The following is a 71483-nucleotide window of genomic DNA, read 5'->3' on the forward strand; positions in this document are numbered from 1 at the left end:
GTTGAATGCTTGTAAGTATCTTAAGGCACATTCAAAGGAAAATGATTTTCTCTGAAAGGACAGCATTTAGAAAGTGAAGCAACACTCCATTCACTTCGCACAGTGAATTGAAGTGTTGGAACAGACTGCTTCTCTTTCAGAGAAACGCATGTGAGTTTCCGGTGAATGCTTGTAAGTAGCTTAAGGCACTTTCAAAGGAAAGTGATTTTCTCTGAAAGGACAGCATTTAGAAAGTGAAACAACACTCCATTCACTTCGCACAGTGAATTGAAGTGTTGGAACAGACTGCTTCTCTTTCAGAGAAATGCATGTGAGTTTAAGTTGAATGCTTGTAAGTAGCTTAAGGCACTTTCAAAGGAAAGTGATTTTCTCTGAAAGGACAGCATTTAGAAAGTGAAGCAACACTCCATTCACTTCGCACAGTGAATTGAAGTGTTGGAACAGACTGCTTCTCGTTCAGAGATACGCATGTGAGTTTCTTCCTGATGCTTGCAAGTTGCTTAAGGCACTTTCAAAGGAAAGTGATTTTCTCAGAAAGGACAGCATTTAGAAAGTGAAGCAACACTCCATTCACTTCGCACAGTGAACTGAAGTGTTGGAAAAGACTGTTTCTCTTTCAGAGAAACGCATGTGAGTTTCTAGTGAATGCTTGTAAGTAGCTTAAGGCACTTTCAAAGGAAAGTGATTTTCTCTGAAAGGACAGCATTTAGAAAGTGAAGCAACACTCCATTCACTTCGCAGAGTGAATTGAAGTATTGGAACAGACTGCTTCTCTTTCAGAGAAACACATGTGAGTTTCTGGTGAATGCTTGTAAGTAGCTTAAGGCACTATCAAAGGAAAGTGATTTTCTCTGAAAGGACAGCATTTAGAAAGTGAAGCAACACTCCATTCACTTTGCACAGTGAATTGAAGTGTTGGAACAGACTGCTTCTCTTTCAGAGAAACGCATGTGAGTTTCTTTTGAATGCTTGCAAGTTGCTTAAGGCACATTCAAAGGAAAGTGATTTTCTCTGAAAGGACAGCATTTAGAAAGTGAAGCAACACTCCATTCACTTCGCACAGTGAATTGAAGTGTTCGAACAGACTGCTTCTCTTTAAGAGAAACGCATGTGAGTTTTTTGTGAATGCTTGAAAGTAGTTTAAGGCACTTTAAAAGGAAAGTGATTTTGTCTGAAAGGACAGCATTTAGAAAGTGAAGCAACACTCCATTCACTTCGCACGGTGAATTGAAGTGTTGGACCAGACTGCTTCTCTTTCAGAGAAACGCATGTGAGTTTCTGGTGAATGCTTGTAAGTAGCTTAAGGCACATTCAAAGGAAAATGATTTTCTCTGAAAGGACAGCATTTAGAAAGTGAAGCAACACTCCATTCACTTCGCACAGTGAATTGAAGTGTTGGAACAGACTGCTTCTCTTTCAGAGAAACGCATGTGAGTTTTTTGTGAATGCTTGAAAGTAGTTTAAGGCACTTTCAATGGAAAGTGATTTTCTCTGAAAGGACAGCATTTACAAAGTGAAGCAACACTCCATTCACTTCGCACAGTGAATTGAAGTGTTGGAACAGACTGCTTCTCTTTCAGAGAAACGCATGTGAGTTTCTTCCTGATGCTTGCAAGTAGCTTAAGGCACTTTCAAAGGAAAGTGATTTTCTCTGAAAGGACAGCATTTAGAAAGTGAAGCAACACTAAATTCACTTCGCACAGTGAATTGAAGTGTTGGAACAGACTGCTTCTCTTTCAGAGAAATGCATGTGAGTTTAAGTTGAATGCTTGTAAGTAGCTTAAGGCACTTTCAAAGGAAAGTGATTTTCTCTGAAAGGACAGCATTTAGAAAGTGAAGCAACACTCCATTCACTTCGCACAGTGAATTGAAGTGTTGGAACAGACTGCTTCTCGTTCAGAGATACGCATGTGAGTTTCTTCCTGATGCTTGCAAGTTGCTTAAGGCACTTTCAAAGGAAAGTGATTTTCTCAGAAAGGACAGCATTTAGAAAGTGAAGCAACACTCCATTCACTTCGCACGTGAACTGAAGTGTTGGAAAAGACTGTTTCTCTTTCAGAGAAACGCATGTGAGTTTCTAGTGAATGCTTGTAAGTAGCTTAAGGCACTTTCAAAGGAAAGTGATTTTCTCTGAAAGGACAGCATTTAGAAAGTGAAGCAACACTCCATTCACTTCGCACAGTGAATTGAAGTGTTGGAACAGACTGCTTCTCTTTCAGAGAAATGCATGTGAGTTTCTGTTGAATGCTTGTAAGTAGCTTAAGGCACTTTCAAAGGAAAGTGATTTTCTCTGAAAGGACAGCATTTAGAAAGTGAAGCAACACTCCATTCACTTCGCAGAGTGAATTGAAGTATTGGAACAGACTGCTTCTCTTTCAGAGAAACGCATGTGAGTTTCTGGTGAATGCTTGTAAGTAGCTTAAGGCACATTCAAAGGAAAATGATTTTCTCTGAAAGGACAGCATTTAGAAAGTGAAGCAACACTCCATTCACTTCGCACAGTGAATTGAAGTGTTGGAACAGACTGCTTCTCTTTCAGAGAAACGCATGTGAGTTTTTTGTGAATGCTTGAAAGTAGTTTAAGGCACTTTCAATGGAAAGTGATTTTCTCTGAAAGGACAGCATTTAGAAAGTGAAGCAACACTCCATTCACTTCGCACAGTGAATTGAAGTGTTGGAACAGACTGCTTCTCTTTCAGAGAAACGCATGTGAGTTTCTTCCTGATGCTTGCAAGTAGCTTAAGGCACTTTCAAAGGAAAGTGATTTTCTCTGAAAGGACAGCATTTAGAAAGTGAAGCAACACTAAATTCACTTCGCACAGTGAATTGAAGTGTTGGAACAGACTGCTTCTCTTTCAGAGAAACGCATGTGAGTTTTTTATGAATGCTTGAAAGTAGTTAAAGGCACTTACAAAGGAAAGTGATTTTCTCTGAAAGGACAGCATTTAGAAAGTGAGGCAACACTCCATTCACTTCACACAGTGACTTGAAGTGTTGGAACAGACTGCTTCTCTTTCAGAGAAACGCATGTGAGTTTCTTCCTAATGCTTGCAAGTAGCTTAAGGCACTTTCAAAGGAAAGTGATTTTCTCTGAAAGGACAGCATTTAGAAAGTGAAGCAACACTCCATTCACTTCGCACAGTGAATTGAAGTGTTGGAACAGTCTGCTCCTCTTTCAGAGAAACGCATGTGAGTTTCTTCCTAATGCTTGCAAGTAGCTTAAGGCACTTTCAAAGGAAAGTGATTTTCTCTGAAAGGACAGCATTTAGAAAGTGAAGCAACACTCCATTCACTTCGCACAGTGAATTGAAGTGTTGGAACAGACTGCTTCTCTTTCAGAGAAACGCATGTGAGTTTCCGGTGAATGCTTGTAAGTAGCTCAAGGCACTTTCAAAGGAAAGTGATTTTCTCTGAAAGGACAGCATTTAGAAAGTGAAGCAACACTCCATTCACTTCGCACAGTGAATTGAAGTGTTGGATCAGACTGCTTCTCTTTCAGAGAAATGCATGTGAGTTTAAGTTGAATGCTTGTAAGTAGCTCAAGGCACTTTCAAAGGAAAGTGATTTTCTCTGAAAGGACAGCATTTAGAAAGTGAAGCAACACTCCATTCACTTCGCACAGTGAATTGAAGTATTGGAACAGACTGCTTCTCTTTCAGAGAAACGGATGTGAGTTTCTGGTGAATGCTTGTAAGTAGCTTAAGGCACTTTCAAAGGAAAGTGATTTTCTCTGAAAGGACAGCATTTAGAAAGTGAAGCAACACTCCATTCACTTCGCACAGTGAATTGAAGTGTTGGAACAGACTGCTTCTCTTTCATATAAACGCATTAGTGTTTCTTGTGAATGCTTGCAAGTTGCTTAAGGCACTTTCAAAGGAAAGTGATTTTCTCTGAAAGGAAATAATTTAGAAAGTGAAGCAACACTCCATTCACTTCGCACAGTGAATTGAAGTGTTGGAACAGACTGCTTCTCTTTCAGAGAAATGCATGTGAGTGTCTTTTGAATGCTTGTAAGTAGCTTAAGGCACTTTCAAAGGAAAGTGATTTTCTCTGAAAGGACAGCATTTAGAAAGTGAAGCAACACTCCATTCACTTCGCACATTGAATTGAAGTGTTAGAACAGACTGCTTCTCTTTCACAGAAACTCATGTGAGTTTCTGTTGAATGCTTGTAAGTAGCTTAAGGCACTTTGAAAGGAAAGTGATTTTCTCTGAAAGGACAGCATTTAGAAAGTGAGGCAACACTCCATTCACTTCACACAGTGAATTGAAGTGTTGGAACAGACTTCTTCTCTTTCAGAGAAATGCATGTGAGTTTCTGTTGAATGCTTGTAAGTAGCTTAAGGCACTTTCAAAGGAAAGTGATTTTCTCTGAAAGGACAGCATTTAGAAAGTGAAGCAACACTCCATTCACTTCACACATTGAATTGAAGTGTTGGAACAGACTGCTTCTCTTTCAGAGAAACGCATGTGAGTTTCTGGTGAATGCTTGTAAGTAGCTTAAGGCACTTTCAAAGGAAAGTGATTTTCTCTGAAAGGACAGCATTTAGAAAGTGAGGCAACACTCCATTCACTTCACACAGTGAATTGAAGTGTTGGAACAGACTGCTTCTCTTTCAGAGAAACGCATGTGAGTTTCTTCCTAATGCTTGCAAGTAGCTTAAGGCACTTTCAAAGGAAAGTGATTTTCTCTGAAAGGACAGCATTTAGAAAGTGAAGTAACACTCCATTCACTTCGCACAGTGAATTGAAGTGTTGGAACAGTCTGCTTCTCTTTCAGAGAAACGCATGTGAGTTTCTTCCTAATGCTTGCAAGTAGCTTAAGGCACTTTCAAAGGAAAGTGATTTTCTCTGAAAGGACAGCATTTAGAAAGTGAAGCAACACTCCATTCACTTCGCACAGTGAATTGAAGTGTTGGAACAGACTGCTTCTCTTTCAGAGAAACGCATGTGAGTTTCCGGTGAATGCTTGTAAGTAGCTTAAGGCACTTTCAAAGGAAAGTGATTTTCTCTGAAAGGACAGTGTTTAGAAAGTGAGGCAACACTCCATTCACTTCGCACAGTGAATTGAAGTGTTGGAACCGACTGCTTCTCTTTCAGAGAAACGCATGTGAGTTTCTTCCTAATGCTTGCAAGTAGCTTAAGGCACTTTCAAAGGAAAGTGATTTTCTCTGAAAGGACAGCATTTAGAAAGTGAAGCAACACTCCATTCACTTCGCACAGTGAATTGAAGTGTTGGAACAGACTGCTTCTCTTTCAGAGAAACGCATGTGAGTTTCTGGTGAATGCTTGTAAGTAGCTTAAGGCACTTTCAAAGGAAAGTGATTTTCTCTGAAAGGACAGCATTTAGAAAGTGAAGCAACACTCCATTCACTTCGCACAGTGAATTGAAGTGTTGGAACAGACTGCTTCTCTTTCAGAGAAACGCATGTGAGTTTCTTCCTAATGCTTGCAAGTCGCTTAAGGCACTTTCAAAGGAAAGTGATTTTCTCTGAAAGGACAGCATTTAAAAAGTGAAGCAACACTCCATTCACTTCGCACAGTGAATTGAAGTGTTGGAACAGACTGCTTCTCTTTAAGAGAAACGCATGTGAGTTTTTTGTGAATGCTTGAAAGTAGTTTAAGGCACTTTCAAAGGAAAGTGATTTTCTCTGAAAGGACAGAATTTAGAAAGTGATGCAACACTCCATTCACTTCGCACAGTGAATTGAAGTGTTGGAACAGACTGCTTCTCTTTCAGAGAAACGCATGTGAGTTTCTTCCTAATGCTTGTAAGTAGCTTAAGGCACTTTCAAAGGAAAGTGATTTTCTCTGAAAGGACAGCATTTAGAAAGTGAAGCAACACTCCATTCACTTTGTACAGTGAATTGAAGTGTTGGAACAGACTGCTTCTCTTTCAGAGAAATGCATGAGAGTTTCTGTTGAATGCTTGTAAGTAGCTTAAGGCTCTTTCAAAGGAAAGTGATTTTCTCTGAAAGGACAGCATTTAGAAAGTAAAGCAACACTCCATTCCCTTCGCACAATAAATTGAAGTGTTGGAACAGACTGCTTCTCTTTCAGAGAAATGCATGTGAGTGTCTTTTGAATGCTTGTAAGTAGCTTAAGGCACTTTCAAAGGAAAGTGATTTTCTCTGAAAGGACAGCATTTAGAAAGTGAAGCAACACTCCATTCACTTCGCACATTGAATTGAAGTGTTGGAACAGACTGCTTCTCTTTCACAGAAACTCATGTGAGTTTCTGTTGAATGCTTGTAAGTAGCTTAAGGCACTTTGAAAGGAAAGTGATTTTCTCTGAAAGGACAGCATTTAGAAAGTGAGGCAACACTCCATTCACTTCACACAGTGAATTGAAGTGTTGGAACAGACTTCTTCTCTTTCAGAGAAATGCATGTGAGTTTCTGTTGAATGCTTGTAAGTAGCTTAAGGCACTTTCAAAGGAAAGTGATTTTCTCTGAAAGGACAGCATTTAGAAAGTGAAGCAACACTCCATTCACTTCACACATTGAATTGAAGTGTTGGAACAGACTGCTTCTCTTTCAGAGAAACGCATGTGAGTTTCTGGTGAATGCTTGTAAGTAGCTTAAGGCACTTTCAAAGGAAAGTGATTTTCTCTGAAAGGACAGCATTGAGAAAGTGAGGCAACACTCCATTCACTTCACACAGTGAATTGAAGTGTTGGAACAGACTGCTTCTCTTTCAGAGAAACGCATGTGAGTTTCTTCCTAATGCTTGCAAGTAGCTTAAGGCACTTTCAAAGGAAAGTGATTTTCTCTGAAAGGACAGCATTTAGAAAGTGAAGTAACACTCCATTCACTTCGCACAGTGAATTGAAGTGTTGGAACAGTCTGCTTCTCTTTCAGAGAAACGCATGTGAGTTTCTTCCTAATGCTTGCAAGTAGCTTAAGGCACTTTCAAAGGAAAGTGATTTTCTCTGAAAGGACAGCATTTAGAAAGTGAAGCAACACTCCATTCACTTCGCACAGTGAATTGAAGTGTTGGAACAGAGTGCTTCTCTTTCAGAGAAACGCATGTGAGTTTCCGGTGAATGCTTGTAAGTAGCTTAAGGCACTTTCAAAGGAAAGTGATTTTCTCTGAAAGGACAGCATTTAGAAAGTGAAGCAACACTCCATTCACTTCGCACAGTGAATTGAAGTTTTGGAACAGACTGATTCTCTTTCAGAGAAATGCATGTGAGTTTAAGTTGAATGCTTGTAAGTAGCTTAAGGCACTTTTAAAGGAAAGTGATTTTCTCTGAAAGGACAGAATTTAGAAAGTGAAGCAACACTCCATTTACTTCGCACAGTGAATTGAAGTGTTGGAACAGACTGCTTCTCTTTCAGAGAAACGTATGTGAGTTTCTTGTGAATGCTTGCAAGTTGCTTAAGGCACTTTCAAAGGAAAGTGATTTTCTCTGAAAGGACAGCATTTAGAAAGTGAAGCAACACTCCGTTCACTTCGCACAGTGAATTGAAGTGTTGGAACAGACTGCTTCTCTTTCAGAGAAACGCATGTGAGTTTTTTATGAATGCTTGAAAGTAGTTTAAGGCACTTTCAAAGGAAAGTGATTTTCTCTGAAAGGACAGTGTTTAGAAAGTGAGGCAACACTCCATTCACTTCGCACAGTGAATTGAAGTGTTTGAACCGACTGCTTCTCTTTCAGAGAAACGCATGTGAGTTTCTGGTGAATGCTTGTTAGTAGCTTAAGGCACTTTCAAAGGACAGTGATTTTCTCTGAAAGGACAGCATTTAGAAAGTGAAGCAACACTCCATTCCCTTCGAGCAGTGAATTGAAGTGTTGGAACAGACTGCTTCTCTTTCAGAGAAATGCATGTTAGTTTCTGTTGAATGCTTGTAAGTAGGTTAAGGCACTTTCAAAGGAAAGTGATTTTCTCTGAAAGGACAGCATTTAGAAAGTGAAGCAACACTCCATTCACTTCGCACAGTGAATTGAAGTGTTGGAACAGACTGCTTCTCTTTCAGAGAAACGTATGTGAGTTTCTTGTGAATGCTTGCAAGTTGCTTAAGGCACTTTCAAATGAAAGTGATTTTCTCTGAAAGGACAGCATTTAGAAAGTGAAGCAACACTAAATTCACTTCGCACAGTGAATTGAAGTGTTGGAACAGACTGCTTCTCTTTCAGAGAAACGCATGTGAGTTTTTTATGAATGCTTGAAAGTAGTTTAAGGCACTTTCAAAGGAAAGTGATTTTCTCTGAAAGGACAGTGTTTAGAAAGTGAGGCAACACTCCATTCACTTCGCACAGTGAATTGAAGTGTTGGAACCGACTGCTTCTCTTTCAGAGAAACGCATGTGAGTTTCTTCCTAATGCTTGCAAGTAGCTTAAGGCACTTTCAAAGGAAAGTGATTTTCTCTGAAAGGACAGCATTTAGAAAGTGAAGCAACACTCCATTCACTTCGCACAGTGAATTGAAGTGTTGGAACAGACTGCTTCTCTTTCAGAGAAACGCATGTGAGTTTCTGGTGAATGCTTGTAAGTAGCTTAAGGCACTTTCAAAGGAAAGTGATTTTCTCTGAAAGGACAGCATTTAGAAAGTGAAGCAACACTCCATTCACTTCGCACAGTGAATTGAAGTGTTGGAACAGATTACTTCTCTTTCAGAGAAATGCATGTGAGTTTCTGTTGAATGCTTGTAAGTAGCTTAAGGCACATTCAAAGGAAAGGGATTTTCTCTGAACGGACAGCATTTAGAAAGTGAAGCAACACTCCATTCACTTCGCACTGTGACTTGAAGTGTTGGAACAGACTGCTTCTCTTTCAGAGAAACGCATGTGAGTTTTTTGTGAATGCTTGAAAGTAGTTTAAGGCACTTTCAAAGGAAAGTGTTTTTCTCTGAAAATACAGAATTTAGAAAGTGAAGCAACACTCCATTCACTTCGCACAGTGAATTGAAGTGTTGGAACAGACTGCTTCTCTTTCAGAGAAACGCATGTGAGTTTCTTCCTAATGCTCGCAAGTAGCTTAAGGCACTTCCAAAGGAAAGTGACTTTCTCTGATTGGACAGCATTTAGAAAGTGAAGCAACACTCCATTCACTTTGCACAGTGAATTGAAGTGTTGGAACAGACTGCTTCTCTTTCAGAGAAACGTATGTGAGTTTCTTGTGAATGCTTGCAAGTTGCTTAAGGCACTTTCAAAGGAAAGTGATTTTCTCTGAAAGGACAGCATTTAGAAAGTGAAGCAACACTCCGTTCACTTCGCACAGTGAATTGAAGTGTTGGAACAGACTGCTTCTCTTTCAGAGAAACGCATGTGAGTTTTTTATGAATGCTTGAAAGTAGTTTAAGGCACTTTCAAAGGAAAGTGATTTTCTCTGAAAGGACAGTGTTTAGAAAGTGAGGCAACACTCCATTCACTTCGCACAGTGAATTGAAGTGTTTGAACCGACTGCTTCTCTTTCAGAGAAACGCATGTGAGTTTCTGGTGAATGCTTGTTAGTAGCTTAAGGCACTTTCAAAGGACAGTGATTTTCTCTGAAAGGACAGCATTTAGAAAGTGAAGCAACACTCCATTCCCTTCGAGCAGTGAATTGAAGTGTTGGAACAGACTGCTTCTCTTTCAGAGAAATGCATGTTAGTTTCTGTTGAATGCTTGTAAGTAGGTTAAGGCACTTTCAAAGGAAAGTGATTTTCTCTGAAAGGACAGCATTTAGAAAGTGAAGCAACACTCCATTCACTTCGCACAGTGAATTGAAGTGTTGGAACAGACTGCTTCTCTTTCAGAGAAACGTATGTGAGTTTCTTGTGAATGCTTGCAAGTTGCTTAAGGCACTTTCAAATGAAAGTGATTTTCTCTGAAAGGACAGCATTTAGAAAGTGAAGCAACACTAAATTCACTTCGCACAGTGAATTGAAGTGTTGGAACAGACTGCTTCTCTTTCAGAGAAACGCATGTGAGTTTTTTATGAATGCTTGAAAGTAGTTTAAGGCACTTTCAAAGGAAAGTGATTTTCTCTGAAAGGACAGTGTTTAGAAAGTGAGGCAACACTCCATTCACTTCGCACAGTGAATTGAAGTGTTGGAACCGACTGCTTCTCTTTCAGAGAAACGCATGTGAGTTTCTTCCTAATGCTTGCAAGTAGCTTAAGGCACTTTCAAAGGAAAGTGATTTTCTCTGAAAGGACAGCATTTAGAAAGTGAAGCAACACTCCATTCACTTCGCACAGTGAATTGAAGTGTTGGAACAGACTGCTTCTCTTTCAGAGAAACGCATGTGAGTTTCTGGTGAATGCTTGTAAGTAGCTTAAGGCACTTTCAAAGGAAAGTGATTTTCTCTGAAAGGACAGCATTTAGAAAGTGAAGCAACACTCCATTCACTTCGCACAGTGAATTGAAGTGTTGGAACAGATTACTTCTCTTTCAGAGAAATGCATGTGAGTTTCTGTTGAATGCTTGTAAGTAGCTTAAGGCACATTCAAAGGAAAGGGATTTTCTCTGAAAGGACAGCATTTAGAAAGTGAAGCAACACTCCATTCACTTCGCACTGTGACTTGAAGTGTTGGAACAGACTGCTTCTCTTTCAGAGAAACGCATGTGAGTTTTTTGTGAATGCTTGAAAGTAGTTTAAGGCACTTTCAAAGGAAAGTGTTTTTCTCTGAAAATACAGAATTTAGAAAGTGAAGCAACACTCCATTCACTTCGCACAGTGAATTGAAGTGTTGGAACAGACTGCTTCTCTTTCAGAGAAACGCATGTGAGTTTCTTCCTAATGCTCGCAAGTAGCTTAAGGCACTTCCAAAGGAAAGTGACTTTCTCTGATTGGACAGCATTTAGAAAGTGAAGCAACACTCCATTCACTTTGCACAGTGAATTGAAGTGTTGGAACAGACTGCTTCTCTTTCAGAGAAACGCATGTGAGTTTCTGGTGAATGCTTGTAAGTAGCTTAAGGCACTTTCAAAGGAAAGTGATTTTCTCTGAAAGGACAGCATTTAGAAAGTGAAGCAACACTCCATTCACTTCGCACAGTGAATTGAAGTGTTGGAACAGACTGCTTCTCTTTCAGAGAAACGCATGTGAGTTTCTTTTGAATGCTTGCAAGTTGCTTAACGCACATTCAAAGGAAAGTGATTTTCTCTGAAAGGACAGCATTTAGAAACTGAAGCAACACTCCATTCACTTCGCACAGTGAATTGAAGTGTTGGAACAGACTGCTTCTCTTTCAGAGAAACGCATGTGAGTTTCTTCCTAATGCTTGCAAGTAGCTTAAGGCACTTTCAAAGGAAAGTGATTTTCTCTGATTGGACAGCATTTAGAAAGTGAAGCAACACTCCATTCACTTCGCACAGTGAATTGAAGTGTTGGAACAGACTGCTTCTCTTTCAGAGAAACGCATGTGAGTTTCTGGTGAATGCTTGTAAGTAGCTTAAGGCACTTTCAAAGGAAAGTGATTTTCTCTGAAAGGACAGCATTTAGAAAGTGAAGCAACACTCCATTCACTTCGCACAGTGAATTGAAGTGTTGGAACAGACTGCTTCTCTTTCAGAGAAACGCATGTGAGTTTCTTTTGAATGCTTGCAAGTTGCTTAAGGCACATTCAAAGGAAAGTGATTTTCTCTGAAAGGACAGCATTTAGAAAGTGAAGCAACACTCCATTCACTTCGCACAGTGAATTGAAGTGTTCGAACAGACTGCTTCTCTTTAAGAGAAACGCATGTGAGTTTTTTGTGAATGCTTGAAAGTATTTTAAGGCACTTTCAAAGGAAAGTGATTTTCTCTGAAAGGACAGCATTTAGAAAGTGAAGCAACACTCCATTCACTTCGCACTGTGAATTGAAGTGTTGGAACAGACTGCTTCTCTTTCAGAGAAACGCATGTGAGTTTTTTGTGAATGCTTGAAAGTAGTTTAAGGCACTTTCAAAGGAAAGTGTTTTTCTCTGAAAGGACAGAATTTAGAAAGTGAAGCAACACTCCATTCACTTCGCACAGTGAATTGAAGTGTTGGAACAGACTGCTCCTCTTTCAGAGAAACGCATGTGAGTTTCTTCCTAATGCTTGCAAGTAGCTTAAGGCACTTTCAAAGGAAAGTGATTTTCTCTGATTGGACAGCATTTAGAAAGTGAAGCAACACTCCATTCACTTCGAACAGTGAATTGAAGTGTTGGAACAGACTGCTTCTCTTTCAAAGAAACGCTTGTGAGTTTCTGGTGAATGCTTGTAAGTAGCTTAAGGCACTTTCAAAGGAAAGTGATTTTCTCTGAAAGAAGAGCATTTAGAAAGTGAAGCAACACTCCATTCCCTTCGTGCAGTGAATTGAAGTGTTGGAACAGAGTGCTTCTCATTCATAGAAACGCATTAGTGTTTCTTGTGAATGCTTGCAAGTTGCTTAAGGCACTTTCAAAGGAAAGTGATTTTCTCTGAAAGGACAGCATTTAGAAAGTGAAGCAAAACTCCATTCACTTTGTACAGTGAATTGAAGTGTTGGAACAGACTGCTTCTCTTTCAGAGAAATGCATGTGAGTTTCTGTTGAATGCTTGTAAGTAGCTTAAGGCTCTTTCAAAGGAAAGTGATTTTCTCTCAAAGGACAGCATTTAGAAAGTAAAACAACACTCCATTCCCTTTGCACAATAAATTGAAGTGTTGGAACAGACTGCTTCTCTTTCATAGAAACGCAATAGTGTTTCTTGTGAATGCTTGCAAGTAGCTTAAGGCACATTCAAAGGAAAGTGATTTTCTCTGAAAGGACAGCATTTAGAAAGTGAAGCAACACTCCATTCACTTCGCACAGTGAATTGAAGTGTTGGAACAGACTGCTTCTCTTTCAGAGAAACGCATGTGAGTTTTTTGTGAATGCTTGAAAGTAGTTTAAGGCACTTTCAATGGAAAGTGATTTTCTCTGAAAGGACAGCATTTAGAAAGTGAGGCAACACTCCATTCACTTCGCACAGTGAAATGAAGTGTTGGAACAGACTGCTTCTCTTTCAGAGATACGCATGTGAGTTTCTTCCTAATGCTTGCAAGTAGCTTAAGGCACTTTCAAAGGAAAGTGATTTTCTCTGAAAGGACAGCATTTAGAAAGTGAAGCAACACTCCATTCACTTCGCACAGTGAATTGAAGTGTTGGAACAGACTGCTTCTCTTTCAGAGAAACGCATGTGAGTTTCCGGTGAATGCTTGTAAGTAGCTTAAGGCACTTTCAAAGGAAAGTGATTTTCTCTGAAAGGACAGCATTTAGAAAGTGAAACAACACTCCATTCACTTCGCACAGTGAATTGAAGTGTTGGAACAGACTGCTTCTCTTTCAGAGAAACGTATGTGAGTTTCTTGTGAATGCTTGCAAGTTGCTTAAGGCACTTTCAAAGGAAAGTGATTTTCTCTGAAAGGACAGCATTTAGAAAGTGAAGCAACACTCCGTTCACTTCGCACAGTGAATTGAAGTGTTGGAACAGACTGCTTCTCTTTCAGAGAAACGCATGTGAGTTTCTGGTGAATGCTTGCAAGTTGCTTAAGGCACTTTCAAAGGAAAGTGATTTTCTCTGAAAGGACAGCATTTAGAAAGTGAGGCAACACTCCATTCACTTCACACAGTGAATTGAAGTGTTGGAACAGTCTGCTTCTCTTTCAGAGAAACGCATGTGAGTTTCTTCCTAATGCTTGCAAGTAGCTTAAGGCACTTTCAAAGGAAAGTGATTTTCTCTGAAAGGACAGCATTTAGAAAGTGAAGCAACACTCCATTCCCTTCGAGCAGTGAATTGAAGTGTTGGAACAGACTGCTTCTCTTTCATATAAACGCATTAATGTTTCTTGTGAATGCTTGCAAGTTGCTTAAGGCACTTTCAAAGGAAAGTGATTTTCTCTGAAAGGACATACTTTAGAAAGTGAAGCAACACTCCATTCACTTCGCACAGTGAATTGAAGTGTTGGAACAGACTGCTTCTCTTTCAGAGAAATGCATGTGAGTTTCTGTTGAATGCTTGTAAGTAGCTTAAGGCACTTTCAAAGGAAAGTGATTTTCTCTGAAAGGACAGCATTTAGAAAGTGAAGCAACACTCCATTCACTTCGCAGAGTGAATTGAAGTATTGGAACAGACTGCTTCTCTTTCAGAGAAACACATGTGAGTTTCTGGTGAATGCTTGTAAGTAGCTTAAGGCACTTTCAAAGGAAAGTGATTTTCTCTGAAAGGACAGCATTTAGAAAGTGAAGCAACACTCCATTCACTTCGCACAGTGAATTGAAGTGTTGGAACAAACTGCTTCTCTTTCAGAGAAACGCATGTGAGTTTCTTTTGAATGCTTGCAAGTTGCTTAAGTCACATTCAAAGGAAAGTGATTTTCTCTGAAAGGACAGCATTTAGAAACTGAAGCAACACTCCATTCACTTCGCACAGTGAATTGAAGTGTTGGAACAGACTGCTTCTCTTTCAGAGAAACGCATGTGAGTTTTTTGTGAATGCTTGAAAGTAGTTTAAGGCACTTTCAAAGGAAAGTGTTTTTCTCTGAAAGGACAGAATTTAGAAAGTGAAGCAACACTCCATTCACTTCGCACAGTGAATTGAAGTGTTGGAACAGACTGCTCCTCTTTCAGAGAAACGCATGTGAGTTTCTTCCTAATGCTTGCAAGTAGCTTAAGGCACTTTCAAAGGAAAGTGATTTTCTCTGATTGGACAGCATTTAGAAAGTGAAGCAACACTCCATTCACTTCGAACAGTGAATTGAAGTGTTGGAACAGACTGCTTCTCTTTCAAAGAAACGCTTGTGAGTTTCTGGTGAATGCTTGTAAGTAGCTTAAGGCACTTTCAAAGGAAAGTGATTTTCTCTGAAAGAAGAGCATTTAGAAAGTGAAGCAACACTCCATTCCCTTCGTGCAGTGAATTGAAGTGTTGGAACAGAGTGCTTCTCATTCATAGAAACGCATTAGTGTTTCTTGTGAATGCTTGCAAGTTGCTTAAGGCACTTTCAAAGGAAAGTGATTTTCTCTGAAAGGACAGCATTTAGAAAGTGAAGCAACACTCCATTCACTTTGTACAGTGAATTGAAGTGTTGGAACAGACTGCTTCTCTTTCAGAGAAATGCATGTGAGTTTCTGTTGAATGCTTGTAAGTAGCTTAAGGCTCTTTCAAAGGAAAGTGATTTTCTCTCAAAGGACAGCATTTAGAAAGTAAAACAACACTCCATTCCCTTCGCACAATAAATTGAAGTGTTGGAACAGACTGCTTCTCTTTCAGAGAAACACATGTGAGTTTCTTCCTGATGCTTGCAAGTAGCTTAAGGCACTTTCAAAGGAAAGTGATTTTCTCAGAAAGGACAGCATTTAGAAAGTGAAGCAACACTCCATTCACTTCGCACAGTGAACTGAAGTGTTGGAAAAGACTGTTTCTCTTTCAGAGAAACGCATGTGAGTTTCTGGTGAATGCTTGTAAGTAGCTTAAGGCACTTTCAAAGGAAAGTGATTTTCTCTGAAAGGACAGCATTTAGAAAGTGAAGCAACACTCCATTCACTTCGCACAGTGAATTGAAGTGTTGGAACAGACTGCTTCTCTTTCAGAGAAATGCATGTGAGTTTCTGTTGAATGCTTGTAAGTAGCTTAAGGCACTTTCAAAGGAAAGTGATTTTCTCTGAAAGGACAGCATTTAGAAAGTGAAGCAACACTCCATTCACTTCGCAGAGTGAATTGAAGTATTGGAACAGACTGCTTCTCTTTCAAAGAAACACATGTGAGTTTCTGGTGAATGCTTGTAAGTAGCTTAAGGCACTTTCAAAGGAAAGTGATTTTCTCTGAAAGGACAGCATTTAGAAAGTGAAGCAACACTCCATTCACTTCGCACAGTGAATTGAAGTGTTGGAACAGACTGCTTCTCTTTCAGAGAAACGCATGTGAGTTTCTTTTGAATGCTTGCAAGTTGCTTAAGGCACATTCAAAGGAAAGTGATTTTCTCTGAAAGGACAGCATTTAGAAACTGAAGCAACACTCCATTCACTTCGCACAGTGAATTGAAGTGTTCGAACAGACTGCTTCTCTTTAAGAGAAACGCATGTGAGTTTTTTGTGAATGCTTGAAAGTAGTTTAAGGCACTTTAAAAGGAAAGTGATTTTGTCTGAAAGGACAGCATTTAGAAAGTGAAGCAACACTCCATTCACTTCGCACGGTGAATTGAAGTGTTGGACCAGACTGCTTCTCTTTCAGAGAAACGCATGTGAGTTTCTGGTGAATGCTTGTAAGTAGCTTAAGGCACATTCAAAGGAAAATGATTTTCTCTGAAAGGACAGCATTTAGAAAGTGAAGCAACACTCCATTCACTTCGCACAGTGAATTGAAGTGTTGGAACAGACTGCTTCTCTTTCAGAGAAACGCATGTGAGTTTTTTGTGAATGCTTGAAAGTAGTTTAAGGCACTTTCAATGGAAAGTGATTTTCTCTGAAAGGACAGCATTTAGAAAGTGAGGCAACACTCCATTCACTTCGCACAGTGAATTGAAGTGTTGGAACAGACTGCTTCTCTTTCAGAGAAACGCATGTGAGTTTCTTCCTAATGCTTGCAAGTAGCTTAAGGCACTTTCAAAGGAAAGTGATTTTCTCTGAAAGGACAGCATTTAGAAAGTGAAGCAACACTCCATTCACTTCGCACAGTGAATTGAAGTGTTGGAACAGACTGCTTCTCTTTCAGAGAAACGCATGTGAGTTTCTTCCTGATGCTTGCAAGTAGCTTAAGGCACTTTCAAAGGAAAGTGATTTTCTCTGAAAGGACAGCATTTAGAAAGTGAAGCAACACTAAATTCACCTCGCACAGTGAATTGAAGTGTTGGAACAGACTGCTTCTCTTTCAGAGAAACGCATGTGAGTTTTTCATGAATGCTTGAAAGTAGTTAAAGGCACTTTCAAAGGAAAGTGATTTTCTCTGAAAGGACAGCATTTAGAAAGTGAGGCGACACTCCATTCACTTCACACAGTGACCTGAAGTGTTGGAACAGTCTGCTTCTCTTTCAGAGAAACGCATGTGAGTTTCTTCCTAATGCTTGCAAGTAGCTTAAGGCACTTTCAAAGGAAAGTGATTTTCTCTGAAAGGACAGCATTTAGAAAGTGAAGCAACACTCCATTCACTTCGCACAGTGAATTGAAGTGTTGGAACAGTCTGCTCCTCTTTCAGAGAAACGCATGTGAGTTTCTTCCTAATGCTTGCAAGTAGCTTAAGGCACTTTCAAAGGAAAGTGATTTTCTCTGAAAGGACAGCATTTAGAAAGTGAAGCAACACTCCATTCACTTCGCACAGTGAATTGAAGTGTTGGAACAGACTGCTTCTCTTTCAGAGAAACGCATGTGAGTTTCCGGTGAATGCTTGTAAGTAGCTTAAGGCACTTTCAAAGGAAAGTGATTTTCTCTGAAAGGACAGCATTTAGAAAGTGAAGCAACACTCCATTCACTTCGCACAGTGAATTGAAGTGTTGGAACAGACTGCTTCTCTTTCAGAGAAACGCATGTGAGTTTCTGGTGAATGCTTGTAAGTAGCTTAAGGCACTTTCAAAGGAAAGTGATTTTCTCTGAAAGGACAGCATTTAGAAAGTGAAGCAACACTCCATTCACTTCGCACAGTGAATTGAAGTGTTGGAACAGACTGCTTCTCTTTCAGAGAAATGCATGTGAGTTTCTGTTGAATGCTTGTAAGTAGCTTAAGGCACTTTCAAAGGAAAGTGATTTTCTCTGAAAGGACAGCATTTAGAAAGTGAAGCAACACTCCATTCACTTCGCAGAGTGAATTGAAGTATTGGAACAGACTGCTTCTCTTTCAGAGAAACACATGTGAGTTTCTGGTGAATGCTTGTAAGTAGCTTAAGGCACTTTCAAAGGAAAGTGATTTTCTCTGAAAGGACAGCATTTAGAAAGTGAAGCAACACTCCATTCACTTCGCACAGTGAATTGAAGTGTTGGAACAGACTGCTTCTCTTTCAGAGAAACGCATGTGAGTTTCTTTTGAATGCTTGCAAGTTGCTTAAGGCACATTCAAAGGAAAGTGATTTTCTCTGAAAGGACAGCATTTAGAAACTGAAGCAACACTCCATTCACTTCGCACAGTGAATTGAAGTGTTCGAACAGACTGCTTCTCTTTAAGAGAAACGCATGTGAGTTTTTTGTGAATGCTTGAAAGTAGTTTAAGGCACTTTAAAAGGAAAGTGATTTTGTCTGAAAGGACAGCATTTAGAAAGTGAAGCAACACTCCATTCACTTCGCACGGTGAATTGAAGTGTTGGACCAGACTGCTTCTCTTTCAGAGAAACGCATGTGAGTTTCTGGTGAATGCTTGTAAGTAGCTTAAGGCACATTCAAAGGAAAATGATTTTCTCTGAAAGGACAGCATTTAGAAAGTGAAGCAACACTCCATTCACTTCGCACAGTGAATTGAAGTGTTGGAACAGACTGCTTCTCTTTCAGAGAAACGCATGTGAGTTTTTTGTGAATGCTTGAAAGTAGTTTAAGGCACTTTCAATGGAAAGTGATTTTCTCTGAAAGGACAGCATTTAGAAAGTGAGGCAACACTCCATTCACTTCGCACAGTGAATTGAAGTGTTGGAACAGACTGCTTCTCTTTCAGAGAAACGCATGTGAGTTTCTTCCTAATGCTTGCAAGTAGCTTAAGGCACTTTCAAAGGAAAGTGATTTTCTCTGAAAGGACAGCATTTAGAAAGTGAAGCAACACTCCATTCACTTCGCACAGTGAATTGAAGTGTTGGAACAGACTGCTTCTCTTTCAGAGAAACGCATGTGAGTTTCTTCCTGATGCTTGCAAGTAGCTTAAGGCACTTTCAAAGGAAAGTGATTTTCTCTGAAAGGACAGCATTTAGAAAGTGAAGCAACACTAAATTCACCTCGCACAGTGAATTGAAGTGTTGGAACAGACTGCTTCTCTTTCAGAGAAACGCATGTGAGTTTTTCATGAATGCTTGAAAGTAGTTAAAGGCACTTTCAAAGGAAAGTGATTTTCTCTGAAAGGACAGCATTTAGAAAGTGAGGCAACACTCCATTCACTTCACACAGTGACCTGAAGTGTTGGAACAGTCTGCTTCTCTTTCAGAGAAACGCATGTGAGTTTCTTCCTAATGCTTGCAAGTAGCTTAAGGCACTTTCAAAGGAAAGTGATTTTCTCTGAAAGGACAGCATTTAGAAAGTGAAGCAACACTCCATTCACTTCGCACAGTGAATTGAAGTGTTGGAACAGTCTGCTCCTCTTTCAGAGAAACGCATGTGAGTTTCTTCCTAATGCTTGCAAGTAGCTTAACGCACTTTCAAAGGAAAGTGATTTTCTCTGAAAGGACAGCATTTAGAAAGTGAAGCAACACTCCATTCACTTCGCACAGTGAATTGAAGTGTTGGAACAGACTGCTTCTCTTTCAGAGAAACGCATGTGAGTTTCTGGTGAATGCTTGTAAGTAGCTTAAGGCACTTTCAAAGGAAAGTGATTTTCTCTGAAAGGACAGCATTTAGAAAGTGAAGCAACACTCCATTCACTTCGCACAGTGAATTGAAGTGTTGGAACAGACTGCTTCTCTTTCAGAGAAATGCATGTGAGTTTAAGTTGAATGCTTGTAAGTAGCTTAAGGCACTTTCAAAGGAAAGTGATTTTCTCTGAAAGGACAGCATTTAGAAAGTGAAGCAACACTCCATTCACTTCGCACAGTGAATTGAAGTATTGGAACAGACTGCTTCTCTTTCAGAGAAACGGATGTGAGTTTCTGGTGAATGCTTGTAAGTAGCTTAAGGCACTTTCAAAGGAAAGTGATTTTCTCTGACAGGACAGCATTTAGAAAGTGAAGCAACACTCCATTCACTTCGCACAGTGAATTGAAGTGTTGGAACAGACTGCTTCTCTTTCATATAAACGCATTAGTGTTTCTTGTGAATGCTTGCAAGTTGCTTAAGGCACTTTCAAAGGAAAGTGATTTTCTCTGAAAGGACATAATTTAGAAAGTGAAGCAACACTCCATTCACTTCGCACAGTGAATTGAAGTGTTGGAACAGACTGCTTCTCTTTCAGAGAAATGCATGTGAGTGTCTGTTGAATGCTTGTAAGTAGCTTAAGGCACTTTCAAAGGAAAGTGATTTTCTCTGAAAGGACAGCATTTAGAAAGTGAAGCAACACTCCATTCACTTCGCACAGTGAATTGAAGTGTTGGAACAGACTGCTTCTCTTTCAGAGAAACGCATGTGAGTTTCTGGTGAATGCTTGTAAGTAGCTTAAGGCACTTTCAAAGGAAAGTGATTTTCTCTGAAAGGACAGCATTTAGAAAGTGAAGCAACACTCCAATCACTTCGCACAGTGAATTGAAGTGTTGGAACAGACTGCTTCTCTTTCAGAGAAATGCATGTGAGTTTCTGTTGAATGCTTGTAAGTAGCTTAAGGCACTTTCAAAGGAAAGTGATTTTCTCTGAAAGGACAGCATTTAGAAAGTGAAGCAACACTCCATTCACTTCGCAGAGTGAATTGAAGTATTGGACCAGACTGCTTCTCTTTCAGAGAAACACATGTGAGTTTCTGGTGAATGCTTGTAAGTAGCTTAAGGCACTTTCAAAGGAAAGTGATTTTCTCTGAAAGGACAGCATTTAGAAAGTGAAGCAACACTCCATTCACTTCGCACAGTGAATTGAAGTGTTGGAACAGACTGCTTCTCTTTCAGAGAAACGCATGTGAGTTTCTTTTGAATGCTTGCAAGTTGCTTAAGGCACATTCAAAGGAAAGTGATTTTCTCTGAAAGGACAGCATTTAGAAACTGAAGCAACACTCCATTCACTTCGCACAGTGAATTGAAGTGTTCGAACAGACTGCTTCTCTTTAAGAGAAACGCATGTTAGTTTTTTGTGAATGCTTGAAAGTAGTTTAAGGCACTTTAAAAGGAAAGTGATTTTGTCTGAAAGGACAGCATTTAGAAAGTGAAGCAACACTCCATTCACTTCGCACGGTGAATTGAAGTGTTGGACCAGACTGCTTCTCTTTCAGAGAAACGCATGTGAGTTTCTGGTGAATGCTTGTAAGTAGCTTAAGGCACATTCAAAGGAAAATGATTTTCTCTGAAAGGACAGCATTTAGAAAGTGAAGCAACACTCCATTCACTTCGCACAGTGAATTGAAGTGTTGGAACAGACTGCTTCTCTTTCAGAGAAACGCATGTGAGTTTTTTGTGAATGCTTGAAAGTAGTTTAAGGCACTTTCAATGGAAAGTGATTTTCTCTGAAAGGACAGCATTTAGAAAGTGAGGCAACACTCCATTCACTTCGCACAGTGAATTGAAGTGTTGGAACAGACTGCTTCTCTTTCAGAGAAACGCATGTGAGTTTCTTCCTAATGCTTGCAAGTAGCTTAAGGCACTTTCAAAGGAAAGTGATTTTCTCTGAAAGGACAGCATTTAGAAAGTGAAGCAACACTCCATTCACTTCGCACAGTGAATTGAAGTGTTGGAACAGACTGCTTCTCTTTCAGAGAAACGCATGTGAGTTTCTTCCTGATGCTTGCAAGTAGCTTAAGGCACTTTCAAAGGAAAGTGATTTTCTCTGAAAGGACAGCATTTAGAAAGTGAAGCAACACTAAATTCACCTCGCACAGTGAATTGAAGTGTTGGAACAGACTGCTTCTCTTTCAGAGAAACGCATGTGAGTTTTTCATGAATGCTTGAAAGTAGTTGAAGGCACTTTCAAAGGAAAGTGATTTTCTCTGAAAGGACAGCATTTAGAAAGTGAGGCAACACTCCATTCACTTCACAGAGTGACTTGAAGTGTTGGAACAGTCTGCTTCTCTTTCAGAGAAACGCATGTGATTTTCTTCCTAATGCTTGCAAGTAGCTTAAGGCACTTTCAAAGGAAAGTGATTTTCTCTGAAAGGACAGCATTTAGAAAGTGAAGCAACACTCCATTCACTTCGCACAGTGAATTGAAGTGTTGGAACAGTCTGCTCCTCTTTCAGAGAAACGCATGTGAGTTTCTTCCTAATGCTTGCAAGTAGCTTAAGGCACTTTCAAAGGAAAGTGATTTTCTCTGAAAGGACAGCATTTAGAAAGTGAAGCAACACTCCATTCACTTCGCACAGTGAATTGAAGTGTTGGAACAGACTGCTTCTCTTTCAGAGAAATGCATGTGAGTTTCTGTTGAATGCTTGTAAGTAGCTTAAGGCACTTTCAAAGGAAAGTGATTTTCTCTGAAAGGACAGCATTTAGAAAGTGAAGCAACACTCCATTCACTTCGCAGAGTGAATTGAAGTATTGGAACAGACTGCTTCTCTTTCAAAGAAACACATGTGAGTTTCTGGTGAATGCTTGTAAGTAGCTTAAGGCACTTTCAAAGGAAAGTGATTTTCTCTGAAAGGACAGCATTTAGAAAGTGAAGCAACACTCCATTCACTTCGCACAGTGAATTGAAGTGTTGGAACAGACTGCTTCTCTTTCAGAGAAACGCATGTGAGTTTCTTTTGAATGCTTGCAAGTTGCTTAAGGCACATTCAAAGGAAAGTGATTTTCTCTGAAAGGACAGCATTTAGAAACTGAAGCAACACTCCATTCACTTCGCACAGTGAATTGAAGTGTTCGAACAGACTGCTTCTCTTTAAGAGAAACGCATGTGAGTTTTTTGTGAATGCTTGAAAGTAGTTTAAGGCACTTTAAAAGGAAAGTGATTTTGTCTGAAAGGACAGCATTTAGAAAGTGAAGCAACACTCCATTCACTTCGCACGGTGAATTGAAGTGTTGGACCAGACTGCTTCTCTTTCAGAGAAACGCATGTGAGTTTCTGGTGAATGCTTGTAAGTAGCTTAAGGCACATTCAAAGGAAAATGATTTTCTCTGAAAGGACAGCATTTAGAAAGTGAAGCAACACTCCATTCACTTCGCACAGTGAATTGAAGTGTTGGAACAGACTGCTTCTCTTTCAGAGAAACGCATGTGAGTTTTTTGTGAATGCTTGAAAGTAGTTTAAGGCACTTTCAATGGAAAGTGATTTTCTCTGAAAGGACAGCATTTAGAAAGTGAGGCAACACTCCATTCACTTCGCACAGTGAATTGAAGTGTTGGAACAGACTGCTTCTCTTTCAGAGAAACGCATGTGAGTTTCTTCCTAATGCTTGCAAGTAGCTTAAGGCACTTTCAAAGGAAAGTGATTTTCTCTGAAAGGACAGCATTTAGAAAGTGAAGCAACACTCCATTCACTTCGCACAGTGAATTGAAGTGTTGGAACAGACTGCTTCTCTTTCAGAGAAACGCATGTGAGTTTCTTCCTGATGCTTGCAAGTAGCTTAAGGCACTTTCAAAGGAAAGTGATTTTCTCTGAAAGGACAGCATTTAGAAAGTGAAGCAACACTAAATTCACCTCGCACAGTGAATTGAAGTGTTGGAACAGACTGCTTCTCTTTCAGAGAAACGCATGTGAGTTTTTCATGAATGCTTGAAAGTAGTTAAAGGCACTTTCAAAGGAAAGTGATTTTCTCTGAAAGGACAGCATTTAGAAAGTGAGGCGACACTCCATTCACTTCACACAGTGACCTGAAGTGTTGGAACAGTCTGCTTCTCTTTCAGAGAAACGCATGTGAGTTTCTTCCTAATGCTTGCAAGTAGCTTAAGGCACTTTCAAAGGAAAGTGATTTTCTCTGAAAGGACAGCATTTAGAAAGTGAAGCAACACTCCATTCACTTCGCACAGTGAATTGAAGTGTTGGAACAGTCTGCTCCTCTTTCAGAGAAACGCATGTGAGTTTCTTCCTAATGCTTGCAAGTAGCTTAAGGCACTTTCAAAGGAAAGTGATTTTCTCTGAAAGGACAGCATTTAGAAAGTGAAGCAACACTCCATTCACTTCGCACAGTGAATTGAAGTGTTGGAACAGACTGCTTCTCTTTCAGAGAAACGCATGTGAGTTTCCGGTGAATGCTTGTAAGTAGCTTAAGGCACTTTCAAAGGAAAGTGATTTTCTCTGAAAGGACAGCATTTAGAAAGTGAAGCAACACTCCATTCACTTCGCACAGTGAATTGAAGTGTTGGAACAGACTGCTTCTCTTTCAGAGAAACGCATGTGAGTTTCTGGTGAATGCTTGTAAGTAGCTTAAGGCACTTTCAAAGGAAAGTGATTTTCTCTGAAAGGACAGCATTTAGAAAGTGAAGCAACACTCCATTCACTTCGCACAGTGAATTGAAGTGTTGGAACAGACTGCTTCTCTTTCAGAGAAATGCATGTGAGTTTCTGTTGAATGCTTGTAAGTAGCTTAAGGCACTTTCAAAGGAAAGTGATTTTCTCTGAAAGGACAGCATTTAGAACGTGAAGCAACACTCCATTCACTTCGCAGAGTGAATTGAAGTATTGGAACAGACTGCTTCTCTTTCAGAGAAACACATGTGAGTTTCTGGTGAATGCTTGTAAGTAGCTTAAGGCACTTTCAAAGGAAAGTGATTTTCTCTGAAAGGACAGCATTTAGAAAGTGAAGCAACACTCCATTCACTTCGCACAGTGAATTGAAGTGTTGGAACAGACTGCTTCTCTTTCAGAGAAACGCATGTGAGTTTCTTTTGAATGCTTGCAAGTTGCTTAAGGCACATTCAAAGGAAAGTGATTTTCTCTGAAAGGACAGCATTTAGAAACTGAAGCAACACTCCATTCACTTCGCACAGTGAATTGAAGTGTTCGAACAGACTGCTTCTCTTTAAGAGAAACGCATGTGAGTTTTTTGTGAATGCTTGAAAGTAGTTTAAGGCACTTTAAAAGGAAAGTGATTTTGTCTGAAAGGACAGCATTTAGAAAGTGAAGCAACACTCCATTCACTTCGCACGGTGAATTGAAGTGTTGGACCAGACTGCTTCTCTTTCAGAGAAACGCATGTGAGTTTCTGGTGAATGCTTGTAAGTAGCTTAAGGCACATTCAAAGGAAAATGATTTTCTCTGAAAGGACAGCATTTAGAAAGTGAAGCAACACTCCATTCACTTCGCACAGTGAATTGAAGTGTTGGAACAGACTGCTTCTCTTTCAGAGAAACGCATGTGAGTTTTTTGTGAATGCTTGAAAGTAGTTTAAGGCACTTTCAATGGAAAGTGATTTTCTCTGAAAGGACAGCATTTAGAAAGTGAGGCAACACTCCATTCACTTCGCACAGTGAATTGAAGTGTTGGAACAGACTGCTTCTCTTTCAGAGAAACGCATGTGAGTTTCTTCCTAATGCTTGCAAGTAGCTTAAGGCACTTTCAAAGGAAAGTGATTTTCTCTGAAAGGACAGCATTTAGAAAGTGAAGCAACACTCCATTCACTTCGCACAGTGAATTGAAGTGTTGGAACAGACTGCTTCTCTTTCAGAGAAACGCATGTGAGTTTCTTCCTGATGCTTGCAAGTAGCTTAAGGCACTTTCAAAGGAAAGTGATTTTCTCTGAAAGGACAGCATTTAGAAAGTGAAGCAACACTAAATTCACCTCGCACAGTGAATTGAAGTGTTGGAACAGACTGCTTCTCTTTCAGAGAAACGCATGTGAGTTTTTCATGAATGCTTGAAAGTAGTTAAAGGCACTTTCAAAGGAAAGTGATTTTCTCTGAAAGGACAGCATTTAGAAAGTGAGGCAACACTCCATTCACTTCACACAGTGACCTGAAGTGTTGGAACAGTCTGCTTCTCTTTCAGAGAAACGCATGTGAGTTTCTTCCTAATGCTTGCAAGTAGCTTAAGGCACTTTCAAAGGAAAGTGATTTTCTCTGAAAGGACAGCATTTAGAAAGTGAAGCAACACTCCATTCACTTCGCACAGTGAATTGAAGTGTTGGAACAGTCTGCTCCTCTTTCAGAGAAACGCATGTGAGTTTCTTCCTAATGCTTGCAAGTAGCTTAACGCACTTTCAAAGGAAAGTGATTTTCTCTGAAAGGACAGCATTTAGAAAGTGAAGCAACACTCCATTCACTTCGCACAGTGAATTGAAGTGTTGGAACAGACTGCTTCTCTTTCAGAGAAACGCATGTGAGTTTCTGGTGAATGCTTGTAAGTAGCTTAAGGCACTTTCAAAGGAAAGTGATTTTCTCTGAAAGGACAGCATTTAGAAAGTGAAGCAACACTCCATTCACTTCGCACAGTGAATTGAAGTGTTGGAACAGACTGCTTCTCTTTCAGAGAAATGCATGTGAGTTTAAGTTGAATGCTTGTAAGTAGCTTAAGGCACTTTCAAAGGAAAGTGATTTTCTCTGAAAGGACAGCATTTAGAAAGTGAAGCAACACTCCATTCACTTCGCACAGTGAATTGAAGTATTGGAACAGACTGCTTCTCTTTCAGAGAAACGGATGTGAGTTTCTGGTGAATGCTTGTAAGTAGCTTAAGGCACTTTCAAAGGAAAGTGATTTTCTCTGACAGGACAGCATTTAGAAAGTGAAGCAACACTCCATTCACTTCGCACAGTGAATTGAAGTGTTGGAACAGACTGCTTCTCTTTCATATAAACGCATTAGTGTTTCTTGTGAATGCTTGCAAGTTGCTTAAGGCACTTTCAAAGGAAAGTGATTTTCTCTGAAAGGACATAATTTAGAAAGTGAAGCAACACTCCATTCACTTCGCACAGTGAATTGAAGTGTTGGAACAGACTGCTTCTCTTTCAGAGAAATGCATGTGAGTGTCTGTTGAATGCTTGTAAGTAGCTTAAGGCACTTTCAAAGGAAAGTGATTTTCTCTGAAAGGACAGCATTTAGAAAGTGAAGCAACACTCCATTCACTTCGCACAGTGAATTGAAGTGTTGGAACAGACTGCTTCTCTTTCAGAGAAACGCATGTGAGTTTCTGGTGAATGCTTGTAAGTAGCTTAAGGCACTTTCAAAGGAAAGTGATTTTCTCTGAAAGGACAGCATTTAGAAAGTGAAGCAACACTCCAATCACTTCGCACAGTGAATTGAAGTGTTGGAACAGACTGCTTCTCTTTCAGAGAAATGCATGTGAGTTTCTGTTGAATGCTTGTAAGTAGCTTAAGGCACTTTCAAAGGAAAGTGATTTTCTCTGAAAGGACAGCATTTAGAAAGTGAAGCAACACTCCATTCACTTCGCAGAGTGAATTGAAGTATTGGACCAGACTGCTTCTCTTTCAGAGAAACACATGTGAGTTTCTGGTGAATGCTTGTAAGTAGCTTAAGGCACTTTCAAAGGAAAGTGATTTTCTCTGAAAGGACAGCATTTAGAAAGTGAAGCAACACTCCATTCACTTCGCACAGTGAATTGAAGTGTTGGAACAGACTGCTTCTCTTTCAGAGAAACGCATGTGAGTTTCTTTTGAATGCTTGCAAGTTGCTTAAGGCACATTCAAAGGAAAGTGATTTTCTCTGAAAGGACAGCATTTAGAAACTGAAGCAACACTCCATTCACTTCGCACAGTGAATTGAAGTGTTCGAACAGACTGCTTCTCTTTAAGAGAAACGCATGTTAGTTTTTTGTGAATGCTTGAAAGTAGTTTAAGGCACTTTAAAAGGAAAGTGATTTTGTCTGAAAGGACAGCATTTAGAAAGTGAAGCAACACTCCATTCACTTCGCACGGTGAATTGAAGTGTTGGACCAGACTGCTTCTCTTTCAGAGAAACGCATGTGAGTTTCTGGTGAATGCTTGTAAGTAGCTTAAGGCACATTCAAAGGAAAATGATTTTCTCTGAAAGGACAGCATTTAGAAAGTGAAGCAACACTCCATTCACTTCGCACAGTGAATTGAAGTGTTGGAACAGACTGCTTCTCTTTCAGAGAAACGCATGTGAGTTTTTTGTGAATGCTTGAAAGTAGTTTAAGGCACTTTCAATGGAAAGTGATTTTCTCTGAAAGGACAGCATTTAGAAAGTGAGGCAACACTCCATTCACTTCGCACAGTGAATTGAAGTGTTGGAACAGACTGCTTCTCTTTCAGAGAAACGCATGTGAGTTTCTTCCTAATGCTTGCAAGTAGCTTAAGGCACTTTCAAAGGAAAGTGATTTTCTCTGAAAGGACAGCATTTAGAAAGTGAAGCAACACTCCATTCACTTCGCACAGTGAATTGAAGTGTTGGAACAGACTGCTTCTCTTTCAGAGAAACGCATGTGAGTTTCTTCCTGATGCTTGCAAGTAGCTTAAGGCACTTTCAAAGGAAAGTGATTTTCTCTGAAAGGACAGCATTTAGAAAGTGAAGCAACACTAAATTCACCTCGCACAGTGAATTGAAGTGTTGGAACAGACTGCTTCTCTTTCAGAGAAACGCATGTGAGTTTTTCATGAATGCTTGAAAGTAGTTAAAGGCACTTTCAAAGGAAAGTGATTTTCTCTGAAAGGACAGCATTTAGAAAGTGAGGCAACACTCCATTCACTTCACACAGTGACTTGAAGTGTTGGAACAGTCTGCTTCTCTTTCAGAGAAACGCATGTGATTTTCTTCCTAATGCTTGCAAGTAGCTTAAGGCACTTTCAAAGGAAAGTGATTTTCTCTGAAAGGACAGCATTTAGAAAGTGAAGCAACACTCCATTCACTTCGCACAGTGAATTGAAGTGTTGGAACAGTCTGCTCCTCTTTCAGAGAAACGCATGTGAGTTTCTTCCTAATGCTTGCAAGTAGCTTAAGGCACTTTCAAAGGAAAGTGATTTTCTCTGAAAGGACAGCATTTAGAAAGTGAAGCAACACTCCATTCACTTCGCACAGTGAATTGAAGTGTTGGAACAGACTGCTTCTCTTTCAGAGAAACGCATGTGAGTTTCCGGTGAATGCTTGTAAGTAGCTTAAGGCACTTTCAAAGGAAAGTGATTTTCTCTGAAAGGACAGCATTTAGAAAGTGAAGCAACTCTCCATTCACTTCGCACAGTGAATTGAAGTGTTGGAACAGACTGCTTCTCTTTCAGAGAAATGCATGTGAGTTTAAGTTGAATGCTTGTAAGTAGCTTAAGGCACTTTCAAAGGAAAGTGATTTTCTCTGAAAGGACAGCATTTAGAAAGTGAAGCAACACTCCATTCACTTCGCACAGTGAATTGAAGTATTGGAACAGACTGCTTCTCTTTCAGAGAAACGGATGTGAGTTTCAGGTGAATGCTTGTAAGTAGCTTAAGGCACTTTCAAAGGAAAGTGATTTTCTCTGAAAGGACAGCATTTAGAAAGTGAAGCAACACTCCATTCACTTCGCACAGTGAATTGAAGTGTTGGAACAGACTGCTTCTCTTTCATATAAACGCATTAGTGTTTCTTGTGAATGCTTGCAAGTTGCTTAAGGCACTTTCAAAGGAAAGTGATTTTCTCTGAAAGGACATAATTTAGAAAGTGAAGCAACACTCCATTCACTTCGCACAGTGAATTGAAGTGTTGGAACAGACTGCTTCTCTTTCAGAGAAATGCATGTGAGTGTCTGTTGAATGCTTGTAAGTAGCTTAAGGCACTTTCAAAGGAAAGTGATTTTCTCTGAAAGGACAGCATTTAGAAAGTGAAGCAACACTCCATTCACTTCGCACATTGAATTGAAGTGTTGGAACAGACTGCTTCTCTTTCAGAGAAACGCATGTGAGTTTCTGTTGAATGCTTGTAAGTAGCTTAAGGCACTTTGAAAGGAAAGTGATTTTCTCTGAAAGGACAGCATTTAGAAAGTGAGGCAACACTCCATTCACTTCACACAGTGAATTGAAGTGTTGGAACAGACTGCTTCTCTTTCAGAGAAACGCATGTGAGTTTCTGGTGAATGCTTGTTAGTAGCATAAGGCACTTTCAAAGGAAAGTGATTTTCTCTGAAAGGACAGCATTTAGAAAGTGAGGCAACACTCCATTCACTTCACACAGTGAATTGAAGTGTTGGAACAGACTGCTTCTCTTTCAGAGAAACGCATGTGAGTTTCTTCCTAATGCTTGCAAGTAGCTTAAGGCACTTTCAAAGGAAAGTGATTTTCTCTGAAAGGACAGCATTTAGAAAGTGAAGTAACACTCCATTCACTTCGCACAGTGAATTGAAGTGTTGGAACAGTCTGCTTCTCTTTCAGAGAAACGCATGTGAGTTTCTTCCTAATGCTTGCAAGTAGCTTAACGCACTTTCAAAGGAAAGTGATTTTCTCTGAAAGGACAGCATTTAGAAAGTGAAGCAACACTCCATTCACTTCGCACAGTGAATTGAAGTGTTGGAACAGACTGCTTCTCTTTCAGAGAAACGCATGTGAGTTTCTGGTGAATGCTTGTAAGTAGCTTAAGGCACTTTCAAAGGAAAGTGATTTTCTCTGAAAGGACAGCATTTAGAAAGTGAAGCAACACTCCATTCACTTCGCACAGTGAATTGAAGTGTTGGAACAGACTGCTTCTCTTTCAGAGAAATGCATGTGAGTTTAAGTTGAATGCTTGTAAGTAGCTTAAGGCACTTTAAAAGGAAAGTGATTTTCTCTGAAAGGACAGCATTTAGAAAGTGAAGCAACACTCCATTCACTTCGCACAGTGAATTGAAGTGTTGGAACAGACTGCTTCTCTTTCAGAGAAACGTATGTGAGTTTCTTGTGAATGCTTGCAAGTTGCTTAAGGCACTTTCAAAGGAAAGTGATTTTCTCTGAAAGGACAGCATTTAGAAAGTGAAGCAACACTCCGTTCACTTCGCACAGTGAATTGAAGTGTTGGAACAGACTGCTTCTCTTTCAGTGAAACGCATGTGTGTTTCTGGTGAATGCTTGTTAGTAGCTTAAGGCACTTTCAAAGGACAGTGATTTTCTCTGAAAGGACAGCATTTAGAAAGTGAAGCAACACTCCATTCACTTCGCACAGTGAATTGAAGTGTTGGAACAGTCTGCTCCTCTTTCAGAGAAACGCATGTGAGTTTCTTCCTAATGCTTGCAAGTAGCTTAAGGCACTTTCAAAGGAAAGTGATTTTCTCTGAAAGGACAGCATTTAGAAAGTGAAGCAACACTCCATTCACTTCGCACAGTGAATTGAAGTGTTGGAACAGACTGCTTCTCTTTCAGAGAAACGCATGTGAGTTTCCGGTGAATGCTTGTAAGTAGCTTAAGGCACTTTCAAAGGAAAGTGATTTTCTCTGAAAGGACAGCATTTAGAAAGTGAAGCAACACTCCATTCACTTCGCACAGTGAATTGAAGTGTTGGAACAGACTGCTTCTCTTTCAGAGAAATGCATGTGAGTTTAAGTTGAATGCTTGTAAGTAGCTTAAGGCACTTTAAAAGGAAAGTGATTTTCTCTGAAAGGACAGCATTTAGAAAGTGAAGCAACACTCCATTCACTTCGCACAGTGAATTGAAGTGTTGGAACAGACTGCTTCTCTTTCAGAGAAACGTATGTGAGTTTCTTGTGAATGCTTGCAAGTTGCTTAAGGCACTTTCAAAGGAAAGTGATTTTCTCTGAAAGGACAGCATTTAGAAAGTGAAGCAACACTAAATTCACCTCGCACAGTGAATTGAAGTGTTGGAACAGACTGCTTCTCTTTCAGAGAAACGCATGTGAGTTTTTCATGAATGCTTGAAAGTAGTTAAAGGCACTTTCAAAGGAAAGTGATTTTCTCTGAAAGGACAGCATTTAGAAAGTGAGGCAACACTCCATTCACTTCACACAGTGACTTGAAGTGTTGGAACAGTCTGCTTCTCTTTCAGAGAAACGCATGTGATTTTCTTCCTAATGCTTGCAAGTAGCTTAAGGCACTTTCAAAGGAAAGTGATTTTCTCTGAAAGGACAGCATTTAGAAAGTGAAGCAACACTCCATTCACTTCGCACAGTGAATTGAAGTGTTGGAACAGTCTGCTCCTCTTTCAGAGAAACGCATGTGAGTTTCTTCCTAATGCTTGCAAGTAGCTTCTGGCACTTTCAAAGGAAAGTGATTTTCTCTGAAAGGACAGCATTTAGAAAGTGAAGCAACACTCCATTCACTTCGCACAGTGAATTGAAGTGTTGGAACAGACTGCTTCTCTTTCAGAGAAACGCATGTGAGTTTCCGGTGAATGCTTGTAAGTAGCTTAAGGCACTTTCAAAGGAAAGTGATTTTCTCTGAAAGGACAGCATTTAGAAAGTGAAGCAACTCTCCATTCACTTCGCACAGTGAATTGAAGTGTTGGAACAGACTGCTTCTCTTTCAGAGAAATGCATGTGAGTTTAAGTTGAATGCTTGTAAGTAGCTTAAGGCACTTTCAAAGGAAAGTGATTTTCTCTGAAAGGACAGCATTTAGAAAGTGAAGCAACACTCCATTCACTTCGCACAGTGAATTGAAGTATTGGAACAGACTGCTTCTCTTTCAGAGAAACGGATGTGAGTTTCAGGTGAATGCTTGTAAGTAGCTTAAGGCACTTTCAAAGGAAAGTGATTTTCTCTGAAAGGACAGCATTTAGAAAGTGAAGCAACACTCCATTCACTTCGCACAGTGAATTGAAGTGTTGGAACAGACTGCTTCTCTTTCATATAAACGCATTAGTGTTTCTTGTGAATGCTTGCAAGTTGCTTAAGGCACTTTCAAAGGAAAGTGATTTTCTCTGAAAGGACATAATTTAGAAAGTGAAGCAACACTCCATTCACTTCGCACAGTGAATTGAAGTGTTGGAACAGACTGCTTCTCTTTCAGAGAAATGCATGTGAGTGTCTGTTGAATGCTTGTAAGTAGCTTAAGGCACTTTCAAAGGAAAGTGATTTTCTCTGAAAGGACAGCATTTAGAAAGTGAAGCAACACTCCATTCACTTCGCACATTGAATTGAAGTGTTGGAACAGACTGCTTCTCTTTCAGAGAAACGCATGTGAGTTTCTGTTGAATGCTTGTAAGTAGCTTAAGGCACTTTGAAAGGAAAGTGATTTTCTCTGAAAGGACAGCATTTAGAAAGTGAGGCAACACTCCATTCACTTCACACAGTGAATTGAAGTGTTGGAACAGACTGCTTCTCTTTCAGAGAAACGCATGTGAGTTTCTGGTGAATGCTTGTTAGTAGCATAAGGCACTTTCAAAGGAAAGTGATTTTCTCTGAAAGGACAGCATTTAGAAAGTGAGGCAACACTCCATTCACTTCACACAGTGAATTGAAGTGTTGGAACAGACTGCTTCTCTTTCAGAGAAACGCATGTGAGTTTCTTCCTAATGCTTGCAAGTAGCTTAAGGCACTTTCAAAGGAAAGTGATTTTCTCTGAAAGGACAGCATTTAGAAAGTGAAGTAACACTCCATTCACTTCGCACAGTGAATTGAAGTGTTGGAACAGTCTGCTTCTCTTTCAGAGAAACGCATGTGAGTTTCTTCCTAATGCTTGCAAGTAGCTTAACGCACTTTCAAAGGAAAGTGATTTTCTCTGAAAGGACAGCATTTAGAAAGTGAAGCAACACTCCATTCACTTCGCACAGTGAATTGAAGTGTTGGAACAGACTGCTTCTCTTTCAGAGAAACGCATGTGAGTTTCTGGTGAATGCTTGTAAGTAGCTTAAGGCACTTTCAAAGGAAAGTGATTTTCTCTGAAAGGACAGCATTTAGAAAGTGAAGCAACACTCCATTCACTTCGCACAGTGAATTGAAGTGTTGGAACAGACTGCTTCTCTTTCAGAGAAATGCATGTGAGTTTAAGTTGAATGCTTGTAAGTAGCTTAAGGCACTTTAAAAGGAAAGTGATTTTCTCTGAAAGGACAGCATTTAGAAAGTGAAGCAACACTCCATTCACTTCGCACAGTGAATTGAAGTGTTGGAACAGACTGCTTCTCTTTCAGAGAAACGTATGTGAGTTTCTTGTGAATGCTTGCAAGTTGCTTAAGGCACTTTCAAAGGAAAGTGATTTTCTCTGAAAGGACAGCATTTAGAAAGTGAAGCAACACTCCGTTCACTTCGCACAGTGAATTGAAGTGTTGGAACAGACTGCTTCTCTTTCAGTGAAACGCATGTGTGTTTCTGGTGAATGCTTGTTAGTAGCTTAAGGCACTTTCAAAGGACAGTGATTTTCTCTGAAAGGACAGCATTTAGAAAGTGAAGCAACACTCCATTCACTTCGCACAGTGAATTGAAGTGTTGGAACAGTCTGCTCCTCTTTCAGAGAAACGCATGTGAGTTTCTTCCTAATGCTTGCAAGTAGCTTAAGGCACTTTCAAAGGAAAGTGATTTTCTCTGAAAGGACAGCATTTAGAAAGTGAAGCAACACTCCATTCACTTCGCACAGTGAATTGAAGTGTTGGAACAGACTGCTTCTCTTTCAGAGAAACGCATGTGAGTTTCCGGTGAATGCTTGTAAGTAGCTTAAGGCACTTTCAAAGGAAAGTGATTTTCTCTGAAAGGACAGCATTTAGAAAGTGAAGCAACACTCCATTCACTTCGCACAGTGAATTGAAGTGTTGGAACAGACTGCTTCTCTTTCAGAGAAATGCATGTGAGTTTAAGTTGAATGCTTGTAAGTAGCTTAAGGCACTTTAAAAGGAAAGTGATTTTCTCTGAAAGGACAGCATTTAGAAAGTGAAGCAACACTCCATTCACTTCGCACAGTGAATTGAAGTGTTGGAACAGACTGCTTCTCTTTCAGAGAAACGTATGTGAGTTTCTTGTGAATGCTTGCAAGTTGCTTAAGGCACTTTCAAAGGAAAGTGATTTTCTCTGAAAGGACAGCATTTAGAAAGTGAAGCAACACTCCGTTCACTTCGCACAGTGAATTGAAGTGTTGGAACAGACTGCTTCTCTTTCAGAGAAACGCATGTGAGTTTTTATGAATGCTTGAAAGTAGTTTAAGGCACTTTCAAAGGAAAGTGATTTTCTCTGAAAGGACAGTGTTTAGAAAGTGAGGCAACACTCCATTCACTTCGCACAGTGAATTGAAGTGTTGGAACCGACTGCTTCTCTTTCAGAGAAACGCATGTGTGTTTCTGGTGAATGCTTGTTAGTAGCTTAAGGCACTTTCAAAGGACAGTGATTTTCTCTGAAAGGACAGCATTTAGAAAGTGAAGCAACACTCCATTCACTTCGCACAGTGAATTGAAGTGTTGGAACAGTCTGCTCCTCTTTCAGAGAAACGCATGTGAGTTTCTTTCTAATGCTTGCAAGTAGCTTAAGGCACTTTCAAAGGAAAGTGATTTTCTCTGAAAGGACAGCATTTAGAAAGTGAAGCAACACTCCATTCACTTCGCACAGTGAATTGAAGTGTTGGAACAGACTGCTTCTCTTTCAGAGAAACGCATGTGAGTTTCCGGTGAATGCTTGTAAGTAGCTTAAGGCACTTTCAAAGGAAAGTGATTTTCTCTGAAAGGACAGCATTTAGAAAGTGAAGCAACACTCCATTCACTTCGCACAGTGAATTGAAGTATTGGAACAGACTGCTTCTCTTTCAGAGAAACGGATGTGAGTTTCTGGTGAATGCTTGTAAGTAGCTTAAGGCACTTTCAAAGGAAAGTGATTTTCTCTGAAAGGACAGCATTTAGAAAGTGAAGCAACACTCCATTCACTTCGCACAGTGAATTGAAGTGTTGGAACAGACTGCTTCTCTTTCATATAAACGCATTAGTGTTTCTTGTGAATGCTTGCAAGTTGCTTAAGGCACTTTCAAAGCAAAGTGATTTTCTCTGAAAGGACATAATTTAGAAAGTGAAGCAACACTCCATTCACTTCGCACAGTGAATTGAAGTGTTGGAACAGACTGCTTCTCTTTCAGAGAAATGCATGTGAGTGTCTGTTGAATGCTTGTAAGTAGCTTAAGGCACTTTCAAAGGAAAGTGATTTTCTCTGAAAGGACAGCATTTAGAAAGTGAAGCAACACTCCATTCACTTCGCACAGTGAATTGAAGTGTTGGAACAGACTGCTTCTATTTCAGAGAAACGCATGTGAGTTTCTGTTGAATGCTTGTAAGTAGCTTAAGGCACTTTGAAAGGAAAGTGATTTTCTCTGAAAGGACAGCATTTAGAAAGTGAGGCAACACTCCATTCACTTCACACAGTGAATTGAAGTGTTGGAACAGACTGCTTCTCTTTCAGAGAAATGCATGTGAGTTTCTGTTGAATGCTTGTAAGTAGCTTAAGGCACTTTCAAAGGAAAGTGATTTTCTCTGAAAGGACAGCATTTAGAAAGTGAAGCAACACTCCATTCACTTCGCACATTGAATTGAAGTGTTGGAACAGACTGCTTCTCTTTCAGAGAAACGCATGTGAGTTTCTGGTGAATGCTTGTTAGTAGCTTAAGGCACTTTCAAAGGAAAGTGATTTTCTCTGAAAGGACAGCATTTAGAAAGTGAGGCAACACTCCATTCACTTCACACAGTGAATTGAAGTGTTGGAACAGACTGCTTCTTTTTCAGAGAAACGCATGTGAGTTTCTTCCTAATGCTTGCAAGTAGCTTAAGGCACTTTCAAAGGAAAGTGATTTTCTCTGAAAGGACAGCATTTAGAAAGTGAAGTAACACTCCATTCACTTCGCACAGTGAATTGAAGTGTTGGAACAGTCTGCTTCTCTTTCAGAGAAACGCATGTGAGTTTCTTCCTAATGCTTGCAAGTAGCTTAACGCACTTTCAAAGGAAAGTGATTTTCTCTGAAAGGACAGCATTTAGAAAGTGAAGCAACACTCCATTCACTTCGCACAGTGAATTGAAGTGTTGGAACAGACTGCTTCTCTTTCAGAGAAACGCATGTGAGTTTCTGGTGAATGCTTGTAAGTAGCTTAAGGCACTTTCAAAGGAAAGTGATTTTCTCTGAAAGGACAGCATTTAGAAAGTGAAGCAACACTCCATTCACTTCGCACAGTGAATTGAAGTGTTGGAACAGACTGCTTCTCTTTCAGAGAAATGCATGTGAGTTTCTGTTGAATGCTTGTAAGTAGCTTAAGGCACTTTCAAAGGAAAGTGATTTTCTCTGAAAGGACAGCATTTAGAAACTGAAGCAACACTCCATTCACTTCGCACAGTGAATTGAAGTGTTGGAACAGACTGCTTCTCTTTCAGAGAAACGCATGTGAGTTTCTGGTGAATGCTTGTTAGTAGCTTAAGGCACTTTCAAAGGACAGTGATTTTCTCTGAAAGGACAGCATTTAGAAAGTGAAGCAACACTCCATTCCCTTCGAGCAGTGAATTGAAGTGTTGGAACAGACTGCTTCTCTTTCATATAAACGCATTAGTGTTTCTTGTGAATGCTTGCAAGTTGCTTAAGGCACTTTCAAAGGAAAGTGATTTTCTCTGAAAGGACATAATTTAGAAAGTGAAGCAACACTCCATTCACTTCGCACAGTGAATTGAAGTGTTGGAACAGACTGCTTCTCTTTCAGAGAAATGCATGTGAGTTTCTGGTGAATGCTTGTAAGTAGCTTAAGGCACTTTCAAAGGAAAGTGATTTTCTCTGAAAGGACAGCATTTAGAAAGTGCAGCAACACTCCATTCACTTCGCACATTGAATTGAAGTGTTGGAACAGACTGCTTCTCTTTCAGAGAAACACATGTGAGTTTCTGGTGAATGCTTGTAAGTAGCTTAAGGCACTTTTAAAGGAAAGTGATTTTCTCTGAAAGGACAGCATTTAGAAAGTGAGGCAACACTCCATTCACTTCACACAGTGAATTGAAGTGTTGGAACAGACTGCTTCTCTTTCAGAGAAACGCATGTGAGTTTCTTCCTAATGCTTGCAAGTAGCTTAAGGCACTTTCAAAGGAAAGTGATTTTCTCTGAAAGGACAGCATTTAGAAAGTGAAGCAACACTCCAATCACTTCGCACAGTGAATTGAAATGTTGGAACAGTCTGCTTCTCTTTCAGAGAAACGCATGTGAGTTTCTTCCTAATGCTTGCAAGTAGCTTAAGGCACTTTCAAAGGAAAGTGATTTTCTCTGAAAGGACAGCATTTAGAAAGTGAAGCAACACTCCATTCACTTCGCAGAGTGAATTGAAGTATTGGAACAGACTGCTTCTCTTTCAGAGAAACACATGTGAGTTTCTGGTGAATGCTTGTAAGTAGCTTAAGGCACTTTCAAAGGAAAGTGATTTTCTCTGAAAGGACAGCATTTAGAAAGTGAAGCAACACTCCATTCACTTCGCACAGTGAATTGAAGTGTTGGAACAGACTGCTTCTCTTTCAGAGAAACGCATGTGAGTTTCTTTTGAATGCTTGCAAGTTGCTTAAGGCACATTCAAAGGAAAGTGATTTTCTCTGAAAGGACAGCATTTAGAAACTGAAGCAACACTCCATTCACTTCGCACAGTGAATTGAAGTGTTCGAACAGACTGCTTCTCTTTAAGAGAAACGCATGTGAGTTTTTTGTGAATGCTTGAAAGTAGTTTAAGGCACTTTAAAAGGAAAGTGATTTTGTCTGAAAGGACAGCATTTAGAAAGTGAAGCAACACTCCATTCACTTCGCACGGTGAATTGAAGTGTTGGACCAGACTGCTTCTCTTTCAGAGAAACGCATGTGAGTTTCTGATAAATGCTTGTAAGTAGCTTAAGGCACATTCAAAGGAAAATGATTTTCTCTGAAAGGACAGCATTTAGAAAGTGAAGCAACACTCCATTCACTTCGCACAGTGAATTGAAGTGTTGGAACAGACTGCTTCTCTTTCAGAGAAACGCATGTGAGTTTTTTGTGAATGCTTGAAAGTAGTTTAAGGCACTTTCAATGGAAAGTGATTTTCTCTGAAAGGACAGCATTTCGAAAGTGAGGCAACACTCCATTCACTTCGCACAGTGAATTGAAGTGTTGGAACAGACTGCTTCTCTTTCAGAGAAACGCATGTGAGTTTCTTCCTAATGCTTGCAAGTAGCTTAAGGCACTTTCAAAGGAAAGTGATTTTCTCTGAAAGGACAGCATTTAGAAAGTGAAGCAACACTCCATTCACTTCGCACAGTGAATTGAAGTGTTGGAACAGACTGCTTCTCTTTCAGAGAAACGCATGTGAGTTTCTTCCTGATGCTTGCAAGTAGCTTAAGGCACTTTCAAATGAAAGTGATTTTCTCTGAAAGGACAGCATTTAGAAAGTGAAGCAACACTAAATTCACTTCGCACAGTGAATTGAAGTGTTGGAACAGACTGCTTCTCTTTCAGAGAAACGCATGTGAGTTTTTTATGAATGCTTGAAAGTAGTTAAAGGCACTTTCAAAGGAAAGTGATTTTCTCTGAAAGGACAGCATTTAGAAAGTGAAGCAACACTCCATTCACTTCGCACAGTGAATTGAAGTGTTGGAATAGACTGATTCTCTTTCAGAGAAATGCATGTGAGTTTAAGTTGAATGCTTGTAAGTAGCTTAAGGCACTTTCAAAGGAAAGTGATTTTCTCTGAAAGGACAGCATTTAGAAAGTGAAGCAACACTCCATTCACTTCGCACAGTGAATTGAAGTTTTGGAACAGACTGCTTCTCTTTCAGAGAAACGTATGTGAGTTTCTTGTGAATGCTTGCAAGTTGCTTAAGGCACTTTCAAAGGAAAGTGATTTTCTCTGAAAGGACAGCATTTAGAAAGTGAAGCAACACTCCGTTCACTTCGCACAGTGAATTGAAGTGTTGGAACAGACTGCTTCTCTTTCAGAGAAACGCATGTGAGTTTTTTATGAATGCTTGAAAGTAGTTTAAGGCACTTTCAAAGGAAAGTGATTTTCTCTGAAAGTACAGCATTTGGAAAGTGAAGCAACACTCCATTCCCTTCGAGCAGTGAATTGAAGTGTTGGAACAGATTGCTTCTCTTTCATATAAACGCATTAGTGTTTCTTGTGAATGCTTCCAAGTTGCTTAAGGCACTTTCAAAGGAAAGTGATTTTCTCTGAAAGGACATAATTTAGAAAGTGAAGCAACACTCCATTCACTTCGCACAGTGAATTGAAGTGTTGGAACAGACTGCTTCTCTTTCAGAGAAACGCATGTGAGTTTCTTTTGAATGCTTGCAAGTTGCTTAAGGCACATTCAAAGGAAAGTGATTTTCTCTGAAAGGACAGCATTTAGAAACTGAAGCAACACTCCATTCACTTCGCACAGTGAATTGAAGTGTTCGAACAGACTGCTTCTCTTTAAGAGAAACGCATGTGAGTTTTTTGTGAATGCTTGAAAGTAGTTTAAGGCACTTTAAAAGGAAAGTGATTTTGTCTGAAAGGACAGCATTTAGAAAGTGAAGCAACACTCCATTCACTTCGCACGGTGAATTGAAGTGTTGGACCAGACTGCTTCTCTTTCAGAGAAACGCATGTGAGTTTCTGGTGAATGCTTGTAAGTAGCTTAAGGCACATTCAAAGGAAAATGATTTTCTCTGAAAGGACAGCATTAAGAAAGTGAAGCAACACTCCATTCACTTCGCACAGTGAATTGAAGTGTTGGAACAGACTGCTTCTCTTTCAGAGAAACGCATGTGAGTTTTTTGTGAATGCTTGAAAGTAGTTTAAGGCACTTTCAATGGAAAGTGATTTTCTCTGAAAGGACAGCATTTAGAAAGTGAGGCAACACTCCATTCACTTCGCACAGTGAATTGAAGTGTTGGAACAGACTGCTTCTCTTTCAGAGAAACGCATGTGAGTTTCTTCCTGATGCTTGCAAGTAGCTTAAGGCACTTTCAAATGAAAGTGATTTTCTCTGAAAGGACAGCATTTAGAAAGTGAAGCAACACTAAATTCACTTCGCACAGTGAATTGAAGTGTTGGAACAGACTGCTTCTCTTTCAGAGAAACGCATGTGAGTTTTTTATGAATGCTTGAAAGTAGTTAAAGGCACTTTCAAAGGAAAGTGATTTTCTCTGAAAGGACAGCATTTAGAAAGTGAAGCAACACTCCATTCACTTCGCACAGTGAATTGAAGTGTTGGAACAGACTGATTCTCTTTCAGAAAAATGCATGTGAGTTTAAGTTGAATGCTTGTAAGTAGCTTAAGGCACTTTCAAAGGAAAGTGATTTTCTCTGAAAGGACAGCATTTAGAAAGTGAAGCAACACTCCATTCACTTCGCACAGTGAATTGAAGTGTTGGAACAGACTGCTTCTCTTTCAGAGAAACGCATGTGAGTTTCCGGTGAATGCTTGTAAGTAGCTTAAGGCACTTTCAAAGGAAAGTGATTTTCTCTGAAAGGACAGCATTTAGAAAGTGAAGCAACACTCCATTCACTTCGCACAGTGAATTGAAGTTTTGGAACAGACTGATTCTCTTTCAGAGAAATGCATGTGAGTTTAAGTTGAATGCTTGTAAGTAGCTTAAGGCACTTTTAAAGGAAAGTGATTTTCTCTGAAAGGACAGAATTTAGAAAGTGAAGCAACACTCCATTTACTTCGCACAGTGAATTGAAGTGTTGGAACAGACTGCTTCTCTTTCAGAGAAACGTATGTGAGTTTCTTGTGAATGCTTGCAAGTTGCCTAAGGCACTTTCAAAGGAAAGTGATTTTCTCTGAAAGGACAGCATTTAGAAAGTGAAGCAACACTCCGTTCACTTCGCACAGTGAATTGAAGTGTTGGAACAGACTGCTTCTCTTTCAGAGAAACGCATGTGAGTTTTTTATGAATGCTTGAAAGTAGTTTAAGGCACTTTCAAAGGAAAGTGATTTTCTCTGAAAGGACAGTGTTTAGAAAGTGAGGCAACACTCCATTCACTTCGCACAGTGAATTGAAGTGTTTGAACCGACTGCTTCTCTTTCAGAGAAACGCATGTGAGTTTCTGGTGAATGCTTGTTAGTAGCTTAAGGCACTTTCAAAGGACAGTGATTTTCTCTGAAAGGACAGCATTTAGAAAGTGAAGCAACACTCCATTCCCTTCGAGCAGTGAATTGAAGTGTTGGAACAGACTGCTTCTCTTTCAGAGAAATGCATGTTAGTTTCTGTTGAATGCTTGTAAGTAGCTTAAGGCACTTTCAAAGGAAAGTGATTTTCTCTGAAAGGACAGCATGTAGAAAGTGAAGCAACACTCCATTCACTTCGCACAGTGAATTGAAGTGTTGGAACAGACTGCTTCTCTTTCAGAGAAACGTATGTGAGTTTCTTGTGAATGCTTGCAAGTTGCTTAAGGCACTTTCAAAGGAAAGTGATTTTCTCTGAAAGGACAGCATTTAGAAAGTGAAGCAACACTCCGTTCACTTCGCACAGTGAATTGAAGTGTTGGAACAGACTGCTTCTCTTTCAGAGAAACGCATGTGAGTTTTTTATGAATGCTTGAAAGTAGTTTAAGGCACTTTCAAAGGAAAGTGATTTTCTCTGAAAGGACAGTGTTTAGAAAGTGAGGCAACACTCCATTCACTTCACACAGTGAATTGAAGTGTTGGAACCGACTGCTTCTCTTTCAGAGAAACGCATGTGAGTTTCTGGTGAATGCTTGTTAGTAGCTTAAGGCACTTTCAAAGGACAGTGATTTTCTCTGAAAGGACAGCATTTAGAAAGTGAAGCAACACTCCATTCCCTTCGAGCAGTGAATTGAAGTGTTGGAACAGACTGCTTCTCTTTCAGAGAAATGCATGTTAGTTTCTGTTGAATGCTTGTAAGTAGCTTAAGGCACTTTCAAAGGAAAGTGATTTTCTCTGAAAGGACAGCATTTAGAAAGTGAAGCAACACTCCATTCACTTCGCACAGTGAATTGAAGTGTTGGAACAGACTGCTTCTCTTTCAGAGAAACGTATGTGAGTTTCTTGTGAATGCTTGCAAGTTGCTTAAGGCACTTTCAAAGGAAAGTGATTTTCTCTGAAAGGACAGCATTTAGAAAGTGAAGCAACACTCCGTTCACTTCGCACAGTGAATTGAAGTGTTGGAACAGACTGCTTCTCTTTCAGAGAAACGCATGTGAGTTTTTTATGAATGCTTGAAAGTAGTTTAAGGCACTTTCAAAGGAAAGTGATTTTCTCTGAAAGGACAGTGTTTAGAAAGTGAGGCAACACTCCATTCACTTCGCACAGTGAATTGAAGTGTTGGATCCGACTGCTTCTCTTTCAGAGAAACGCATGTGAGTTTCTTCCTAATGCTTGCAAGTAGCTTAAGGCACTTTCAAAGGAAAGTGATTTTCTCTGAAAGGACAGCATTTAGAAAGTGAAGCAACACTCCATTCACTTCGCACAGTGAATTGAAGTGTTGGAACAGACTGCTTCTCTTTCAGAGAAACGCATGTGAGTTTCTGGTGAATGCTTGTAAGTAGCTTAAGGCACTTTCAAAGGAAAGTGATTTTCTCTGAAAGGACAGCATTTAGAAAGTGAAGCAACACTCCATTCACTTCGCACAGTGAATTGAAGTGTTGGAACAGACTGCTTCTCTTTCAGAGAAACGCATGTGAGTTTCTTCCTAATGCTTGCAAGTCGCTTAAGGCACTTTCAAAGGAAAGTGATTTTCTCTGAAAGGACAGCATTTAAAAAGTGAAGCAACACTCCATTCACTTCGCACAGTGAATTGAAGTGTTGGAACAGACTGCTTCTCTTTAAGAGAAACGCATGTGAGTTTTTTGTGAATGCTTGAAAGTAGTTTAAGGCACTTTCAAAGGAAAGTGATTTTCTCTGAAAGGACAGAATTTAGAAAGTGATGCAACACTCCATTCACTTCGCACAGTGAATTGAAGTGTTGGAACAGACTGCTTCTCTTTCAGAGAAACGCATGTGAGTTTCTTCCTAATGCTTGTAAGTAGCTTAAGGCACTTTCAAAGGAAAGTGATTTTCTCTGAAAGGACAGCATTTAGAAAGTGAAGCAACACTCCATTCACTTTGTACAGTGAATTGAAGTGTTGGAACAGACTGCTTCTCTTTTAGAGAAATGCATGAGAGTTTCTGTTGAATGCTTGTAAGTAGCTTAAGGCTCTTTCAAAGGAAAGTGATTTTCTCTGAAAGGACAGCATTTAGAAAGTAAAGCAACACTCCATTCCCTTCGCACAATAAATTGAAGTGTTGGAACAGACTGCTTCTCTTTCATAGAAACGCATTAGTGTGTCTTGTGAATGCTTGCAAGTAGCTTAAGGCACATTCAAAGGAAAGTGATTTTCTCTGAAAGGACAGCATTTAGAAAGTGAAGCAACACTCCATTCACTTCGCACAGAGAATTGAAGTGTTGGAACAGATTACTTCTCTTTCAGAGAAATGCATGTGAGTTTCTGTTGAATGCTTGTAAGTAGCTTAAGGCACATTCAAAGGAAAGGGATTTTCTCTGAAAGGACAGCATTTAGAAAGTGAAGCAACACTCCATTCACTTCGCACTGTGACTTGAAGTGTTGGAACAGACTGCTTCTCTTTCAGAGAAACGCATGTGAGTTTTTTGTGAATGCTTGAAAGTAGTTTAAGGCACTTTCAAAGGAAAGTGTTTTTCTCTGAAAATACAGAATTTAGAAAGTGAAGCAACACTCCATTCACTTCGCACAGTGAATTGAAGTGTTGGAACAGACTGCTTCTCTTTCAGAGAAACGCATGTGAGTTTCTTCCTAATGCTCGCAAGTAGCTTAAGGCACTTCCAAAGCAAAGTGATTTTATCTGATTGGACAGCATTTAGAAAGTGAAGCAACACTCCATTCACTTCGCACAGTGAATTGAAGTGTTGGAACAGACTGCTTCTCTTTCAGAGAAACGCATGTGAGTTTCTGGTGAATGCTTGTAAGTAGCTTAAGGCACTATCAAAGGAAAGTGATTTTCTCTGAAAGGACAGCATTTTGAAAGTGAAGCAACACTCCATTCCCTTCGTGCAGTGAATTGAAGTGTTGGAACAGAGTGCTTCTCATTCATAGAAACGCATTAGTGTTTCTTGTGAATGCTTGCAAGTTGCTTAAGGCACTATCAAAGGAAAGTGATTTTCTCTGAAAGGACAGCATTTAGAAAGTGAAGCAACACTCCATTTACTTTGTACAGTGAATTGAAGTGTTGGAACAGATTGCTTCTCTTTCAGAGAAATGCATGTGAGTTTCTGTTGAATGCTTGTAAGTAGCTTAAGGCTCTTTCAAAGGAAAGTGATTTTCTCTGAAAGGACAGCATTTAGAAAGTGAAGCAACACTCCATTCACTTCGCACAGTGAATTGAAGTGTTGGAACAGACTGCTTCTCTTTCAGAGAAACGCATGTGAGTTTCTTTTGAATGCTTGCAAGTTGCTTAAGGCACATTCAAAGGAAAGTGATTTTCTCTGAAAGGACAGCATTTAGAAACTGAAGCAACACTCCATTCACTTCGCACAGTGAATTGAAGTGTTGGAACAGACTGCTTCTCTTTCAGAGAAACGCATGTGAGTTTCTTCCTAATGCTTGCAAGTAGCTTAAGGCACTTTCAAAGGAAAGTGATTTTCTCTGATTGGACAGCATTTAGAAAGTGAAGCAACACTCCATTCACTTCGCACAGTGAATTGAAGTGTTGGAACAGACTGCTTCTCTTTCAGAGAAACGCATGTGAGTTTCTGGTGAATGCTTGTAAGTAGCTTAAGGCACTTTCAAAGGAAAGTGATTTTCTCTGAAAGGACAGCATTTAGAAAGTGAAGCAACACTCCATTCACTTCGCACAGTGAATTGAAGTGTTGGAACAGACTGCTTCTCTTTCAGAGAAACGCATGTGAGTTTCTTTTGAATGCTTGCAAGTTGCTTAAGGCACATTCAAAGGAAAGTGATTTTCTCTGAAAGGACAGCATTTAGAAAGTGAAGCAACACTCCATTCACTTCGCACAGTGAATTGAAGTGTTCGAACAGACTGCTTCTCTTTAAGAGAAACGCATGTGAGTTTTTTGTGAATGCTTGAAAGTAGTTTAAGGCACTTTCAAAGGAAAGTGATTTTCTCTGAAAGGACAGCATTTAGAAAGTGAAGCAACACTCCATTCACTTCGCACAGTGAATTGAAGTGTTCGAACAGACTGCTTCTCTTTAAGAGAAACGCATGTGAGTTTTTTGTGAATGCTTGAAAGTAGTTTAAGGCACTTTCAAAGGAAAGTGTTTTTCTCTGAAAGGACAGAATTTAGAAAGTGAAGCAACACTCCATTCACTTCGCACAGTGAATTGAAGTGTTGGAACAGACTGCTCCTCTTTCAGAGAAACGCATGTGAGTTTCTTCCTAATGCTTGCAAGTAGCTTAAGGCACTTTCAAAGGAAAGTGATTTTCTCTGATTGGACAGCATTTAGAAAGTGAAGCAACACTCCATTCACTTCGAACAGTGAATTGAAGTGTTGGAACAGACTGCTTCTCTTTCAAAGAAACGCTTGTGAGTTTCTGGTGAATGCTTGTAAGTAGCTTAAGGCACTTTCAAAGGAAAGTGATTTTCTCTGAAAGAAGAGCATTTAGAAAGTGAAGCAACACTCCATTCCCTTCGTGCAGTGAATTGAAGTGTTGGAACAGAGTGCTTCTCATTCATAGAAACGCATTAGTGTTTCTTGTGAATGCTTGCAAGTTGCTTAAGGCACTTTCAAAGGAAAGTGATTTTCTCTGAAAGGACAGCATTTAGAAAGTGAAGCAACACTCCATTCACTTTGTACAGTGAATTGAAGTGTTGGAACAGACTGCTTCTCTTTCAGAGAAATGCATGTGAGTTTCTGTTGAATGCTTGTAAGTAGCTTAAGGCTCTTTCAAAGGAAAGTGATTTTCTCTCAAAGGACAGCATTTAGAAAGTAAAACAACACTCCATTCCCTTCGCACAATAAATTGAAGTGTTGGAACAGACTGCTTCTCTTTCATAGAAACGCAATAGTGTTTCTTGTGAATGCTTGCAAGTAGCTTAAGGCACATTCAAAGGAAAGTGATTTTCTCTGAAAGGACAGCATTTAGAAAGTGAAGCAACACTCCATTCACTTCGCACAGTGAATTGAAGTGTTGGAACAGACTGCTTCTCTTTCAGAGAAACGCATGTGAGTTTTTTGTGAATGCTTGAAAGTAGTTTAAGGCACTTTCAATGGAAAGTGATTTTCTCTGAAAGGACAGCATTTAGAAAGTGAGGCAACACTCCATTCACTTCGCACAGTGAAATGAAGTGTTGGAACAGACTGCTTCTCTTTCAGAGAAACGCATGTGAGTTTCTTCCTAATGCTTGCAAGTAGCTTAAGGCACTTTCAAAGGAAAGTGATTTTCTCTGAAAGGACAGCATTTAGAAAGTGAAGCAACACTCCATTCACTTCGCACAGTGAATTGAAGTGTTGGAACAGACTGCTTCTCTTTCATAGAAACGCATGTGAGTTTCTTCCTGATGCTTGCAAGTAGCTTAAGGCACTTTCAAAGGAAAGTGATTTTCTCAGAAAGGACAGCATTTAGAAAGTGAAGCAACACTCCATTCACTTCGCACAGAGAATTGAAGTGTTGGAACAGATTACTTCTCTTTCAGAGAAATGCATGTGAGTTTCTGTTGAATGCTTGTAAGTAGCTTAAGGCACATTCAAAGGAAAGGGATTTTCTCTGAAAGGACAGCATTTAGAAAGTGAAGCAACACTCCATTCACTTCGCACTGTGACTTGAAGTGTTGGAACAGACTGCTTCTCTTTCAGAGAAACGCATGTGAGTTTTTTTGTGAATGCTTGAAAGTAGTTTAAGGCACTTTCAAAGGAAAGTGTTTTTCTCTGAAAATACAGAATTTAGAAAGTGAAGCAACACTCCATTCACTTCGCACAGTGAACTGAAGTGTTGGAAAAGACTGTTTCTCTTTCAGAGACACGCATGTGAGTTTCTGGTGAATGCTTGTAAGTAGCTTAAGGCACTTTCAAAGGAAAGTGATTTTCTCTGAAAGGACAGCATTTAGAAAGTGAAGCAACACTCCATTCACTTCGCACAGTGAATTGAAGTGTTGGAACAGACTGCTTCTCTTTCAGAGAAATGCATGTGAGTTTCTGTTGAATGCTTGTAAGCAGCTTAAGGCACTTTCAAAGGAAAGTGATTTTCTCTGAAAGGACAGCATTTAAAAAGTGAAGCAACACTCCATTCACTTCGCAGAGTGAATTGAAGTATTGGAACAGACTGCTTCTCTTTCAGAGAAACACATGTGAGTTTCTGGTGAATGCTTTTAAGTAGCTTAAGGCACTTTCAAAGGAAAGTGATTTTCTCTGAAAGGACAGCATTTAGAAAGTGAAGCAACACTCCATTCACTTCGCACAGTGAATTGAAGTGTTGGAACAAACTGCTTCTCTTTCAGAGAAACGCATGTGAGTTTCTTTTGAATGCTTGCAAGTTGCTTAAGGCACATTCAAAGGAAAGTGATTTTCTCTGAAAGGACAGCATTTAGAAACTGAAGCAACACTCCATTCACTTCGCACAGTGAATTGAAGTGTTGGAACAGACTGCTTCTCTTTCAGAGAAACGCATGTGAGTTTTTTGTGAATGCTTGAAAGTAGTTTAAGGCACTTTCAAAGGAAAGTGTTTTTTCTCTGAAAGGACAGAATTTAGAAAGTGAAGCAACACTCCATTCACTTCGCACAGTGAATTGAAGTGTTGGACCAGACTGCTTCTCTTTCAGAGAAACGCATGTGAGTTTCTTCCTAATGCTTGCAAGTAGCTTAAGGCACTTTCAAAGGAAAGTGATTTTCTCTGATTGGACAGCATTTAGAAAGTGAAGCAACACTCCATTCACTTCGAACAGTGAATTGAAGTGTTGGAACAGACTGCTTCTCTTTCAAAGAAACGCTTGTGAGTTTCTGGTGAATGCTTGTAAGTAGCTTAAGGCACTTTCAAAGGAAAGTGATTTTCTCTGAAAGAAGAGCATTTAGAAAGTGAAGCAACACTCCATTCCCTTCGTGCAGTGAATTGAAGTGTTGGAACAGAGTGCTTCTCATTCATAGAAACGCATTAGTGTTTCTTGTGAATGCTTGCAAGTTGCTTAAGGCACTTTCAAAGGAAAGTGATTTTCTCTGAAAGGACAGCATTTAGAAAGTGAAGCAACACTCCATTCACTTTGTACAGTGAATTGAAGTGTTGGAACAGACTGCTTCTCTTTCAGAGAAATGCATGTGAGTTTCTGTTGAATGCTTGTAAGTAGCTTAAGGCTCTTTCAAAGGAAAGTGATTTTCTCTCAAAAGACAGCATTTAGAAAGTAAAACAACACTCCATTCCCTTCGCACAATAAATTGAAGTGTTGGAACAGACTGCTTCTCTTTCATAGAAACGCAATAGTGTTTCTTGTGAATGCTTGCAAGTAGCTTAAGGCACATTCAAAGGAAAGTGATTTTCTCTGAAAGGACAGCATTTAGAAAGTGAAGCAACACTCCATTCACTTCGCACAGAGAATTGAAGTGTTGGAACAGATTACTTCTCTTTCAGAGAAATGCATGTGAGTTTCTGTTGAATGCTTGTAAGTAGCTTAAGGCACATTCAAAGGAAAATGATTTTCTCTGAAAGGACAGCATTTAGAAAGTGAAGCAACACTCCATTCACTTCGCACAGTGAATTGAAGTGTTGGAACAGACTGCTTCTCTTTCAGAGAAACGCATGTGAGTTTTTTGTGAATGCTTGAAAGTAGTTTAAGGCACTTTCAATGGAAAGTGATTTTCTCTGAAAGGACAGCATTTAGAAAGTGAAGCAACACTCCATTCACTTCGCACAGTGAATTGAAGTGTTGGAACAGACTGCTTCTCTTTCAGAGAAACGCATGTGAGTTTCTTCCTAATGCTTGCAAGTAGCTTAAGGCACTTTCAAAGGAAAGTGTTTTTCTCTGAAAGGACAGCATTTAGAAAGTGAAGCAACACTCCATTCACTTCGCACAGTGAATTGAAGTGTTGGAACAGACTGCTTCTCTTTCAGAGAAACGCATCTGAGTTTCTTCCTGATGCTTGCAAGTAGCTTAAGGCACTTTCAAAGGAAAGTGATTTTCTCAGAAAGGACAGCATTTAGAAAGTGAAGCAACACTCCATTCACTTCGCACAGTGAACTGAAGTGTTGGAAAAGACTGTTTCTCTTTCAGAGAAACGCATGTGAGTTTCTGGTGAATGCTTGTAAGTAGCTTAAGGCACTTTCAAAGGAAAGTGATTTCCTCTGAAAGGACAGCATTTAGAAAGTGAAGCAACACTCCATTCACTTCGCACAGTGAATTGAAGTGTTGGAACAGACTGCTTCTCTTTCAGAGAAATGCATGTGAGTTTCTGTTGAATACTTGTAAGTAGCTTAAGGCACTTTCAAAGGAAAGTGATTTTCTCTGAAAGGACAGCATTTAGAAAGTGAAGCAACACTCCATTCACTTCGCAGAGTGAATTGAAGTATTGGAACAGACTGCTTCTCTTTCAGAGAAACACATGTGAGTTTCTGGTGAATGCTTGTAAGTAGCTTAAGGCACTTTCAAAGGAAAGTGATTTTCTCTGAAAGGACAGCATTTAGAAAGTGAAGCAACACTCCATTCACTTCGCACAGTGAATTGAAGTGTTGGAACAGACTGCTTCTCTTTCAGAGAAACGCATGTGAGTTTCTTTTGAATGCTTGCAAGTTGCTTAAGGCACATTCAAAGGAAAGTGATTTTCTCTGAAAGGACAGCATTTAGAAACTGAAGCAACACTCCATTCACTTCGCACAGTGAATTGAAGTGTTCGAACAGACTGCTTCTCTTTAAGAGAAACGCATGTGAGTTTTTTGTGAATGCTTGAAAGTAGTTTAAGGCACTTTAAAAGGAAAGTGATTTTGTCTGAAAGGACAGCATTTAGAAAGTGAAGCAACACTCCATTCACTTCGCACGGTGAATTGAAGTGTTGGACCAGACTGCTTCTCTTTCAGAGAAACGCATGTGAGTTTCTGGTGAATGCTTGTAAGTAGCTTAAGGCACATTCAAAGGAAAATGATTTTCTCTGAAAGGACAGCATTTAGAAAGTGAAGCAACACTCCATTCACTTCGCACAGTGAATTGAAGTGTTGGAACAGACTGCTTCTCTTTCAGAGAAACGCATGTGAGTTTTTTGTGAATGCTTGAAAGTAGTTTAAGGCACTTTCAATGGAAAGTGATTTTCTCTGAAAGGACAGCATTTAGAAAGTGAGGCAACACTCCATTCACTTCGCACAGTGAATTGAAGTGTTGGAACAGACTGCTTCTCTTTCAGAGAAACGCATGTGAGTTTCTTCCTAATGCTTGCAAGTAGCTTAAGGCACTTTCAAAGGAAAGTGATTTTCTCTGAAAGGACAGCATTTAGAAAGTGAAGCAACACTCCATTCACTTCGCACAGTGAATTGAAGTGTTGGAACAGACTGCTTCTCTTTCAGAGAAACGCATGTGAGTTTCTTCCTGATGCTTGCAAGTAGCTTAAGGCACTTTCAAAGGAAAGTGATTTTCTCTGAAAGGACAGCATTTAGAAAGTGAAGCAACACTAAATTCACCTCGCACAGTGAATTGAAGTGTTGGAACAGACTGCTTCTCTTTCAGAGAAACGCATGTGAGTTTTTCATGAATGCTTGAAAGTAGTTAAAGGCACTTTCAAAGGAAAGTGATTTTCTCTGAAAGGACAGCATTTAGAAAGTGAGGCAACACTCCATTCACTTCACACAGTGACTTGAAGTGTTGGAACAGTCTGCTTCTCTTTCAGAGAAACGCATGTGAGTTTCTTCCTAATGCTTGCAAGTAGCTTAAGGCACTTTCAAAGGAAAGTGATTTTCTCTGAAAGGACAGCATTTAGAAAGTGAAGCAACACTCCATTCACTTCGCACAGTGAATTGAAGTGTTGGAACAGTCTGCTCCTCTTTCAGAGAAACGCATGTGAGTTTCTTCCTAATGCTTGCAAGTAGCTTAAGGCACTTTCAAAGGAAAGTGATTTTCTCTGAAAGGACAGCATTTAGAAAGTGAAGCAACACTCCATTCACTTCGCACAGTGAATTGAAGTGTTGGAACAGACTGCTTCTCTTTCAGAGAAACGCATGTGAGTTTCCGGTGATTGCTTGTAAGTAGCTTAAGGCACTTTCAAAGGAAAGTGATTTTCTCTGAAAGGACAGCATTTAGAAAGTGAAGCAACACTCCATTCACTTCGCACAGTGAATTGAAGTGTTGGAACAGACTGCTTCTCTTTCAGAGAAATGCATGTGAGTTTAAGTTGAATGCTTGTAAGTAGCTTAAGGCACTTTCAAAGGAAAGTGATTTTCTCTGAAAGGACAGCATTTAGAAAGTGAAGCAACACTCCATTCACTTCGCACAGTGAATTGAAGTATTGGAACAGACTGCTTCTCTTTCAGAGAAACGGATGTGAGTTTCTGGTGAATGCTTGTAAGTAGCTAAAGGCACTTTCAAAGGAAAGTGATTTTCTCTGAAAGGACAGCATTTAGAAAGTGAAGCAACACTCCATTCACTTCGCACAGTGAATTGAAGTGTTGGAACAGACTGCTTCTCTTTCATATAAACGCATTAGTGTTTCTTGTGAATGCTTGCAAGTTGCTTAAGGCACTTTCAAAGGAAAGTGATTTTCTCTGAAAGGACATAATTTAGAAAGTGAAGCAACACTCCATTCACTTCGCACAGTGAATTGAAGTGTTGGAACAGACTGCTTCTCTTTCAGAGAAATGCATGTGAGTGTCTGTTGAATGCTTGTAAGTAGCTTAAGGCACTTTCAAAGGAAAGTGATTTTCTCTGAAAGGACAGCATTTAGAAAGTGAAGCAACACTCCATTCACTTCGCACATTGAATTGAAGTGTTGGAACAGACTGCTTCTCTTTCAGAGAAACGCATGTGAGTTTCTGTTGAATGCTTGTAAGTAGCTTAAGGCACTTTGAAAGGAAAGTGATTTTCTCTGAAAGGACAGCATTTAGAAAGTGAGGCAACACTCCATTCACTTCACACAGTGAATTGAAGTGTTGGAACAGACTGCTTCTCTTTCAGAGAAACGCATGTGAGTTTCTTCCTAATGCTTGCAAGTAGCTTAAGGCACTTTCAAAGGAAAGTGATTTTCTCTGAAAGGACAGCATTTAGAAAGTGAAGTAACACTCCATTCACTTCGCACAGTGAATTGAAGTGTTGGAACAGTCTGCTTCTCTTTCAGAGAAACGCATGTGAGTTTCTTCCTAATGCTTGCAAGTAGCTTAACGCACTTTCAAAGGAAAGTGATTTTCTCTGAAAGGACAGCATTTAGAAAGTGATGCAACACTCCATTCACTTCACACAGTGAATTGAAGTGTTGGAACAGACTGCTTCTCTTTCAGAGAAACGCATGTGAGTTTCTGGTGAATGCTTGTAAGTAGCTTAAGGCACTTTCAAAGGAAAGTGATTTTCTCTGAAAGGACAGCATTTAGAAAGTGAAGCAACACTCCATTCACTTCGCACAGTGAATTGAAGTGTTCGAACAGACTGCTTCTCTTTAAGAGAAACGCATGTGAGTTTTTTGTGAATGCTTGAAAGTAGTTTAAGGCACTTTAAAAGGAAAGTGATTTTGTCTGAAAGGACAGCATTTAGAAAGTGAAGCAACACTCCATTCACTTCGCACGGTGAATTGAAGTGTTGGACCAGACTGCTTCTCTTTCAGAGAAACGCATGTGAGTTTCTGGTGAATGCTTGTAAGTAGCTTAAGGCACATTCAAAGGAAAATGATTTTCTCTGAAAGGACAGCATTTAGAAAGTGAAGCAACACTCCATTCACTTCGCACAGTGAATTGAAGTGTGGAACAGACTGCTTCTCTTTCAGAGAAACGCATGTGAGTTTTTTGTGAATGCTTGAAAGTAGTTTAAGGCACTTTCAATGGAAAGTGATTTTCTCTGAAAGGACAGCATTTAGAAAGTGAGGCAACACTCCATTCACTTCGCACAGTGAATTGAAGTGTTGGAACAGACTGCTTCTCTTTCAGAGAAACGCATGTGAGTTTCTTCCTAATGCTTGCAAGTAGCTTAAGGCACTTTCAAAGGAAAGTGATTTTCTCTGAAAGGACAGCATTTAGAAAGTGAAGCAACACTCCATTCACTTCGCACAGTGAATTGAAGTGTTGGAACAGACTGCTTCTCTTTCAGAGAAACGCATGTGAGTTTCTTCCTGATGCTTGCAAGTAGCTTAAGGCACTTTCAAAGGAAAGTGATTTTCTCTGAAAGGACAGCATTAAGAAAGTGAAGCAACACTAAATTCACCTCGCACAGTGAATTGAAGTGTTGGAACAGACTGCTTCTCTTTCAGAGAAACGCATGTGAGTTTTTCATGAATGCTTGAAAGTAGTTAAAGGCACTTTCAAAGGAAAGTGATTTTCTCTGAAAGGACAGCATTTAGAAAGTGAGGCAACACTCCATTCACTTCACACAGTGACTTGAAGTGTTGGAACAGTCTGCTTCTCTTTCAGAGAAACGCATGTGAGTTTCTTCCTAATGCTTGCAAGTAGCTTAAGGCACTTTCAAAGGAAAGTGATTTTCTCTGAAAGGACAGCATTTAGAAAGTGAAGCAACACTCCATTCACTTCGCACAGTGAATTGAAGTGTTGGAACAGTCTGCTCCTCTTTCAGAGAAACGCATGTGAGTTTCTTCCTAATGCTTGCAAGTAGCTTAAGGCACTTTCAAAGGAAAGTGATTTTCTCTGAAAGGACAGCATTTAGAAAGTGAAGCAACACTCCATTCACTTCGCACAGTGAATTGAAGTGTTGGAACAGACTGCTTCTCTTTCAGAGAAACGCATGTGAGTTTCCGGTGATTGCTTGTAAGTAGCTTAAGGCACTTTCAAAGGAAAGTGATTTTCTCTGAAAGGACAGCATTTAGAAAGTGAAGCAACACTCCATTCACTTCGCACAGTGAATTGAAGTGTTGGAACAGACTGCTTCTCTTTCAGAGAAATGCATGTGAGTTTAAGTTGAATGCTTGTAAGTAGCTTAAGGCACTTTCAAAGGAAAGTGATTTTCTCTGAAAGGACAGCATTTAGAAAGTAAAGCAACACTCCATTCACTTCGCACAGTGAATTGAAGTGTTGGAACAGACTGCTTCTCTTTCAGAGAAACGCATGTGAGTTTCTGGTGAATGCTTGTAAGTAGCTTAAGGCACTTTCAAAGGAAAGTGATTTTCTCTGAAAGGACAGCATTTAGAAAGTGAAGCAACACTCCATTCACTTCGCACAGTGAATTGAAGTGTTGGAACAGACTGCTTCTCTTTCATATAAACGCATTAGTGTTTCTTGTGAATGCTTGCAAGTTGCTTAAGGCACTTTCAAAGGAAAGTGATTTTCTCTGAAAGGACATAATTTAGAAAGTGAAGCAACACTCCATTCACTTCGCACAGTGAATTGAAGTGTTGGAACAGACTGCTTCTCTTTCAGAGAAATGCATGTGAGTGTCTGTTGAATGCTTGTAAGTAGCTTAAGGCACTTTCAAAGGAAAGTGATTTTCTCTGAAAGGACAGCATTTAGAAAGTGAAGCAACACTCCATTCACTTCGCACATTGAATTGAAGTGTTGGAACAGACTGCTTCTCTTTCAGAGAAACGCATGTGAGTTTCTGTTGAATGCTTGTAATTAGCTTAAGGCACTTTGAAAGGAAAATGATTTTCTCTGAAAGGACAGCATTTAGAAAGTGAAGCAACACTCCATTCACTTCGCACAGTGAATTGAAGTGTTGGAACAGACTGCTTCTCTTTCAGAGAAACGCATGTGAGTTTTTTGTGAATGCTTGAAAGTAGTTTAAGGCACTTTCAATGGAAAGTGATTTTCTCTGAAAGGACAGCATTTAGAAAGTGAGGCAACACTCCATTCACTTCGCACAGTGAATTGAAGTGTTGGAACAGACTGCTTCTCTTTCAGAGAAACGCATGTGAGTTTCTTCCTAATGCTTGCAAGTAGCTTAAGGCACTTTCAAAGGAAAGTGATTTTCTCTGAAAGGACAGCATTTAGAAAGTGAAGTAACACTCCATTCACTTCGCACAGTGAATTGAAGTGTTGGAACAGTCTGCTTCTCTTTCAGAGAAACGCATGTGAGTTTCTTCCTAATGCTTGCAAGTAGCTTAACGCACTTTCAAAGGAAAGTGATTTTCTCTGAAAGGACAGCATTTAGAAAGTGATGCAACACTCCATTCACTTCGCACAGTGAATTGAAGTGTTGGAACAGACTGCTTCTCTTTCAGAGAAACGCATGTGAGTTTCTGGTGAATGCTTGTAAGTAGCTTAAGGCACTTTCAAAGGAAAGTGATTTTCTCTGAAAGGACAGCATTTAGAAAGTGAAGCAACACTCCATTCACTTCGCACAGTGAATTGAAGTGTTGGAACAGACTGCTTCTCTTTCAGAGAAATGCATGTGAGTTTCTGTTGAATGCTTGTAAGTAGCTTAAGGCACTTTCAAAGGAAAGTGATTTTCTCTGAAAGGACAGCATTTAGAAAGTGAAGCAACACTCCATTCACTTCGCAGAGTGAATTGAAGTATTGGAACAGACTGCTTCTCTTTCAGAGAAACACATGTGAGTTTCTGGTGAATGCTTGTAAGTAGCTTAAGGCACTTTCAAAGGAAAGTGATTTTCTCTGAAAGGACAGCATTTAGAAAGTGAAGCAACACTCCATTCACTTCGCACAGTGAATTGAAGTGTTGGAACAGACTGCTTCTCTTTCAGAGAAACGCATGTGAGTTTCTTTTGAATGCTTGCAAGTTGCTTAAGGCACATTCAAAGGAAAGTGATTTTCTCTGAAAGGACAGCATTTAGAAACTGAAGCAACACTCCATTCACTTCGCACAGTGAATTGAAGTGTTCGAACAGACTGCTTCTCTTTAAGAGAAACGCATGTGAGTTTTTTGTGAATGCTTGAAAGTAGTTTAAGGCACTTTAAAAGGAAAGTGATTTTGTCTGAAAGGACAGCATTTAGAAAGTGAAGCAACACTCCATTCACTTCGCACGGTTAATTGAAGTGTTGGACCAGACTGCTTCTCTTTCAGAGAAACGCATGTGAGTTTCTGGTGAATGCTTGTAAGTAGCTTAAGGCACATTCAAAGGAAAATGATTTTCTCTGAAAGGACAGCATTTAGAAAGTGAAGCAACACTCCATTCACTTCGCACAGTGAATTGAAGTGTTGGAACAGACTGCTTCTCTTTCAGAGAAACGCATGTGAGTTTTTTGTGAATGCTTGAAAGTAGTTTAAGGCACTTTCAATGGAAAGTGATTTTCTCTGAAAGGACAGCATTTAGAAAGTGAGGCAACACTCCATTCACTTCGCACAGTGAATTGAAGTGTTGGAACAGACTGCTTCTCTTTCAGAGAAACGCATGTGAGTTTCTTCCTAATGCTTGCAAGTAGCTTAAGGCACTTTCAAAGGAAAGTGATTTTCTCTGAAAGGACAGCATTTAGAAAGTGAAGCAACACTCCATTCACTTCGCACAGTGAATTGAAGTGTTGGAACAGACTGCTTCTCTTTCAGAGAAACGCATGTGATTTTCTTCCTGATGCTTGCAAGGAGCTTAAGGCACTTTCAAAGGAAAGTGATTTTCTCTGAAAGGACAGCATTTAGAAAGTGAAGCAACACTAAATTCACCTCGCACAGTGAATTGAAGTGTTGGAACAGACTGCTTCTCTTTCAGAGAAACGCATGTGAGTTTTTCATGAATGCTTGAAAGTAGTTAAAGGCACTTTCAAAGGAAAGTGATTTTCTCTGAAAGGACAGCATTTAGAAAGTGAGGCAACACTCCATTCACTTCACACAGTGACTTGAAGTTTTGGAACAGTCTGCTTCTCTTTCAGAGAAACGCATGTGAGTTTCTTCCTAATGCTTGCAAGTAGCTTAAGGCACTTTCAAAGGAAAGTGATTTTCTCTGAAAGGACAGCATTTAGAAAGTGAAGCAACACTCCATTCACTTCGCACAGTGAATTGAAGTGTTGGAACAGTCTGCTCCTCTTTCAGAGAAACGCATGTGAGTTTCTTCCTAATGCTTGCAAGTAGCTTAAGGCACTTTCAAAGGAAAGTGATTTTCTCTGAAAGGACAGCATTTAGAAAGTGAAGCAACACTCCATTCACTTCGCACAGTGAATTGAAGTGTTGGAACAGACTGCTTCTCTTTCAGAGAAACGCATGTGAGTTTCCGGTGATTGCTTGTAAGTAGCTTAAGGCACTTTCAAAGGAAAGTGATTTTCTCTGAAAGGACAGCATTTAGAAAGTGAAGCAACACTCCATTCACTTCGCACAGTGAATTGAAGTGTTGGAACAGACTGCTTCTCTTTCAGAGAAATGCATGTGAGTTTAAGTTGAATGCTTGTAAGTAGCTTAAGGCACTTTCAAAGGAAAGTGATTTTCTCTGAAAGGACAGCATTTAGAAAGTGAAGCAACACTCCATTCACTTCGCACAGTGAATTGAAGTATTGGAACAGACTGCTTCTCTTTCAGAGAAACGGATGTGAGTTTCTGGTGAATGCTTGTAAGTAGCTTAAGGCACTTTCAAAGGAAAGTGATTTTCTCTGAAAGGACAGCATTTAGAAAGTGAAGCAACACTCCATTCACTTCGCACAGTGAATTGAAGTGTTGGAACAGACTGCTTCTCTTTCATATAAACGCATTAGTGTTTCTTGTGAATGCTTGCAAGTTGCTTAAGGCACTTTCAAAGGAAAGTGATTTTCTCTGAAAGGACATAATTTAGAAAGTGAAGCAACACTCCATTCACTTCGCACAGTGAATTGTAGTGTTTGAACAGACTGCTTCTCTTTCAGAGAAATGCATGTGAGTGTCTGTTGAATGCTTGTAAGAAGCTTAAGGCACTTTCAAAGGAAAGTGATTTTCTCTGAAAGAACAGCATTTAGAAAGTGAAGCAACACTCCATTCACTTCGCACATTGAATTGAAGTGTTGGAACAGACTGCTTCTCTTTCAGAGAAACGCATGTGAGTTTCTGTTGAATGCTTGTAAGTAGCTTAAGGCACTTTGAAAGGAAAGTGATTTTCTCTGAAAGGACAGCATTTAGAAAGTGAGGCAACACTCCATTCACTTCACACAGTGAATTGAAGTGTTGGAACAGACTGCTTCTCTTTCAGAGAAATGCATGTGAGTTTCTGTTGAATGCTTGTAAGTAGCTTAAGGCACTTTCAAAGGAAAGTGATTTTCTCTGAAAGGACAGCATTTAGAAAGTGAAGCAACACTCCATTCACTTCGCACATTGAATTGAAGTGTTGGAACAGACTGCTTCTCTTTCAGAGAAACGCATGTGAGTTTCTGGTGAATGCTTGTTAGTAGCATAAGGCACTTTCAAAGGAAAGTGATTTTCTCTGAAAGGACAGCATTTAGAAAGTGAGGCAACACTCCATTCACTTCACACAGTGAATTGAAGTGTTGGAACAGACTGCTTCTCTTTCAGAGAAACGCATGTGAGTTTCTTCCTAATGCTTGCAAGTAGCTTAAGGCACTTTCAAAGGAAAGTGATTTTCTCTGAAAGGACAGCATTTAGAAAGTGAAGTAACACTCCATTCACTTCGCACAGTGAATTGAAGTGTTGGAACAGTAGGCTTCTCTTTCAGAGAAACGCATGTGAGTTTCATCCTAATGCTTGCAAGTAGCTTAACGCACTTTCAAAGGAAAGTGATTTTCTCTGAAAGGACAGCATTTAGAAAGTGATGCAACACTCCATTCACTTCGCACAGTGAATTGAAGTGTTGGAACAGACTGCTTCTCTTTCAGAGAAACGCATGTGAGTTTCTGGTGAATGCTTGTAAGTAGCTTAAGGCACTTTCAAAGGAAAGTGATTTTCTCTGAAAGGACAGCATTTAGAAAGTGAAGCAACACTCCATTCACTTCGCACAGTGAATTGAAGTGTTGGAACAGACTGCTTCTCTTTCAGAGAAATGCATGTGAGTTTAAGTTGAATGCTTGTAAGTAGCTTAAGGCACTTTAAAAGGAAAGTGATTTTCTCTGAAAGGACAGCATTTAGAAAGTGAAGCAACACTCCATTCACTTCGCACAGTGAATTGAAGTGTTGGAACAGACTGCTTCTCTTTCAGAGAAACGTATGTGAGTTTCTTGTGAATGCTTGCAAGTTGCTTAAGGCACTTTCAAAGGAAAGTGATTTTCTCTGAAAGGACAGCATTTAGAAAGTGAAGCAACACTCCGTTCACTTCGCACAGTGAATTGAAGTGTTGGAACAGACTGCTTCTCTTTCAGAGAAACGCATGTGAGTTTTTATGAATGCTTGAAAGTAGTTTAAGGCACTTTCAAAGGAAAGTGATTTTCTCTGCAAGGACAGTGTTTAGAAAGTGAGGCAACACTCCATTCACTTCGCACAGTGAATTGAAGTGTTGGAACCGACTGCTTCTCTTTCAGAGAAACGCATGTGTGTTTCTGGTGAATGCTTGTTAGTAGCTTAAGGCACTTTCAAAGGACAGTGATTTTCTCTGAAAGGACAGCATTTAGAAAGTGAAGCAACACTCCATTCACTTCGCACAGTGAATTGAAGTGTTGGAACAGTCTGCTCCTCTTTCAGAGAAATGCATGTGAGTTTCTTCCTAATGCTTGCAAGTAGCTTAAGGCACATTCAAAGGAAAGTGATTTTCTCTGAAAGGACAGCATTTAGAAAGTGAAGCAACACTCCATTCACTTCGCACAGTGAATTGAAGTGTTGGAACAGACTGCTTCTCTTTCAGAGAAACGCATGTGAGTTTCCGGTGAATGCTTGTAAGTAGCTTAAGGCACTTTCAAAGGAAAGTGATTTTCTCTGAAAGGACAGCATTTAGAAAGTGAAGCAACACTCCATTCACTTCGCACAGTGAATTGAAGTGTTGGAACAGACTGCTCCTTTTCAGAGAAATGCATGTGAGTTTAAGTTGAATGCTTGTAAGTACCTTAAGGCACATTAAAGGAAAGTGATTTTCTCTGAAAGGACAGCATTTAGAAAGTGAAGCAACACTCCATTCACTTCGCACAGTGAATTGAAGTGTTGGAACAGACTGCTTCTCTTTCAGAGAAACGTATGTGAGTTTCTTGTGAATGCTTGCAAGTTGCTTAAGGCACTTTCAAAGGAAAGTGATTTTCTCTGAAAGGACAGCATTTAGAAAGTGAAGCAACACTCCGTTCACTTCGCACAGTGAATTGAAGTGTTGGAACAGACTGCTTCTCTTTCAGAGAAACGCATGTGAGTTTTTATGAATGCTTGAAAGTAGTTTAAGGCACTTTCAAAGGAAAGTGATTTTCTCTGAAAGGACAGTGTTTAGAAAGTGAGGCAACACTCCATTCACTTCGCACAGTGTATTGAAGTGTTGGAACCGACTGCTTCTCTTTCAGAGAAACGTATGTGTGTTTCTGGTGAATGCTTGTTAGTAGCTTAAGGCACTTTCAAAGGACAGTGATTTTCTCTGAAAGGACAGCATTTAGAAAGTGAAGCAACACTCCATTCACTTCGCACAGTGAATTGAAGTGTTGGAACAGTCTGCTCCTCTTTCAGAGAAACGCATGTGAGTTTCTTCCTAATGCTTGCAAGTAGCTTAAGGCACTTTCAAAGGAAAGTGATTTTCTCTGAAAGGACAGCATTTAGAAAGTGAAGCAAACTCCATTCACTTCGCACAGTGAATTGAAGTGTTGGAACAGACTGCTTCTCTTTCAGAGAAACGCATGTGAGTTTCCGGTGAATGCTTGTAAGTAGCTTAAGGCACTTTCAAAGGAAAGTGATTTTCTCTGAAAGGACAGCATTTAGAAAGTGAAGCAACACTCCATTCACTTCGCACAGTGAATTGAAGTATTGGAACAGACTGCTTCTCTTTCAGAGAAACGGATGTGAGTTTCTGGTGAATGCTTGTAAGTAGCTTAAGGCACTTTCAAAGGAAAGTGATTTTCTCTGAAAGGACAGCATTTAGAAAGTGAAGCAACACTCCATTCACTTCGCACAGTGAATTGAAGTGTTGGAACAGACTGCTTCTCTTTCATATAAACGCATTAGTGTTTCTTGTGAATGCTTGCAAGTTGCTTAAGGCACTTTCAAAGGAAAGTGATTTTCTCTGAAAGGACATAATTTAGAAAGTGAAGCAACACTCCATTCACTTCGCACAGTGAATTGAAGTGTTGGAACAGACTGCTTCTCTTTCAGAGAAACGCATGTGAGTTTTTATGAATGCTTGAAAGTAGTTTAAGGCACTTTCAAAGGAAAGTGATTTTCTCTGAAAGGACAGTGTTTAGAAAGTGAGGCAACACTCCATTCACTTCGCACAGTGTATTGAAGTGTTGGAACCGACTGCTTCTCTTTCAGAGAAACGTATGTGTGTTTCTGGTGAATGCTTGTTAGTAGCTTAAGGCACTTTCAAAGGACAGTGATTTTCTCTGAAAGGACAGCATTTAGAAAGTGAAGCAACACTCCATTCACTTCGCACAGTGAATTGAAGTGTTGGAACAGTCTGCTCCTCTTTCAGAGAAACGCATGTGAGTTTCTTCCTAATGCTTGCAAGTAGCTTAAGGCACTTTCAAAGGAAAGTGATTTTCTCTGAAAGGACAGCATTTAGAAAGTGAAGCAACACTCCATTCACTTCGCACAGTGAATTGAAGTGTTGGAACAGACTGCTTCTCTTTCAGAGAAACGCATGTGAGTTTCTGGTGAATGCTTGTAAGTAGCTTAAGGCACTTTCAAAGGAAAGTGATTTTCTCTGAAAGGACAGCATTTAGAAAGTGAAGCAACACTCCATTCACTTCGCACAGTGAATTGAAGTGTTGGAACAGACTGCTTCTCTTTCAGAGAAATGCATGTGAGTTTCTGTTGAATGCTTGTAAGTAGCTTAAGGCACTTTCAAAGGAAAGTGATTTTCTCTGAAAGGACAGCATTTAGAAAGTGAAGCAACACTCCATTCACTTCGCACAGTGAATTGAAGTGTTGGAACAGACTGCTTCTCTTTCAGAGAAACGTATGTGAGTTTCTTGTGAATGCTTGCAAGTTGCTTAAGGCACTTTCAAAGGAAAGTGATTTTCTCTGAAAGGACAGCATTTAGAAAGTGAAGCAACACTCCGTTCACTTCGCACAGTGAATTGAAGTGTTGGAACAGACTGCTTCTCTTTCAGAGAAACGCATGTGAGTTTTTTATGAATGCTTGAAAGTAGTTTAAGGCACTTTCAAAGGAAAGTGATTTTCTCTGAAAGGACAGTGTTTAGAAAGTGAGGCAACACTCAATTCACTTCGCACAGTGAATTGAAGTGTTGGAACCGACTGCTTCTCTTTCAGAGAAACGCATGTGAGTTTCTGGTGAATGCTTGTTAGTAGCTTAAGGCACTTTCAAAGGACAGTGATTTTCTCTGAAATGACAGCATTTAGAAAGTGAAGCAACACTCCATTCCCTTCGAGCAGTGAATTGAAGTGTTGGAACAGACTGCTTCTCTTTCATATAAACGCATTAGTGTTTCTTGTGAATGCTTGCAAGTTGCTTAAGGCACTTTCAAAGGAAAGTGATTTTCTCTGAAAGGACATAATTTAGAAAGTGAAGCAACACTCCATTCACTTCGCACAGTGAATTGAAGTGTTGGAACAGACTGCTTCTCTTTCAGAGAAATGCATGTGAGTTTCTGGTGAATGCTTGTAAGTAGCTTAAGGCACTTTCAAAGGAAAGTGATTTTCTCTGAAAGGACAGCATTTAGAAAGTGCAGCAACACTCCATTCACTTCGCACATTGAATTGAAGTGTTGGAACAGACTGCTTCTCTTTCAGAGAAACGCATGTGAGTTTCTGGTGAATGCTTGTAAGTAGCTTAAGGCACTTTTAAAGGAAAGTGATTTTCTCTGAAAGGACAGCATTTAGAAAGTGAGGCAACACTCCATTCACTTCGCACAGTGAATTGAAATGTTGGAACAGTCTGCTTCTCTTTCAGAGAAACGCATGTGAGTTTCTTCCTAATGCTTGCAAGTAGCTTAAGGCACTTTCAAAGGAAAGTGATTTTCTCTGAAAGGACAGCATTTAGAAAGTGAAGCAACACTCCATTCACTTCGCAGAGTGAATTGAAGTATTGGAACAGACTGCTTCTCTTTCAGAGAAACACATGTGAGTTTCTGGTGAATGCTTGTAAGTAGCTTAAGGCACTTTCAAAGGAAAGTGATTTTCTCTGAAAGGACAGCATTTAGAAAGTGAAGCAACACTCCATTCACTTCGCACAGTGAATTGAAGTGTTGGAACAGACTGCTTCTCTTTCAGAGAAACGCATGTGAGTTTCTTTTGAATGCTTGCAAGTTGCTTAAGGCACATTCAAAGGAAAGTGATTTTCTCTGAAAGGACAGCATTTAGAAACTGAAGCAACACTCCATTCACTTCGCACAGTGAATTGAAGTGTTCGAACAGACTGCTTCTCTTTAAGAGAAACGCATGTGAGTTTTTTGTGAATGCTTGAAAGTAGTTTAAGGCACTTTAAAAGGAAAGTGATTTTGTCTGAAAGGACAGCATTTAGAAAGTGAAGCAACACTCCATTCACTTCGCACGGTGAATTGAAGTGTTGGACCAGACTGCTTCTCTTTCAGAGAAACGCATGTGAGTTTCTGGTGAATGCTTGTAAGTAGCTTAAGGCACATTCAAAGGAAAATGATTTTCTCTGAAAGGACAGCATTTAGAAAGTGAAGCAACACTCCATTCACTTCGCACAGTGAATTGAAGTGTTGGAACAGACTGCTTCTCTTTCAGAGAAATGCATGTGAGTTTCTTTTGAATGCTTGTAAGTAGCTTAAGGCACTTTCAAAGGAAAATGATTTTCTCTGAAAGGACAGCATTTAGAAAGTGAAGCAACACTCCATTCACTTCGCACAGTGAATTGAAGTGTTGGAACAGACTGCTTCTCTTTCAGAGAAACGCATGTGAGTTTCTTCCTGATGCTTGCAAGTAGCTTAAGGCACTTTCAAATGAAAGTGATTTTCTCTGAAAGGACAGCATTTAGAAAGTGAAGCAACACTCCATTCACTTCGCACAGTGAATTGAAGTGTTGGAATAGACTGATTCTCTTTCAGAGAAATGCATGTGAGTTTAAGTTGAATGCTTGTAAGTAGCTTAAGGCACTTTCAAAGGAAAGTGATTTTCTCTGAAAGGACAGCATTTAGAAAGAGAAGCAACACTCCATTCACTTCGCACAGTGAATTGAAATTTTGGAACAGACTGCTTCTCTTTCAGAGAATACGTGTGTGAGTTTCTTGTGAATGCTTGCAAGTTGCTTAAGGCACTTTCAAAGGAAAGTGATTTTCTCTGAAAGGACAGCATTTAGAAAGTGAAGCAACACTCCGTTCACTTCGCACAGTGAATTGAAGTGTTGGAACAGACTGCTTCTCTTTCAGAGAAACGCATGTGAGTTTTTTATGAATGCTTGAAAGTAGTTTAAGGCACTTTCAAAGGAAAGTGATTTTCTCTGAAAGTACAGCATTTAGAAAGTGAAGCAACACTCCATTCCCTTCGAGCAGTGAATTGAAGTGTTGGAACAGATTGCTTCTCTTTCATATAAACGCATTAGTGTTTCTTGTGAATGCTTGCAAGTTGCTTAAGGCACTTTCAAAGGAAAGTGATTTTCTCTGAAAGGACATAATTTAGAAAGTGAAGCAACACTCCATTCACTTCGCACAGTGAATTGAAGTGTTGGAACAGACTGCTTCTCTTTCAGAGAAATGCATGTGAGTTTCTGTTGAATGCTTGTAAGTAGCTAAGGCACTTTCAAAGGAAAGTGATTTTCTCTGAAAGGACAGCATTTAGAAAGTGCAGCAACACTCCATTCACTTCGCACATTGAATTGAAGTGTTGGAACAGACTGCTTCTCTTTCAGAGAAACGCATGTGAGTTTCTTCCTAATGCTTGCAAGTTGCTTAAGGCACTTTCAAAGGAAAGTGATTTTCTCTGAAAGGACAGCATTTAGAAAGTGAAGCAACACTCCATTCACTTCGCAGAGTGAATTGAAGTATTGGAACAGACTGCTTCTCTTTCAGAGAAACACATGTGAGTTTCTGGTGAATGCTTGTAAGTAGCTTAAGGCACTTTCAAAGGAAAGTGATTTTCTCTGAAAGGACAGCATTTAGAAAGTGAAGCAACACTCCATTCACTTCGCACAGTGAATTGAAGTGTTGGAACAGACTGCTTCTCTTTCAGAGAAACGCATGTGAGTTTCTTTTGAATGCTTGCAAGTTGCTTACGGCACATTCAAAGGAAAGTGATTTTCTCTGAAAGGACAGCATTTAGAAACTGAAGCAACACTCCATTCACTTCGCACAGTGAATTGAAGTGTTCGAACAGACTGCTTCTCTTTAAGAGAAACGCATGTGAGTTTTTTGTGAATGCTTGAAAGTAGTTTAAGGCACTTTAAAAGGAAAGTGATTTTGTCTGAAAGGACAGCATTTAGAAAGTGAAGCAACACTCCATTCACTTCGCACGGTGAATTGAAGTGTTGGACCAGACTGCTTCTCTTTCAGAGAAACGCATGTGAGTTTCTGGTGAATGCTTGTAAGTAGCTTAAGGCACATTCAAAGGAAAATGATTTTCTCTGAAAGGACAGCATTTAGAAAGTGAAGCAACACTCCATTCACTTCGCACAGTGAATTGAAGTGTTGGAACAGACTGCTTCTCTTTCAGAGAAATGCATGTGAGTTTCTTTTGAATGCTTGTAAGTAGCTTAAGGCACATTCAAAGGAAAATGATTTTCTCTGAAAGGACAGCATTTAGAAAGTGAAGCAACACTCCATTCACTTCGCACAGTGAATTGAAGTGTTGGAACAGACTGCTTCTCTTTCAGAGAAACGCATGTGAGTTTCTTCCTGATGCTTGCAAGTAGCTTAAGGCACTTTCAAATGAAAGTGATTTTCTCTGAAAGGACAGCATTTAGAAAGTGAAGCAACACTAAATTCACTTCGCACAGTGAATTGAAGTGTTGGAACAGACTGCTTCTCTTTCAGAGAAACGCATGTGAGTTTTTTATGAATGCTTGAAAGTAGTTAAAGGCACTTTCAAAGGAAAGTGATTTTCTCTGAAAGGACAGCATTTAGAAAGTGAAGCAACACTCCATTCACTTCGCACAGTGAATTGAAGTGTTGGAATAGACTGATTCTCTTTCAGAGAAATGCATGTGAGTTTAAGTTGAATGCTTGTAAGTAGCTTAAGGCACTTTCAAAGGAAAGTGATTTTCTCTGAAAGGACAGCATTTAGAAAGTGAAGCAACACTCCATTCACTTCGCACAGTGAATTGAAATTTTGGAACAGACTGCTTCTCTTTCAGAGAATACGTATGTGAGTTTCTTGTGAATGCTTGCAAGTTGCTTAAGGCACTTTCAAAGGAAAGTGATTTTCTCTGAAAGGACAGCATTTAGAAAGTGAAGCAACACTCCGTTCACTTCGCACAGTGAATTGAAGTGTTGGAACAGACTGCTTCTCTTTCAGAGAAACGCATGTGAGTTTTTTATGAATGCTTGAAAGTAGTTTAAGGCACTTTCAAAGGAAAGTGATTTTCTCTGAAAGTACAGCATTTAGAAAGTGAAGCAACACTCCATTCCCTTCGAGCAGTGAATTAAAGTGTTGGAACAGATTGCTTCTCTTTCATATAAACGCATTAGTGTTTCTTGTGAATGCTTGCAAGTTGCTTAAGGCACTTTCAAAGGAAAGTGATTTTCTCTGAAAGGACATAATTTAGAAAGTGAAGCAACACTCCATTCACTTCGCACAGTGAATTGAAGTGTTGGAACAGACTGCTTCTCTTTCAGAGAAATGCATGTGAGTTTCTGTTGAATGCTTGTAAGTAGCTAAGGCACTTTCAAAGGAAAGTGATTTTCTCTGAAACGACAGCATTTAGAAAGTGCAGCAACACTCCATTCACTTCGCACATTGAATTGAAGTGTTGGAACAGACTGCTTCTCTTTCAGAGAAACGCATGTGAGTTTCTTCCTAGTGCTTGCAAGTAGCTTAAGGCACTTTCAAAGGAAAGTGATTTTCTCTGAAAGGACAGCATTTAGAAAGTGAAGCAACACTCCATTCACTTCGCAGAGTGAATTGAAGTATTGGAACAGACTGCTTCTCTTTCAGAGAAACACATGTGAGTTTCTGGTGAATGCTTGTAAGTAGCTTAAGGCACTTTCAAAGGAAAGTGATTTTCTCTGAAAGGACAGCATTTAGAAAGTGAAGCAACACTCCATTCACTTCGCACAGTGAATTGAAGTGTTGGAACAGACTGCTTCTCTTTCAGAGAAACGCATGTGAGTTTCTTTTGAATGCTTGCAAGTTGCTTAAGGCACATTCAAAGGAAAGTGATTTTCTCTGAAAGGACAGCATTTAGAAACTGAAGCAACACTCCATTCACTTCGCACAGTGAATTGAAGTGTTCGAACAGACTGCTTCTCTTTAAGAGAAACGCATGTGAGTTTTTTGTGAATGCTTGAAAGTAGTTTAAGGCACTTTAAAAGGAAAGTGATTTTGTCTGAAAGGACAGCATTTAGAAAGTGAAGCAACACTCCATTCACTTCGCACGGTGAATTGAAGTGTTGGACCAGACTGCTTCTCTTTCAGAGAAACGCATGTGAGTTTCTGGTGAATGCTTGTAAGTAGCTTAAGGCACATTCAAAGGAAAATGATTTTCTCTGAAAGGACAGCATTAAGAAAGTGAAGCAACACTCCATTCACTTCGCACAGTGAATTGAAGTGTTGGAACAGACTGCTTCTCTTTCAGAGAAACGCATGTGAGTTTTTTGTGAATGCTTGAAAGTAGTTTAAGGCACTTTCAATGGAAAGTGATTTTCTCTGAAAGGACAGCATTTAGAAAGTGAGGCAACACTCCATTCACTTCGCACAGTGAATTGAAGTGTTGGAACAGACTGCTTCTCTTTCAGAGAAACGCATGTGAGTTTCTTCCTGATGCTTGCAAGTAGCTTAAGGCACTTTCAAATGAAAGTGATTTTCTCTGAAAGGACAGCATTTAGAAAGTGAAGCAACACTAAATTCACTTCGCACAGTGAATTGAAGTGTTGGAACAGACTGCTTCTCTTTCAGAGAAACGCATGTGAGTTTTTTATGAATGCTTGAAAGTAGTTAAAGGCACTTTCAAAGGAAAGTGATTTTCTCTGAAAGGACAGCATTTAGAAAGTGAAGCAACACTCCATTCACTTCGCACAGTGAATTGAAGTGTTGGAACAGACTGATTCTCTTTCAGAGAAATGCATGTGAGTTTAAGTTGAATGCTTGTAAGTAGCTTAAGGCACTTTCAAAGGAAAGTGATTTTCTCTGAAAGGACAGCATTTAGAAAGTGAAGCAACACTCCATTCACTTCGCACAGTGAATTGAAGTATTGGAACAGACTGCTTCTCTTTCAGAGAAACGAATGTGAGTTTCTGGTGAATGCTTGTAAGTAGCTTAAGGCACTTTCAAAGGAAAGTGCTTTTCTCTGAAAGGACAGCATTTAGAAAGTGAAGCAACACTCCATTCACTTCGCACAGTGAATTGAAGTGTTTGAACAGACAGCTTCTCTTTCATATAAACGCATTAGTGTTTCTTGTGAATGCTTGCAAGTTGCTTAAGGCACTTTCAAAGGAAAGTGATTTTCTCTGAAAGGACATAATTTAGAAAGTGAAGCAACACTCCATTCACTTTGCACAGTGAATTGAAGTGTTGGAACAGACTGCTTCTCTTTCAGAGAAATGCATGTGAGTGTCTGTTGAATGCTTGTAAGTAGCTTAAGGCACTTTCAAAGGAAAGTGATTTTCTCTGAAAGGACAGCATTTAGAAAGTGAAGCAACACTCCATTCACTTCGCACAGTGAATTGAAGTGTTGGAACAGACTGCTTCTCTTTCAGAGAAACGCATGTGAGTTTCTGTTGAATGCTTGTAAGTAGCTTAAGGCACTTTGAAAGGAAAGTGATTTTCTCTGAAAGGACAGCATTTAGAAAGTGAGGCAACACTCCATTCACTTCACACAGTGAATTGAAGTGTTGGAACAGACTGCTTCTCTTTCAGAGAAATGCATGTGAGTTTCTGTTGAATGCTTGTAAGTAGCTTAAGGCACTTTCAAAGGAAAGTGATTTTCTCTGAAAGGACAGCATTTAGAAAGTGAAGCAACACTCCATTCACTTCGCACATTGAATTGAAGTGTTGGAACAGACTGCTTCTCTTTCAGAGAAACGCATGTGAGTTTCTGGTGCATGCTTGTTTGTAGCTTAAGGCACTTTCAAAGGAAAGTGATTTTCTCTGAAAGGACAGCATTTAGAAAGTGAGGCAACACTCCATTCACTTCACACAGTGAATTGAAGTGTTGGAACAGACTGCTTCTCTTTCAGAGAAACGCATGTGAGTTTCTTCCTAATGCTTGCAAGTAGCTTAAGGCACTTTCAAAGGAAAGTGATTTTCTCTGAAAGGACAGCATTTAGAAAGTGAAGTAACACTCCATTCACTTCGCACAGTGAATTGAAGTGTTGGAACAGTCTGCTTCTCTTTCAGAGAAACGCATGTGAGTTTCTTCCTAATGCTTGCAAGTAGCTTAACGCACTTTCAAAGGAAAGTGATTTTCTCTGAAAGGACAGCATTTAGAAAGTGAAGCAACACTCCATTCACTTCGCACAGTGAATTGAAGTGTTGGAACAGACTGCTTCTCTTTCAGAGAAACGCATGTGAGTTTCTGGTGAATGCTTGTAAGTAGCTTAAGGCACTTTCAAAGGAAAGTGATTTTCTCTGAAAGGACAGCATTTAGAAAGTGAAGCAACACTCCATTCACTTCGCACAGTGAATTGAAGTGTTGGAACAGACTGCTTCTCTTTCAGAGAAATGCATGTGAGTTTCTGTTGAATGCTTGTAAGTAGCTTAAGGCACTTTCAAAGGAAAGTGATTTTCTCTGAAAGGACAGCATTTAGAAAGTGAAGCAACACTCCATTCACTTCGCACAGTGAATTGAAGTGTTGGAACAGACTGCTTCTCTTTCAGAGAAACGTATGTGAGTTTCTTGTGAATGCTTGCAAGTTGCTTAAGGCACTTTCAAAGGAAAGTGATTTTCTCTGAAAGGACAGCATTTAGAAAGTGAAGCAACACTCCGTTCACTTCGCACAGTGAATTGAAGTGTTGGAACAGACTGCTTCTCTTTCAGAGAAACGCATGTGAGTTTTTTATGACTGCTTGAAAGTAGTTTAAGGCACTTTCAAAGGAAAGTGATTTTCTCTGAAAGGACAGTGTTTAGAAAGTGAGGCAACACTCCATTCACTTCGCACAGTGAATTGAAGTGTTGGAACCGACTGCTTCTCTTTCAGAGAAACGCATGTGAGTTTCTGGTGAATGCTTGTTAGTAGCTTAAGGCACTTTCAAAGGACAGTGATTTTCTCTGAAAGGACAGCATTTAGAAAGTGAAGCAACACTCCATTCCCTTCGAGCAGTGAATTGAAGTGTTGGAACAGACTGCTTCTCTTTCATATAAACGCATTAGTGTTTCTTGTGAATGCTTGCAAGTTGCTTAAGGCACTTTCAAAGGAAAGTGATTTTCTCTGAAAGGACATAATTTAGAAAGTGAAGCAACACTCCATTCCCTTCGCACAGTGAATTGAAGTGTTGGAACAGACTGCTTCTCTTTCAGAGAAATGCATGTGAGTTTCTGGTGAATGCTTGTAAGTAGCTTAAGGCACTTTCAAAGGAAAGTGATTTTCTCTGAAAGGACAGCATTTAGAAAGTGAAGCAACACTCCATTCACTTCGCACATTGAATTGAAGTGTTGGAACAGACTGCTTCTCTTTCAGAGAAATGCATGTGAGTTTCTGGTGAATGCTTGTAAGTAGCTTAAGGCACTTTCAAAGGAAAGTGATTTTCTCTGAAAGGACAGCATTTAGAAAGTGAGGCAACACTCCATTCACTTCACACAGTGAATTGAAGTGTTGGAACAGACTGCTTCTCTTTCAGAGAAACGCATGTGAGTTTCTTCCTAATGCTTGCAAGTAGCTTAAGGCACTTTCAAAGGAAAGTGATTTTCTCTGAAAGGACAGCATTTAGAAAGTGAAGCAACACTCCAATCACTTCGCACAGTGAATTGAAATGTTGGAACAGTCTGCT

This window comes from Myodes glareolus, chromosome 21 (assembly GCF_982192425.1).
Source record: "Myodes glareolus chromosome 21, mMyoGla1.1, whole genome shotgun sequence".
NCBI classification, from domain to species: domain Eukaryota; kingdom Metazoa; phylum Chordata; class Mammalia; order Rodentia; family Cricetidae; genus Myodes; species Myodes glareolus.